The sequence below is a fragment of the Nicotiana sylvestris genome, chromosome 7 (assembly GCF_000393655.2).
Source record: "Nicotiana sylvestris chromosome 7, ASM39365v2, whole genome shotgun sequence".
NCBI classification, from domain to species: domain Eukaryota; kingdom Viridiplantae; phylum Streptophyta; class Magnoliopsida; order Solanales; family Solanaceae; genus Nicotiana; species Nicotiana sylvestris.
The window spans coordinates 10,412,285-10,472,302 of NC_091063.1; the positions used below are offsets into that span (position 1 = coordinate 10,412,285).

Sequence of the window (60,018 nt, forward strand, 5' to 3'; positions counted from 1 at the left end):
ATCTTGTAGTCTATCAGCCTTTCTTTTCGATGAAGAACTCAAGATTATCTCCTGAGCTCTTGCCAAAGAAAGTCTAGAAGCTGTGACTGACTCAGCACTCACTCCTCAAATAGGAAACCCTGATAAATAGAAGGGTTAATAAATTCTAAAGATAGAATAGACAGGAAAAAAGGAGAAAATAAAAAAAATTACTGTGAGTCTTAACCTTCCGGTCAAACCTATTCGAAAGGTACTTCCAAGACCTTACTTCCATCGGAGCAATTGTCAATAATTTTTCTATCCAACCACGGAAATTGGGAATCTTTTCAACAGTTCCCATGGTTGCTGAAAAAGAAAAATGAAACAGTTACGAGAAGTTCAAACTCTTAAAAAAAAGAGAAGGTTGTAAAAAAAACTTGCGTTCAAAGTTTCACTTATCAGAGAAGGGAATATTTTCTTCACCTACTAACCCTTTCGTAGGAGCAGCAACAAATCGGGCGTACTAACCACGATCTTTATCGTCATCGGGGCTAACTAAAACCCTCTTACTCCTCGCCACCAGAGTAAAAACTCCATGACAGAATAATTTAGAAGAATAGAGGTGGATTAAATGATAGAAAGTGAAAGGCAACTGAGCCAAATTAGCCAAATACCTTAAACATGCAACAACCCTCCAAACAATAGGGTCAATTTGTCCTAAACACACATTGAAGAAGTGACAGAATTCAACAATGACTGGATCAATAGGAGGTTTAAAGTCTAATGTAAAGGGGTATGTGTACACAAAAGAAAAGCCAGCTTTGAAAGAAGTGATCCTTTGATTTGCATTAGGGATCAAAATTAGGAAATCAAACTTCCAATGACAATCTCTACGAACAACAAAGATCAAACCTTCAATAATCTGTGAAGGATATACATCGGCACGATCATGAGAGGACATAGAAGAGACCTGGTTTCTAATCGACTCTCTATCAGTATAAAAAAAAAGCTCAGCAGGGATAATCTCGTCTACTGTAGGTTCACGAATTGGCTCGCTGGAATCCCTACCAGAATCCCTACTTCTAGTAGAAGGCCTATGTGAAACAGAAGCACTAGTTCTAGAAGACGATGAAGGAGTAGAACTAGGTTGAGAAGAAGAATATCGAACAGAGACTGACACTAAACTACGCAGTCTACCACCTCTCCTGCTTCTGGTAGGAGCGGGGGGGGGGGGGAGGTTGGGGAGTTCATCTATGATAAGGACCTTTTGAGGATCAGGGTTTGAAGAAGACATAGCTATACGAAGGTAAAGAAAAGAATGAATGGTAAAGTATGAGAAACTTTTTCGTGAAAGAAAAGACAAAGGGTATATTTATACTCAGAAGCAACCGTCAAACAAAAAGATAATGATGGAAACGTCATTATGAAAAATGTCATTTCGTGATTGATGCAGCCGTAAAAAAACCCTAAAAAATGCTGAGGAACTGCAGAAACAATCGAAAGGCACCACGTGTCACATGTATTAAATGGAAGTGACATGCCAAGTGCCAGTTCAGAAAAAGGTATAATGGTATGTGACAACGGCAGCAAAAATTCCCGCTTTAATGAGATCCACTTTCCAAATATTCAATTGTTGAATAAATGGCAAGTGGGGGACTATTTGTAATGGTAAAAATCGAGTTAACATTTAGAATTAATTATGTGGCTGACAAGTCAAGACACGTGGATTAACAAAAGAGTAACAACTTGCAAAGAATACTCAAAGAGACGCGGGTCTTAATAGGTACATGCAAAGATTCAAGAAAACAAGAAGGAACAGTTACTCGGGTCTCTTGATAATTTGAAGAGACACCGGTGGAATGAACCAAAACAGCAAAAAGTACAGATACGTAATATCTGCAATTAATGAGCATAAATGATGGGGAATGTTATAAAATCTTCACGAAACAGTTACGATTGCCAATTATAACGTTTCATTAATGTCATTAATTGCTCATAATGGATCTATTATGAGAGGAAAGAAACAAGTACTTATAAATAGCTATAAAAAGGAGAGAAATAATATTTGTATGGACACACTGATTATTATTGAAATATACTTATTTACATTGCTTTATATTGCTTACTCGGCTACTTCTCAGTCCAATTTTATTTTTTGTTATACAATTATTTTTTTATTTGATGATCAGTAACCCGAGTTCTTCTAAAATTAGACTTTGACCGAAATTCCTATTTTTTTGTTAAACACAAACAAAGATGCTCATCATGTTATCTCTCTCTTGATACCTTATTAATAGTGTTTCGAACACCGCTAATATATTTCAAATTCACTATTATTCAGATATCTTTCCCCTTTGCCATGAACCTCCTTTGAAATTTTTATTTATTCTAAGTGCCGAACTTGTAAAATTAATTTTAGATAGTCGTCCTCCTTAGCATTTTTCTTCCGTAACAACTTATTGTTTTTAGCTGCATTCCACTTGGCTTTCTCACTCTTTGTTTCTTTCCAACACATTTAAAGAGAAGATTCAATTTTTTTACAATACAAGAAAAAATGCGATGGACAATAAAATTAAGGAGGTAAAAATTAGAGTTCGGAACTAAAATATGGTTCTTTTGGACTCAAAGAACAAAAATATGTGAAAAAAACTTAGTGACCAAGATATATATAGTATTTTTTTGAAGACACTATACTTTATGGCCGTTTGGCTAGTTAAGTATAGCGTCTTTTTAAAAGACACTATATATATATAGCATTCTTTACTGAAACGCTATACATATTAAGTGAGCTCACAAATAATTATTCTGTGCTTAATTTACATAACAATAATTCAACTGGGTATAGCGTTTTAAGCTAAGGCGCTATACCTTAAATAATTGAACCCCCCGACTGGCTTTTGCCTTATTTAAAGAGGTGAAGGATTTTTGTAAAAAATCCATTCATAAACATTTTCAAGTCTTCGGAAATTTTTCTTTGTTAAGTTGTTTTGCAATTTGTCATAATGTTTGAAGAGCGAAGAATTATGATCTCATTATATAGGGGGAGGGGGGGTTGAGGTTATTGTGGCGAATAACTCAGTTAGCTATAGTTTATATCCATAGTCTCATGTTAAGTTGCCACTTACAATGGAGTACGATAAATTGGTATCATTGATATGTAATAAAATGAGTATGAGCAAATATTCGGTGAATCTTAAAATAATCGGAAGATATCAGTATTCTGTGACTCGGCAAGGGGTTGCTTGTTATGATGAGTTTAACATCGAAGATGATGAAACTCTGAGAGATTTTTTGGGGACTCCAGATGAATACTGGAAATTTATTGTGATAAAACTGTTGAAAATGTATGTCAAGGCTGAAGACATTCGCAATAATGAGGTTGCTCAAAGTAGGAAATCCATCAATCATCGGGTAGTTATTTTGGAGCAGTTTTAGCCGAACAGGTTCCGGCTTAAAGAGTTTGGCCGGATCTAAACTTATCTCCACGGGCGAATAGGAGCGAGGAAATAATTTCTCCCTTGGTATACATAATCCACAAGTCGAGTGGTAAAATTTTCCTTTGTGTTACGATGTATATTTTTGTGTATTGTATTTGTATTAACACTCATATATTCCACAGGGGGTACCTACCAGATATGAATTTTACAAGTTATGAACCAACAGCCAGATGGAATATGCCTAGTTTTGGTGTGTTGGATCATAGTGGTCCATTCAGGAGTCAGCATCAACAGGATAATGTGCATCATGAGATATCAACATATTATGATTTGTAAGTGAATATATAAAGTTATATGTATTGTTTGGACAAATTTCAGTAATTCATTATTTCTTTGGTTGTGCAGTGAAAACGAGCAACTTAATGGTCTTGTCCTCTCTCAATTTCCCAAAGACGATGTATTTACTCGGGATATGGCAGATGCGTAGAGTCAGGAAGAGAATAGTGATTATGACATCAATGCCGATGAGTTTGGAGATGACACACCCTTCCCTAACAAGGGTGATGAGGAGGAGGAAGAGAATGCCGAACCTGATTTGATGAGGGAGCATGCTCCACCTCCCGTTAGACCAAAAGTGTGCGAGTCCCACGTGCCGTTTTATTCAAGGCATATTCCCTACCTTGATCATTTGTCAAGTATATCAGATATGGATGCCCTCACAAGGGATATTGACGAAATTCGGACAACAATGTGGGATGAATCTAGACCAACGGTGCTGTCAAAGGGCATGCTTTTTCCTGATAAGGTGCGCCTAACCAGCGGGGTGAAAATGTACAACAAGAGTGTCGTGGGATGACGGTATGGGAGTCATCTCCAGATGTATACAAGGTTGTTTTCCATAGATGGTTTGTGGGTTGTAATTGGATATTGCGTGTGATAAAGAAGAAGACAAATATGTGGAAAGTGGGTAAATACATTGGTACCCACAATTGTGAAATGGACACATTCAACGAGAATCACTTCAACTTGGATGCTAACTTAATTTCTCTTGTCTTGATTCCATACATTGAAGCGTCCATAAGGTACAAGATCAAAGAGTGTATTATATCCGTCCACCAGGAATATAAGTGTACTATTACCAAAAGAAAGGCATAACTCGGGCGCAAACATGCATTTGAAATTGTTTATGGTGACTGGGATAAGTCATTTGCATCTCTACCCAGGTACATGACCGCATTGCAACACTTTAACCCCGAGACTATTGTTGAATGGAAGCTTAACGATATTTTTACTATATTGTTAATTAGGTTGATACATTTTTAATATTATAATTTTATATTTTATACGTTCGTTTATTATGTTAGTTTTATTATTTTATATGTTTGTTAGTCATTCACCTATTTTTTACTATACATGATTTAATTATTAAATATTCATATTTTGGTTCCGGACACAATATTTGAGGCCCAATAGCACCAATGTATCCTGAATTCTTATGTTCATAATGAGAATTTTTTTTCAATTTTTCATTCAACAGGTCTGTTATTTTATATGTTAGTTTATTGTATATGTTAATTTTATTATTTAATATGTTAGTTTTATTATTTTATATATTTATTTGTTTGTTACTGATTTATTTTTTACTATATTAAATAAAATAATTAATTTTCATAATTATACAAGATTTAATTATTAAATATTCATATTTTGGTTCCGGACACAATATTTGAGGCCCAGTAGTACTAATGTATCCTGAATTCTTATGTTCTTATGTTTGTTGACTATAATTGGAGATAGTTTGTGTTTGAATTATCAGTTTTGACGTATTTTTGGGAATAAGAGATAGTTAAATGATTAATTTCTATAACTACAAGGATACTACGCTAAAGGGCACTACGTTTTACTACGCTAAAATGTCACTACATTATAAATACGAGTACTATATTAGGCCACAAGATACCATTACAGGGAACTAAAGTAAAAATTTATCTAGTTTACTAATCTTTTAGCAAATTAATAATCTAAACCGGATAAAAATAACAAATCAATTTAATCACAAAACAATCACGAAATTACATATACCACAGTAAAAAGTAACTAATTAACATTTTTTAACAACTAATAACAATTTCTCTATTTTAAATTATTTTTAGCACATTAATACTATAGTCCAGATAAAAAATAACAAATTAGTTAAATCACAAAATAACATAGAGCACATAAAAAACACCTAATATATATTTTTAATAAAAACTAAGTCGAAATACCTCGATTTAAGATTTTTAGAAAGTCGAAGATTTTGTGATTTGGCACCGAAACAAACAACAGCGTCCTAGATAACGCCTTAGCTAGTACGTGGGACCGAGAATCTTTACTTTTTGTGGGACGGGTGGGCTCCACTCAAGCTTTTTTGGTTTAAAAATTGGGTGGGGGAGGGGGGACGATTCTGTTTGGAGGAAGGGAAGGAGACAATATATTTATATGTATAACGTCTTTTGTTAAGACACTATATATATAACGTCTTAACAAAAGATGCTATAGTTTCTCGCTTAAATTAATTTAAATATAGCGTCTTTTTAAAAGGCGCTATACTTAACTGGTCAAACAACTGTTAAAGTATAGCGTCTTTCAAAAAAATGCTATATATATTTTGGTCACTATTTGTTTTCCATATATTTTTGTTCTTTGAGTCCAAAAGAACCACATTTTGGTTCCGGACTCGTAAAAATTAGATACTTAATTATGCGAAGAAGAAAAATGTGTGTATCCCCCCATTAATTTTCAAAAAACTTGGGACTACTTTAACATTTATATTTAAGTTGCGGGGTTAATGAAGCAAAAATGGTTTTTCACTCCCATTAAAGAAAACCAAAAGGCAAGTTCGACGATTAGTTCCGGTTGTGCACCGTAGTTGGTAGGGTTTAAGGCGGCGGAGGAAAGATGAAGCCGGTGGTGGGAACAGTAGTGTCAAACAAGATGCAGAAATCAGTAGTGGTGGCTGTAGATAGACTCTTCCACAACAAGCTTTACAATCGCTATGTGAAGCGCACCTCTAAATTCATGGCTCATGACCAGAACGACGAATGCAACATCGGCGACCGCGTATGTAATTATACATTTTTTGTTTATTTCTCTCAGGAAAGTTTCTAGCTTGATTTGTTCTTAACTTTGAATAAGATGTTGAGTTATTTAATGAAATTTGTAAACTCAGGTAAAGTTAGATCATTCAAGACCATTGAGCAAGCGTAAGCACTGGGTTGTTTCTGAAATTTTGAAAAGAGCTAGAATTTATGTACCTCCACCAAAATCCAGCTCTGAGACTGACAGTAAGACGGGAGTGTCTGCCAATGCTAATTAGAGCAGAAAGTTTGGGCACAAATTTTAGGTATTTGCAGATCTTTTGCTTATCTTCTAAAGTTTTCTATGTTTACAAATTTGAGATATTCATGGTGGTTCAAGCATTAAGTATTTCTTTTTGTGCTTCTGATTATCATTTATTCATTTTTACCAAGTGTATTTTGAACACGAAATATCTATACTCATATAACACATGTCATACACCTTTAGATTTGTCGTCAAATCAAATAAAGAGTTGATGCAACGTAGGACCAGACTAAATACATTATGAAGTCAGGGGCGGAGGGAGAGTAGAAGCTACGGGTTCGACCGTACCCGGTAGCTTTGGTCCAAACCATATGTTTGTCTTAAGCAGAGGCGGACACAGGATTTGAGCAAGACGGGGCACACCACTGTATGCTAATCACCAGCGATATATATATATATATAACCATATGTTTGTCTTAAGCAGAGGCGGACCCAGGATTTGAGCAAGACGGGGGCACACCACTGTATGCTAAATTATCGCTGGTGATTAGCATATATATATAGAGAGAGATTTCTCCCCAAAATGGGTACTATGAGAAGAGAAAGAATAAAATTAATTAAGTTGACTATTGTGTATTAGTACTAAACTATAAATGAAATAAAAAAGAAGAAGATAAAAGTAAAAAAAAAAAAGCAATTTGTTATTAAATATAAATTATATTGTATTCAAAGAACTAAAATATTAATAAAGTTGACTATTATATATTAGTACTAAATTATAATTGAATTTAAAAAAGAAGAAGATAAAAGTAAAAGATAAAGCAATTTGCTATTAAATATAAATTACATTTTACTCAAAGAATAAAAATAAAAAGAGGAGAAAAAAGCTAAAGGGGAGTTTCGAACCAACGTCCTCATCATATTTGGGAATTAAAGGGCCCAAAGTAACCACTTCTCCCATCCACCTCTTTGTTTTAGGGGGCACACTTAAAATATTTAAGGGGTCCCATATATATGTACAAATATATATAATATGTATATACAGGATTTATGCCGAGGCTAACGGGGTCACGTGACCCCTCAAGCCACCATGTAGGTCCGCCTCTAGTCTTAAGTAATTCATTGAATATGTACAAATTATTAATGGAACCCATACGCATTAAATCCTGGCTCCGCCTCTGTGTGAAGTACCTTAGATTGGGAACTTCCTGAGCATATGAGGGAAGCTTCATTTTCCAAATAGCTTAATGCCCTGAAATCAAGCTAGATAATGAGAACTGTACACACTTTACCTGCCTGTGAAGTGATGACATGACATTGGATTATGCAAGTTCTCAGATTCAAAATGTGGAGCAGAGTTGCAAGCAGCATTCTAGTTAGCATTTGTGAACTCTGTTCATCCATCTGGCTTTTGTTGTGTGAGATAAGCATACCATTGATATGACTAAAGACAAATTTATCATGCTACCAATTTCTGCCAGATTTTTTTGTTTCAGTTTTGTTTGCATAACTGATAGGTAATTTGTACTTTACTTGATCCTACTGTTGCTAATCAAAGCTGAATTCAGAATCTATCTGCTTTAGATTCAATAAATTGAACATCTAGATTTCGTTGTCCAAACTGGGTTTTTTTCCCTATACGATTTTGTTATCAACATATAACCTCTGGATGCTGCAGCTAATACCAAAACTATTATCTTCAAATTTGAATTATGTGTGAAGGATATTAGTGTATCATGAAGCCTAGGCATAATTTCTTCCCTGCAGTCGAGCATATTTCTTATAACTTCCTTTTTACTGCACTGCACCTTTTGTGTTTCTCTTTCCCAACACAGTTCTCTTTGTTCCTTTTATCCCTCCAAGTCCTACACTGCCTATCTCAGAAAGTTGGTGGGGTGGTGGGGAGGATGAAAAGGACCAGAAGACTGAGTTGTTTGAGTATATTTGAAATTATTGTTATTGACAAATGAGCCACATTGCAATGTCATCGAGTTATTTGAGAAGTATTTTTGAAATTATGTTGTGCTATATTATTAACATGTGAGCAAATGTGCCATCTTCTATAAACTTACGTGATCGCCTTGTTCATCAGGTGAGAGCTCGACTCAATTTGACAGCTCCAACTTTGGAATGCAATCCAAAGAGCCGCACACATTAGCGAAGGAGGATCTTTGGTTGTTCTTCTGCATGAGGATTCAGGATGTTGATTGATGTATTGATTGTATTGCTGTACTGAAAGGATACACAGTTATCTGTTGTGTGGCAATTCTCTGGGGGGATATTGCAGCTTTTTTTGAGTTTGGAATAAAGTCACCAGCCTGCTTATATTCTTTATGAGCACTCTGTCACCTAAATTTTCTACTACTTTTTATGAGCTCAGAAAATTCAGTTGGTTAGAATATGTCATAAACAAGCATTAAACATTAAGCCAGAGGTTAGCTTGCATGTTACTCTGAACTTGAGCACATATGGTCTGCTTAACATATGCATAAACAGAAACTTCAACAGCTCTTACATCCTGCATGGAAAGAAAAGAAAGGAATCCAGAGGTCAGTTTTCAAGTGATTTTTCTGGTTGGAACATATAGCTTTAAGAAAAGCTTTTCAGTTATTATTAATGATTAACTCGTTTTATTTTCTTCCATTACCCATCAAAGAAAAGGAATAGACCTTAGTTTGTGTAGCTTTCAAATTAACTACAATTAATAACGGTTCTTTAATATGCAGCATATAACAAACGCTCGAGTCCAGAACGAGCTCGGACAATTATAGCTATGGCATGTAAATAATGCAAGAGCTTTATATATGTTAAATAAAGAAGTAAACTTCACATAACTAGTGAATTTACAACACGGTGATGTGATAAGCTGTATTTATTCTACGGTGTAGGGCTGGGCATATATCGGGTATAACCGATAGCCCGAACCGATAAAATGCTATTGGTTATCGATGTCGGGGTTATTGGGTAAATAGTTTCACAACGGTTTAATGTTATTTGACTATTGGGTTATCAATTCGGGTCTCGGTTTGCACTTTGCCCAGTTTAATAACGGTTTAACCGATAGCTCAATAAGCTTTAATAAAATTATAATTTTACCTACTAAATATATAAAGTCACCTTATGGCTCCATTCTCTCAATTCTCTCGGCAATTACTCTTCATCTTCAGACCTTAGCTTTTAGAGTAAGTTTTAAACTTTTCTGAATTTCTCATCTTAATTCTTCAGTTAAGATTGTTAGTTTTAAACTTTAAACAATTAATTGTTAATTTTTTTTAATTTTTCTATTTGTTTCTTTTGTTGCACTGATTCTTTAGTATTTACAAGATTAGGATTTTTTTTTCTATGAATTATGCCCACCCGCAGTGAGATAGTTAGTAATATTAGCTTGTTGAATGTCTTATTCCTTACTCCTACTAACTTAAAACTTTGAAATTTGAGATCATTCATTGAGATTTTTAAATGCAAAGAAAGTTTCTTTTCTAAAAATGAAATTTAATCCCTCTTTTTTAAGAACAAAAATTCAGTTCCATTCTCTTAACAGTATGATCACGATTTCTACTAAAAAACATGAAATTTTTAGATAATTTTATTCTTATCGGGTAAACCGATTACCGAACCGATAAGGGTCAATAACCGACTAACCGATACCCGATATCTTATCGATTCGGTTATCGGTTTAGCATATTTATAAACCGATAACCGATATGCCGAACCGATAACATTCACAACCGAACCGAACCGATTGATACCCGCCCCTACTACGGTGAGAACCAAACCAGTAATAAGCTAGAACTAGACAATATAAAGGAGTAGTCCGGTCACAAGGCATCCCGCATTCACGCAGAGCCTGCAGAATGGCCGCACCCCAAAAGATAATGATGTAGATAGCATATTCTAATGCAATCATTAGTGGCTGTTTCCATGGGTTGAACCAGTAACATACAAGTCCACGTAAACAACTTTATCGTTGCTCACTAAGACAATGTAATTAATCAATTATAATGAAGGAACACGGCTTCTTATTATATCCAGGTCCTCATGACCATAGGTGGTAGCGGAGGTCTCCTCCGACCTGATTTTGGCTTGGGCTTGGAACTTTTTTGCTATATTATCTATATTCCTCTTTAGTCACCTGACCCTCATATCTGTCTGTTCCTGCACTTCCCTTGTGGAAGGGAGGCATCTGCAGTTTTTTTGACAAGCTCACTTCAGATTTGGCATAAGGACAGCTATTTGACCTATACTAGAATGGCTTCTTCTTGTCAGATTCTTCTTCAGAGTCAAGTGCATTGCATGATGTGACGGTGCTGTTAAATTTTCAGCTTCCTTTTGTGCATTAAATGGACAATATGTGCTCAATTTTAACAAACTCAAAGGATTATGTGCGATCAAGATTATATAATAAGGACAAAGACTTGCCCAAACATAAGAAGAATTTTGATTAAAAACTCTATTTCTTAGTGCCCCTGGTCTTTCGAGTTGTTCAAGACTCACAAATCAAAATGTTAAGCAGAGCATCAGATCATCCTTTTCTCATACTTTCTCATTGAGCTCGCACAAACTCAACCCCTTTCATGGGAGTGCAGGCATGTGACATATCTAATGTGCATCAATCTTGAATCATGATTAGTTTTTGGAAACTGAAACTAATGCACCCAACAATAAACCTTCTAATCTAACAGTCAATCTTACCTCTACTCTTTGGGTAGCTGCAATTCTGAAGATGTGTGCCATGGGCCTATTACTAGAATTTACCCATTTTTCAATATTCTTCCCTTGCAGTGAATGTCACCGCACAAAGTCAACCTATCCAGCTCAGAGTTGTTGAGCGCTCAGAAGGATTACAATATCTATTCATCTAACTCAATTCTGCTGAACCCGTAGCTTTTTCTCAGCTTTCTTTCTTTCATTTCTCGCCTTACATCTTCCACTCCAGGCCAGTTTTCGGATTCAGCATATACCAAGCTTAATAAAGCAAAATTAGCAGCATTTCCGGGTTCAGAGTTGGTGAGTCTGTGAGCCAAATGTTCTGCAACTTCCAGTTTTCCATGTAATTTACAAGAAGCAATCAGGGAACTCCAAATTCTGTTGCTAGGTTTCATAGGCATTCTGCTAATGACTTCACTAGCATCTTCTAGCTTACCTGCCCTTCCCAGGAGATCAATGTAGCAAGCATAGAGCTCCACAGTCATTGAGAAGCTCTTATCCTCTGACGCTTCATCAAAGAGCTTCTTTCCCTCCTCAAAAAGACCACTGTGATTACAAGCTGATAAAACTGCAAGTAATGCAATGGAATCAATCTTTATCCCACTCTCTTTCATCTCATGAAAAAGTTCCACAGCTTTATCTCCAAAACCATGAGTCCCATAAGCACTGATTAGCGCACTCCATGATGCAGAATCTCTTATAGCCATCTCTTGGAAAACTTGAGCAGAGTCCTTAAGAAAACCACATTTTGAGTACATATTTATGAGGGAGTTACCAATGAACAACTGTGAGTTAAGACCACTTCTAAAAACATAACCATGCAGTCCCCTCCCATGGCATACTGATAACAGATTAGTACAAGCAGAGATTACTGCCAATAAAGTAACATCATTCAGTCGAATTCCACTCAGCTGCATCTCATTGAAAAGCTTTATAGCTTCTTGACAACTAGATTTACTTCGAGAATAGCTCGTTATGATAGCAGTCCACAATACCACATCTTTTTTAGTTGAACGATCGAATATCTTCTTTATACCCCGCAATGCTTCCCCACATTGAGAATACATGTGTACAATAGCAGATGAAAAATGAGAGTCCGAGTCGAACCCATGGCGAAATGCATAACCATGAATCTCTTTTCCATACTTTTCTGCACCCAACTCAGCACAAGCTGGTAATATACTAGTCAATGTAACTCTATTTGGTTTAACATTTTCCACCTGCATTTCGCGAAATAATTCAAGTGCTTCGATGTACAACTCCCCAGCTATGTATCCAGATAGCATTGCAGTCCATGATACCTCGTTTCTCACTTCCATTCTCTGAAAAACATGGTAAGCCGAGTCCGGCGCACGACATTTCCAATAGAAGTCTACCAATGCAGTTAGAAAGAAAATTGAATTTTCTATTCTTTCATCAACTATTGTAAGAGCATGCATAGCTCTTCCTAGTCTCAAATTCTTGGTCTCAACACATGCAGATAAAATGCAAGCCATTAACTCAGGCTTTGGCGCAAAACCCTGTACATACATCTCCTTAAACAACTCCAATGACTGAAATAAATACCCATTTTGATAATAGCAATTTATCATGGAATTCCAGGATATGGTATCTCTATTCGGCATTGTATCAAACAGTTGGTATGCAGCTTTTGTATCGGAGAATTTTGCATACATTGATATAAGAGAATTGGATATTGTGGATTCTGAAGAATACCCATTTTTAAGGACATAGCAGTGAAGCTGACAGCCGAAGAATTGATGGGCTTTCGTATGAGCACAAGCCTTGATGATTGAAGGAAGAAGGAAGTTGATATTTGCATGGCAGTTGGAAAAGCAGTGAGCTTTTGCACTGTAAAGCTCAAGCGCTTGATCATATTTTCCCTTCAGAACCAACTGTTTGATCGTGTTGTGAATATCTGATGATGATGATGCTAAAGTTGATAGTGACCGTCCGATTAGTTTTCCCATTTTACTATTTGTCCAAACTGATTACTTCTCTCGGCCATTTCCAGTCCAGCTTCTCTGGGCAAGTTTCAGACCATCTTTAGCATGATTTAATTGTCTACTTATCAACAACTAGGGGTGTTCATGTTTGAATTGGTTTTCCCCCTTAAAAGTAAATCAAACCAACTGAGTCTGTTTCGCTTTGCTGATTTAGAGTAGCCGATAAGCATTAGGTGCTGAAAAGCACTTTTAAGTGCTGAAACTGATTTAAAAAATAAGTAGTTACGTGTTTGGATAAAAGTGCTGAAATTAATGATAAGCATATGGAGAATTGGGTATACGAAGAGTTTTGTTTTAAAAAAAAAGTATTTTAGGGATAGAATAGTAAATATTTTGGTCAAACCTAAAGTGCTTATAAGCTGGAATTTGATAAGTTAGGGGAGACTGACTTATGGCTTTTGACTTATTTTTGGCTTATAAGTACTTAACTTATAAGCACTTTTAATTTTACCAAACGCGTAGATAAGCCAAAAAATACTTATAAGCCAGTTTGACCAGCTTATATGTTTAGCCAAACACCCTCTAAGTCAGTTTTTTAAATATTAGAACCAACAAATCAATTTTATCAATTCGATTTATGTTAATTTTTATCAGTTTTTCAATTTTTATTGACTTTTTTCATAAAGATATTTCGGCGACTATTTTTATTATCACACTATTAAACCAATTGATTTTTGAGAAATCTATCACTTACCAAAATATATTGATGATAATTGAATTAAATAGTGACGAATAATTTAAAGACTCAATTAAAAATAAATTATTTTTAACATGAAATAGATTCTCGTACTTAGCAAAAGAAAACCACAACTAAAATGTAAAGACAAAGAACTAGATTATCATACTAACAAAGAACTAGATTAAAAGTACAAACGATTAATATGTACCATAAAATTTTAAAAACTTTATATAAAAATATACATATATATAGGTGTAATAATAAATTTTAAATAGCTACTTCTATAGTCGGTTTGGTTCTGTTTTTTCGGTTATTTCTTTATTTAAAACCAAAATCAAACCAAACCAAAAGAGTATCAATTTTTTTGGTCTGCTTAACTCAATTTCCGATTTGGTTCAATTTTTCGGGTTGTTATGAACACCCCTATGTATCATATTTTATTGTAGTTAATAACGGACAGGATATGTACTGTACAGATGGTGAAGATAAGAATTTAGTCTAAGGGTGTTCAAAAAAAATGAAAAACTGAACCAAACTGACAATCAAAACTGATTTCAAACCAACATGCTCTATAATTTAATTTCTTTAATTTTTTCAATTTTAAAAAGACAATATTTGGTTGGGAAAAGTTGTATAGACATATCGGAAACGTCTTCTAAACCGCCCCATTCATCCAAAAGAGAATGGAAGGGACCTATGTATTTGCATGAACCCTGCAGATTTAACCCCTATCTACACTCCCGTAGCAATTATGTCACCACGCTGCAGAACGGGAGCTCGTGTAGAACCTTTTATTTTGGCCTAACGGCGGCTGAACGCAACAAAATTGCTTGAATTTTGTATCTTCTATATTGAAGTTATTAAGGAGTGATTTATGTATTATTTTAATTACTCCTATTAAGGTTAAGATAAGCTTGAGATTTATAAATCGATGTTAGGTTATTTGATTTATTAGGGAAAATAATTGTCACATCACTAAAAAGATTCTCATATATATTTGATATTGGTCCATATCCATTAAGGAATTAGGACATCTTCAACCTTTACCTTATTTTTGGTCTCCATAATGAGAATTTTCTCATTTTGAGAACAACTTAACTCCAACCATTCCCCTATTTTTTCCCTCAAAAGAGAATATTCTTTTTTATATTCTTCTCTATCTTATTATATTATTATCTTTCATTTCAATTTTATTTTTTACTTTCCATTAAACAAATTCCATCTTTTATTTTCATTAATTTGTAATTTCCATTAAAACAATTCCATAAAATTTTAATAATATAATTTGTAAGCAATTATTATAGATTAACTAATAATTCAAATAAAAGTGAAATCATTGCAATACAAGATTAATTAAATACATATTACATAACGATAAAATTCATTCGAATTACTACATCAATATTCATTTGCACCATTCATTTTTTTAGATGATTATATATTTTTTGTACAATTATAACTTATAATAAAATTAACTTACAATTTTACATAAAAATAATAAATGCACGAAAATTAATTTATCATAATTATACGCCAAAGTTAAAATGTAAAATTAATATTATAAAGATACTACATAAACATAATTAAGTATATATAAAAAGATAAATTAAAAGAGTTAAATAATAAAATAATAATAAAATCTGTATGAACAATATGGGGGTACACTAGGGCTGTGCACGGATCGGATCGGATCGGATTTAGCATATTTCGGATTCGAATTTCGAATTTCGAATTCTAGAAAATGCAATCCGAATCCGATCCGAATTATATCGGATCAGATCGGATTTTAAAGTTTGGATCGGATCGGATATCGGATCGTATTATTATGCCTCAAAGTTAAACTAATATGTATATTTTCTTTGTAAAAGAGGCAATACATTAAGAAAAATTCATGTTTATGCAATTATGAGAGTACTATGGTGTCAATATAGCTAAATCTAGCAATTGTAAAGGTAATAACTTGGAGGTTGATGTAAATTAAAGTGTAGTATTTATACATGTCCTAATAATTTCGGATTTCGGATTGGATTGGATTAAAATATACCAATCCGAAATCCGATCCGAAATCCAAAATTTTAATAAACATAATCCGAAATCCGATCCAATCCGAAATCCGAAATTCAAAATTGAATGGATCGGTTCGGATTTCGGATATCCGATTCGAATGAACAGCCCTAGGGTACACTATTCATCCCCCATTTTGGGGGCAAAAATGGGGAAAGGTTGGAGCTTCATTACCCTAAAAATTGCCCCCATTATAGAAAAATGGGGTAAGGTTGGAGATGGCCTTAACGGATAATACAAACTTCGAAAGCATTTAACAAAAGCAAGATTGTGAAGGGAAGACATGTCTTTCAGCGAGAAATGACGTGATTCGTGTAGAGATTTTAACATTATAAAATATACTAATAATATAAATATTTTTTTTACGCGATCAGTGTATATAAGTTAAATCCAATATGAAATGAGCTTCTAAACAAGGAAACATTATGTTCCTAATGCAAAGAGCTTCTAAAGAAGACAAATCACTAACGTATGGTACATTGAAGGGTAACAACTATTTCTATAACAAATTAGATAGCTAGAAAAAATAGGTGTGAAACGTCACAAAATTGTCCATAGCAAGAGAATCAGAGACAATAAAATCCGTGTATAGGCAAGTTTTGGTTCTGCACCTCCATAGTATGGTTCGATCGTGATCCCAAACTTACAACTTGGCGTAGATGGATCCGACTTTGTGATTGTCCCAAGCCCTGAGAACTTGCAGGCATCGTCGAGCTGATCGTTTATCTGATAGTAGCTGTTGAATGCATATGAAACATTTCCTCGCGCATCCAGGCCTCCACATGATGTCCCATAACCAAGGCTTGTGCAATCAGCACGCGCGCAAGCATAACTCACACTAGGCGCAATCTGGGGGTCATCAAGCTTAGCGTCAGGCTTGAGCACACACCATTTTCTTTCCAAATACTTCACATTACTAGCTGGAACTAAAGATCCTGAATTTGTAGTGCCAAGGTTAAGTAAGTATTTTGGTCGCCCATCATAGGCGAATATTCCCCAGTGACGTTCGAAATTCCCAGGTTGGATACTTTTTGCATCCTCGTCAATTAAACTAAACAGATAGGCATCAACAGGCCCAGGCCTCATAGGGGTGCCTTTTCCTTCTGATATATGAGCCATGAACCCTTGGTTGAAACGCTGCGCTAGTTGTAGGTTAGCATTGCGGTCCCCATCTGTGGGCCAACCAATTTCTCCGACTATAATAGGTAAGTTCCCGAACCCATTCTTCTTTAAAGCCCACACAAGAGTGTCATGATTTGCATCAAACATGTTGGTGTAGATTGTCCCGCCATCGTTTAGAGGTGTTGCATTTCCATCAAAGAACGCATATTCAACTGGAAAGTTGGAATCTATATAGAGGCTTATGAATGGGTAGATATTGATTGTAAAAGGGCAACCATTATCGCTTAAGAACTTGACTATTTGGATCACAAAGTCATGGATCTCAGCTCTAAAATCACCACCGGATGGCAAGCTACTGGCACTCTCATAAACATCGGCATTGAGGGGGACGGTGACCTTCACTTGATTACCATGGCCAGCCTTTACGAGTGCAGTTTGGATATTTTGTAGAGCAGGAAAAGTTGTTCTTAGGTAACTTCCATTATATGTTTCTAAGAAAGGCTCATTTCCAACTGCAACATACCTACAAAGTCAAAAGCAGTGTATGTACACATTGAGGTCTACGCTTATAATACAACTTATACTAAGTCAAGGTGATTTAATTCAAGTAGAGGTCATGGTCTTGCATACAATACACAGAACAAAACAGAACAAGAAGCAGAGAAGAAAAAAAGAACAGGATATAACCAATCTTGTTACTATGAGTTCAGTGGAATACTGTCTCTTGAACCCCGGCAACCATAGTTGATTGGCATTCACTCTCTAGTAAAGCTTAATGCACATGACACATAACCTCGTCGTCCTCCAGGAGTTTCTTATACTTGAATTTACAAACAGAATTTGCTCACAACTTTACATAGATGACAAATCCGACTTCTTTGATCCACACCCATGTCGGGTGCCCAAACACGTATCCAAGCAACATAGTCAGATAGAATGCGATAGTTTCAATTCTCAAACCCACAAACTATAGCAACCTTGTTAAGCTCAATCAATTATCAACCTAGTTTATGAGAATTTAGAGTTTGGCCTATGCATTAAAAAGGTAGGTCCGTAATGCTTAGTCACTCGCCAATACGCTGAAATACGACGCCCCCAACTCAGGGACAGAGCTAGTATTTCGGGCGAACTCAGTAGCTTTTGCTTATACCCTGTATTTGTGTAAGGAAATCAATTAAACATATATAAATATTTAATTGTGAACCCTTTAACTAAGACGAGTTATGAATTTAATTACAAATTAAAAATCCATAAACTTCAAATCATGGCTCCGCCTATGCCCCAACTAGTATGTAGCCAAGCTCATTGTCTATGAGAACTTTTTCATACAGAAATGTGAAATATACATAATGCTGGCAAATATAGGTGAGAGAGGTTTACCTGATGTTCACATTGTTGTCAGAAAGATGGATAGAAACATTCTTGGAAACCCATTTCTCAGCAGCTTTCAAGCTACCCAAGGTTGTTAGCATGTCATTAGGAATACCAACCATAACTTCAATGTCAGAATTGCCCAAAGCCTTAAGTGTATCATAATCAGCATCAAAAAGCTTAACCTTTTGGAACCCATTGTCTTTTAGCATTTTGACTAGTATCTCAGGAGGCAAATTGTGTGTTGATTGAGTGCCCCAATTGGCACCTATCCCACAAACTAAATGCAATATGGAAACCATTGACAAGGTTACAAGACATAATACCCCAAATGACTTAGAAAAAGCAAAAGATCGCATTTTGCCAATAACCTCTGCTAGATAACACCACCCCAAAAACAAAACAAATTCAAGAGCTAAAGAAAGTTCTTTTCTATAACCAAGTGAGCTCAAGCTACAAGATTGAGAGTCAGCAGAAACTAAATCAATAACAAGAAAGAGTCCAGAATGGAACTATAGCAAAATAGAGCTAGATATTATACAAAAATTCAGATACAGATAAGGAAAAAGGCAAGATTTTTAACACAGAAATACATAAAATTCACAGACTATATTTAGCTAGCCTATTATTCCACTTCCAAACAGAAAAGTGAAGTGATTATTTTGAAATTATAGAGGGAAGGAAAGGGAGAAAGGAGTCGGAACTGAGAAAGCAGAAAGAGCAACTGACCAATAATGTACTAGAAATTTCAAGCTAAACACAAAAAAGTTTTTCTTTTTATTATGAGAAAGGGTAACTAAGAAGAGAAAGAGACTTATCTAGAAGAAACAGAAGTGGACAAAGTGAGTCATCACAGACATAATGAAGAGTTTAAGGATCTAGATTCTTCTATCCTAGTCAATAGCTAAGAATCACTATCTTCTCTTCTTTCCTTTAGCTGAATCTTTCTATCTTATCAAGTCTAAAGAGAGTGTGCGTCCGTGCAATTCTTTTTTTTATTTTTCTTTGGCAAGTTAAATGTACAATTTTTTTTGGCAACTTGAGTAAAATAAATCTTGTTAAAAGCAAAATGTGAATAAGCAGAAAAAAACAATCACAAATACAGAAAAGGAAATAAAGAGAAGTGCATTCATGACGTTTTCGACCCAAAGCTGCTGGCATTTTCTGAAATATAGTAAGCAAAGCCCCTACTTCTGAGTCTGAGGTGTCTGACGTTGACACAACGGTGTTACTTTTAATTTACTGCTTAATGCTCTTCATTTCTCCGTTTAATTAACGGTGAGTCATTAATGGTTATGTCTTGAAGGAAAATATTTTATCATAAATCTCTGATTGATCTCTACAATTTTTTATTTTCTCGACATGCAACATATTTTTACTAGAAACATAAAGGTCAATTACTAATTTTATTCTAAAATCATATTTAGATATGAATTAAATAAACCAAATACTAAATAACTACGGTTTCCTACTACAACTTGGAATTAGTTTTCCAACATTCTCCCGTAATTCAAAGTTGTATACGTCTGACTTATTCGTTGTGCAGTTATGTTGGGGCACTTCTCTCCGACTCTCAATTTTGATGAAGCGCATGTCTTCATCCCTCGATTTGTTGAAACACCTCTCTTCAACTCATGTTGATGCACTTTGTCACCAACACTCAATTTTTGTTGAAGCACCTGTCTCCAACTCACGTTGATGCACTTTGCACCAACCATTGATGCACTTTGTCACCAACACTCAATTTTTTTTGTTGAAGTACCTGTCTCCAACAACCATTGATGCACTTTGTCACCAACGCCTAATTTTGTTGAAACTCCTGTCTCCAACTCACGTTGATACACTTTGTCACCAACCGTTGGATGCACTTTGTCACCAACACTCAATTTTGTTGAAATACATAATCAACTTCCAACTTTTTTTTAAACCTCTCCAATTTTTAGAGAAGAGTTTCTTAATCTTGTGTCATATTTGTTGCACATGTTTAAACTTATTTTTTTCTTGAATCTGTCATGAAACTTTTCATCGAATAATCTGATTTTGTCGATAACTATCTATGATTTTGCCAACATATTTTTTTGGACAGACGGGCGGCACTCATTGGCTAGCGCCACCCGCCGGCAGCGGAAGCTACTTGATTCTCTCCCAAAATCGTAGAAGCTCTGATACAAATATGAAGAAAAAATATTTTATTATAAACCAATTCCTAGAAACAGGAAAGCCAATTTCTAGATTTATTCTAAAATTATATTTAGACATAAATTAAATAAACCAAATCCTAAATAACTAAGATTTCCTACTGCAACTTTGAATTAGTTTTCCAACATGTCTTTTTTCCCTATTTGGAATTTAATATCATAAGTAAATGGTTGGTTGGTTTTCATTGAGTTTGCAATATCTTTTCTAACTGTAACTGGTTTTTCTTTCAGTTTACATTTTTTTCTAATTTAATTGTGAATCCACCTAAATTGATTTTTCTTCCATATTCCTTTTTATTACTATTCAATAAAGGTATGAATAGAGTATTTAAACCGTTTTTCTTCCAATGTACTCCTACTCCATATCTCTTTTTTCTTTTTTAAATACTTCATGTTTTTAGCTAATTTGCTTTTTTAGTTGGTCTCTGATTTCAATTAGATGGGTTAATCTATGTTCGTAGATGGAGCTATCTACAAATAGGGCTGTATTCTGGGCCGGGACCGGGCCTTCGTGGGCCAAACGGGCCGGGCTTCGTGGGCCTGGGCTCTGGCGGTTCCGGGCTTCGTGGGCTCAACAAGTGGAACCGGTTCGTGATGGGCCTAAGCCCACATGGTCCTGGGCTTAACGGGCCGGGCTCGTGGGCTTCGCGGGCCTAGCAGGTTTTTTTCTTCTTCTTTTAAGGCAATTTCTTGTAGTATCATGGCTATATTAAAAATATATATGTAGTATATATGTAGATCTAATTATTAAAGTGCTTGACGAAAAAGAAAAATAACAAAACAATAGTAAAACACTAAATTGTCATGCATAATATATTGTCTTGTAGTATATATATTGTATCTTATGTATATATATTATAACTTATTACTTATATATTTTCTTGTAGTATATATTGTATGTTATGTATATATATTCTCTTATATATTTTTTTGTAGTATATATTGTATCTTATGTATATATATTCTCTTATATATTTTCTTGTAGTATATATATTGTATCTTATGTATATATATTCTCTTATATATTTTTATAAGATATATATTGTATCTTATGTATATATATTCTCTTATATATTTTCTTGTAGTATATATATTGTATCTTATGTATATATATTATAACTTATTACTTATATATTTTCTTGTAGTATATATTGTATCTTATGTATATATATTCTCTTATATATTTTCTTGTAGTATATATATTGTATCTTATGTATATATATTCTCTTATATATTTTCTTGTAGTATATATTGTATGTTATGTATATATTGTAGCTTATAAATAATTCTAAGTAAAGACAAAGAAATATTGCGAAAAGATATTCAAGGGTAGAAGCAATAAATTTTATTACCAAAAATGGCATATCTTTCTTAGTCATCCTTCCCCCAATGGAATGAGCACAACAAGGTACTAATACCACCATTAGAAGGAAAAAAAACTAAGGAAGATGTGCCAAAATACAAGTTACATATTATTCTATGTATTATCTCTAACAAATCTCATAAATCCTTCAAGATTATCTTGTAGTATATATATTGTATCTTATGTATATATATTCTCTTATATATTTTCTTGTAGTATATATTGTATGTTATGTATATATATTCTCTTATATATTTTTTTGTAGTATATATATTGTATCTTATGTATATATATTATAACTTATTACTTATATATTTTCTTGTAGTATATATTGTATGTTATGTATATATATTCTCTTATATATTTTTTTGTAGTATATATTGTATCTTATGTATATATATATTCTCTTATATATTTTCTTGTAGTATATATATTGTATCTTATGTATATATATTATAACTTATTACTTATATATTTTCTTGTGGTATATATTGTATGTTATGTATATATATTCTCTTATATATTTTTTTGTAGTATATATTGTATCTTATGTATATATATTCTCTTATATATTTTCTTGTAGTATATATATTGTATCTTATGTATATATATTCTCTTATATATTTTCTTGTAGTATATATTGTATGTTATGTATATATTGTAGCTTATATATTGTCTTGTAGTATATATATTGTATCTTATGTATATATATTATAACTTATTACTTATATATTTTCTTGTAGTATATATTGTATGTTATGTATATATATTCTCTTATATATTTTTTTGTAGTATATATTGTATCTTATGTATATATATATTCTCTTATATATTTTCTTGTAGTATATATATTGTATCTTATGTATATATATTATAACTTATTACTTATATATTTTCTTGTGGTATATATTGTATGTTATGTATATATATTCTCTTATATATTTTTTTGTAGTATATATTGTATCTTATGTATATATATTCTCTTATATATTTTCTTGTAGTATATATATTGTATCTTATGTATATATATTCTCTTATATATTTTCTTGTAGTATATATTGTATGTTATGTATATATTGTAGCTTATATATTGTCTTGTAGTATATATATTGTATCTTATGTATATATATTATAACTTATTACTTATATATTTTCTTGTAGTATATATTGTATGTTATGTATATATATTCTCTTATATATTTTCTTGTAGTATATATTGTATGTTTATGTATATATTGTAGCTTATAAATAATTCTAAGTAAAGACAAAGAAATATTGCGAAAAGATATTCAAGGGTAGAAGCAATAAATTTTATTACCAAAAATGGCATATCTTTCTTAGTCATCCTTCCCCCAATGGAATGAGCACAACAAGGTACTAATACCACCATTAGAAGGAAAAAAACTAAGGAAGATGTGCCAAAATACAAGTTACATATTAGTCTATGTATTATCTCTAACAAATCTCATAAATCCTTCAAGGTTCGGAGGAGGTTGCGTTGGTGGTGGTGGAAAAGAAGCTTGTTCATCACCACTTCCGGGCGAAGCCGAATCCTCCGCAAGTTCCGCTATCATTTCTTCATAAGCTTCATCTATCGCCGGTTGTGCTTCTGCAATTCCAAAGTTTCTTCTTTCCGAGCGGATCCAATCTCTAAACAATACTGATTTTTCCAAGCTATCCCTCATAGACGCTCTATGATCACCTATTTGCAGTCTTGCTTGACTGAAAGCGCTCTCTGATGCAACAGTTGAAGCTTGAATTGATAAAATATCCCGAGCCATCCTTGCAAGAACCGGAAAATGTTTAGTAATCATCTTTGCTAATTCTTCACGATCTCTATTTGGATCGTAATATAAAATACCTCCGGTGACAGTGTTAATTCTTGGTTGAACTAGATTTGAACCTGTACTAGGGTTAACCGCAGAATCTACACTTGTCCCCTTTAGCTGCGCTTTCATTTGTAAAAATCTAGCCTTATCTCTAGGGTATGTTTTTATGTACCTAGTCAAACTACCCGTGCCGCTAAGGTCTCCAGTATATTTATGCGACATTAATTTCCCACAAGTTTTACACTTAGCCTTATTTTGTTCTCTTACTTGAGTAAAAAAATTCCAAACTAATGATGTTTCTAGGCGTTTAGCAGGTTCTCTATTAAAAGTAGGAGTTTCTACAGGTGGGTCGGCCGGTGCATCAGTTGGGTTATTAAGAGGACTAGTAGGTGTATCATCTAAATCCGGTGCTTGAGTTTCATCATCATCCTCATTTTCCTCATTATTTTCTAAGATGGTTTCATTAGGATAAAGAGCATTCATAATTTCATCATCTAATCTATCACCTGGTGCAACATTATGATAAAATTCACTATCGGTAAATTGAAAACAAGGGTGATCACTATCAAGAATTACGGAAGGAGGAGGACGTCTAGGTTGGCGACTACTTTCAACTTGCTTATCTTTTCTAGGTCGGGGAGCCGGGGGAAGGGTAGTTGGTTGGCCACTACTTTCACCGGTTTTATCTTTTCCTTTACCAAACATTTTTTTCAAAGTAAATGCCATATTAATTATAATTATGCAAACTAAACCACACAAAAATATATTCTTAAAACGTAAGAGTTGAAACGAGTTTACCGGATTGCCGAACAACTTCTTGAAAATTGAAAATCGTTGAACACTTGAAAACTTCAATTCAACAACTTCACAATTTTTCACGAAATTTCAACAATAAATTAAGTAATTGTAGTAGAGAGATTGAGAGATATTGATGAATTGGTGAATAAAAATGAAAGAATGAGGGGTATTTATAGTTGAGAAATGGGGAAAAGTGTAATTATATAAAGTTTGGGGTTAAAATAAAGTTTGGGGGTCAAATGGCCATTTTCTAAACTTAAAAACGGTCAAATTGTCAGCCCAAACGGCTAGATTTTAAATATGGCCGTTGGAGAATTTTAAAAACAAAAAAAAAATGTCGTTGGGCCCGCTAGGCCCGGCCCAGGCCCGGCCCAGGCCCGACTGACGGTCCCGGGCTCGTGGGCTAACCTATGAAGACCGGCCCGTCACGGGCTTCTCAGGCCCACCAGGCCCGGCCCACCAGGCCCGTTAGGACCGCAGACCCGGCCCGGCCCGGTCCGGGCCCGGCCCACCAAGCAGCATTATCTACAAAGGACTTAACTTTTTTGCTTATATTTTCTTATAAAAACCTGCTTGCTAGCAACAACAAAAAAGTGCTTATTCGAAAAGATTCATTGTTAGTGCCATAACTTCCATCCAAATGTAAGTGGTACAACTAGTTTGGAATCATTACCAATTTTGAAAACAGAATTACTTTACAACTTTTTCCTTTTTCCTTTTTTCTATTAAGCGATCAAAAACCTTTCTTCATGAAAGACAAAAGCTATCTTTGGTGAAAGTTAAAAGACCAAAGCAGAGGTGTACATCATCAGGACATCAATGCTCATGTCGCTTTAACAGCAACAACAATAAACCAATAAACTCAGTGTAATTCCACAAATGGGATCTCGGGAGAGTAATATATAGGCAACCTTACCCTACCTTATGTAGGTGGAGAGATTGTTTCCAGTATGAATCAAAAACCTACCGTTCTGTTCAGGAAATGTATTCACAAGATGAGACACAAAAAAAATATTTTAGGAGTTACTTGGATGAGAAACTAAAAATGCTTTATGTATGATAGATCATAGACAATTGAGAGAGCAAAGCATGAGGAAACAACCAAGGGATTCTTGTTATTTTCATATCAAGTAAGAGGACATAAGCTTCCAACTAATTTTCATATGAGATGGCATTGGTGCTACAAACCGAAGGAGATCTGGTTTTGAGCTATTATCTGCATTTAAACAGCGAGTTCTTGTTTTTCGACTGTGAAGCTCAATAAACTTGGCAATGTTTGGGAGCACAAGCTCTCTACAATGCAGATGTAATAAAGGAACCTTAGATAAGACACTTCCTTTCTGAACATCCAAACCTTCCGGCCTCTTTAATCTGTAGGGTTTCCCTGTTGTCGGTTCAACATCTACTCTTGGCATCTGCTTCCATTTCCGATGGACAAACCAACCGTACTTGTAGTCACCCACAATTGGAGTTCCAAGGGCTTCAGCACAATGGACTCGAAGCTGCAAAGTAACAGGAAGCAAGATCATTTTCCTATTCCCCTCCCTTACCAACAACCAAATATCAGAATATAAAAAAAATATGGCCTTCTCTTAAAGTGTGATTTACCCACGAAATTCATTTGAGTTTGGGCATCCAAGAAAAGATAGGCATACAAATCCAGTAGTCAAGCAGCTTTCTACTCGCTTACTGCTGTCGTTTGTAATGGGCCAACCTCACTAGTTTAGATGCTGATAATAGTGAAAAGACCCACATACAAGAGATATTTCTCAATCATAATACTGCTTTATGGAAGCAACTTCATCAGTTCCCCTCGTTCTCATTTTGGGTTCATCAAGCAAGTTTTCTAATTGGACCTAGTAATGGTCCTAATTTTGGGATTACACTTTTAAAAAAAAACACTATGCATCTCTTAGAGCACCGCAACCTAGAAGAATCACTGCTTTTCACAGGGATCACAACTAAAAAACCTATACACATCTCTCCAAAATTTAGAAGATGAACTGTCCTTTACAAGGATCATAAATAGTAAAAGAAAAAGGTAAAAGGAACCTGATGTTTTCTACTTGTATGAGGGCGCAACTCAATCCATGAGCATCCATTGATCATTGGACCAAGCAGCCGATATTCTGTAATAGCCTCCTCAGAAGCTTCTAATCCTGAGTGCTGAGCCAACATGACTCTCTCAGTTCTACCATCATCAAGAAGCACCTGCAATCAATGAAAACAAGCACAATGAATACTCATGCTACTTGACCGAAGCCTGCAAATGTAAGCAAGGCAAATGGAAAACCTTTGTAAGTGGTGCAGAGATTATGCCTTCCTTCTCCTTGGGGGAACCTATTACCAACGCCCAATACCTCTGATACGTTGATCCACATGCATCATTCCATGCCTGAATGCCAATCAGAGCTTTATGCATCACAGAAAAATTCCTACTCAACCAATGAAGTCAAAAGAGAATTCTCACCCCCACAACAAAATACCAATCCTTTCTCCCTTGAAGAAGGAAATGAAGTATAGACAAATGGAAAATGCAGTTGCAGACTAAGTACCTTAGACAGGGACTTGGACCTTTTTGTGCTGCTGAACAACAAATGAAGGTGGGAGATACTTTCTTCTGTTCTTCCCATTAAATGAAGGCCACTGCTCTCTCTATCAAGACGATGTACCTTGATAATATATGCAATCATCATCAAAGCTGAACTTAATTCCAAATTAACATCAACATCGTAAATCTCCAACCCCAACAATTGCTTCTTTGCCAACAAAAAAAGAACTCCCCTTTTTTGACTACTAGAAGACACCAGGATATCTTCAGGAAAATTAGAAGTAAATAGATCTTCAAAGTTTGATTAATAGCACTTCAGCAATGCTAACTTACCAGCCTAGGACCCTCGTCATATTCATAGGACAATGCTGCAGCTGCCAAGGCATCCATGCTATTATGCACGGGAAGGTTTCCCTGAAGTCGCTCTAATAATTAGAAATGAAGACAAAAGGCTGAAAAATGTGGTAGTCAAGATTGCCCAACAAAGAACACATTAGAATCTAACCTTCACAGGCAGTTTAGGGGGCTTGTTTAGCACAATTATGGCAGGGTCCTACAGTTTGAACAATTCGTTAATTACAGGAAACAAGCATAACCTTTGCAAGTTCCACCAAATCATTTTGTGAAATGAACATAAGAAGCAGCAAAAATAACCACACTGGTTGTATCATCTCTAGCCTCTACAGATAGTGGAAAACAAATGTAGAATTTGCAGAAAAGCAAACAGATAAACAAACACATACCTTGTAAAATACAAGCCTTTGCAAGTATGCTATCTCATCAGCATTGGGGTACAAAGTGCCACTAGGTATAACATCATATCGTTTTGAGATTTTTGTTTCAGCAACAGATATGGGTACATAAACTCTTGCACCAACTTCCATGACCTCAGAATGCTTAATCTGTAAATTCACTGTGCAATTGTAAAATAGGGGAATGCATTGGGAATGTAAGATGGTGTCCAAAAACAAAAAGAAGGAGCCCCTCAGATCTTGATGCTTGCATCTTTCAATATCCAAAATGAAGCTTATACTGCGAGAATCATATAAGCATCACTACCTTTCTCAGCAATCTAGTTTGTCCTTCCTTGCTTGTAGATGACTCATTAAACTCTAACTGAACCTGTAAATCAAGAAAGATAAGATAACTGTCGTGATATTCATATTCACTGCAAGAAAATAAAGACAGTATAGCCATAAGCCCTTCAAAAGGGTAAGATAAAGGTCATATTCTAAACCCAGGAGAAGAGGAGGAGCAGAACAAGTCAACAAACACACATTTAACAGATTTTATCTACTTTTTTTTATAACCAACAGATTTTATGTACCTTATGAAACAAAATATCTCTTCTTGAAGTTGTCGTTAGACATAATTCAATATTATGTCTGAAGTCTGAACTAACCATGAACACATATAAAGACTAAGAACAACAAATTACAAGTCAACATACTATTGGATGATGAATATTATGTAATTTATCCATGTTCAAATGAATTTGTCGTTGGTTATCCATAAAACTGTCCTCAATGGCTTGCATATTTATGTTTCTCTACAGCACTTCGTCACAAGTACTGTGCTAATATTATTGATAACGGTGGTGTTCAAGCTAGCTTGTGCGCACCTCGCCAATTCCATCGGATACCTTCTACCTCCCACCAATACAGATATCAGATAACTCTACCCACCAAAAGTTAGACATACGGTAAAAAATCACCTAGTGCTTCTTGTCTCTGTTGGGATCTCAACCCTGGTCTCCAAGGTTTAGTATTTAGCCATAGATATAGTCTATGTACTAGTTGTACAACGAATCCCCAGAAGAGGAATGTAATTTACTAAAGCCAGTGAAAAAATACGATAAACTCACATAGGAAAAGGAAAGATACAAGAATACTTACGAGACCCTTATTAAAATGGGATTGGATGACAGAGCCTAGTATCTCATCAAAATAGTATTTGATCCAGCTAATGGCAGTAACATGACGAGATGGTTGGTCAGGACTGGTGGCCGCTTTCTTTCCCGGCAAAGGATGGCCAGGAAATGGGGGCAAAGACAATAGCTGACTAGGCTTTGCACCATCCTTTGGACGGCCCAAATGTGTTATACTGTTTGACACTCGAATCACAGGTTGACGACGATTTGCTATTGCAGAATGGCCCACCGATCTAGAGTAGCGCCTGACCAAAAAGAACAAGCAACGGCTCACATCTTTGTTCCACCTCATCACACCCTAGACCTTATCATCTGGAACTTTTTGAAAATGAGTTATCATCTGAAAATTAGAAACATTGAGTTAATTCCAGAGAAGAAGATGCAAAACAAACCCGTCCAAAACAAACGAATGGTACAAATAGAAACAAAACACATAATTATCATGGTTAAAATACTGAGAAAGACCGCCAAATCAATACCCAGTAAAGTTGGGGGTCACGTCAAGCCACGAAACAACTATCTTATTGCATAAACGCAAGGTAAAACTGTGTTCATAAGACCCAATGTGGTCCAGCCCACCACAAACCCTGTGCACAAGAGGAGTGCACTGGGCTGTCCTTTTCTTTTCTACCTTAAGCAAAGAGGGTGCCACCCGTAACATAGTTCGTCCTTCCAAACTATTTTGACATTACCCAATATATATGACTCATTCTGAACATAACACCGTCTGCCGGAAATAACCTCTCTGCCTTTTTAAAGCAGGGTAAGATTTGCGTACACTCGGCCCTTCCAGACTACGCTTGTGAGACTAAAATGGTTTTTTTTGTTGTTGTTGTTGTTGTGAACATAACACCAGAGTAAGTTAGAACCACAGATTTCCAGCAGTTCAATCAATTTTACCCAAATTACTTGTATATTGCCACAAAGGTTAGTTCCATAATTTCATATCACCACTAACCTTTTATGTTAATGCACGACAGAGAAAGGTTGTTATAATTAGTCAGAAAATTGATTCTATGCATCGGGTGCAAAATGATATACCTATCACAACTGCAAGCTACTAACAAGTAGGAGGCAAATAAAACATATATTAACCAGTAAAACTCACACAGAACTGTGATATCGGCTTTATTTTAGAAATGGAAGACAGAATAATCTTAAGGTTGGGGGAACTATAGTGCGGGGGGTTGGCACAGATTGATTTGGGGTGGCCAGGGAGGGAGGAGGGAGCGAAGAAGGGGATGGGTGAGGCGAAAGATGAGGCACGATTGGGGGCCGGTTTGGGTTGGGGAGTGCGTTGGCTGAACTGGGGTGGTGAGGGTGGATTTGGGGCTAAAGGTGGGGCTGTTAAAAGGTTAACAGAGTTTTAAAAAATATTTTTACTACTCTCGATAAGGAAAGTAATTTTTTATGAGTTACGGAAAAATAAGTTCACGCGTAAAATAGTTTTTCAAGCATTTAAGCCACCCAAGTATGAAAAGATTAAAAAATATTATTTTCCTCGATACCAAACACACTTCTAATGATAAAATGATGAATATATGTAATTAAGATTCATCACATAGTTATTGTTACACGGCGCCTTCCCGAGATTCCTTGAAAGGGAGACGTAAGGCTAAGCAACCAATATCAGTGCGGCTGTTGTCTGCCAATTGAGGTACCCTCCGTACGCTAGACGAGATTGTCAGTGCCGTACGGAAAAACCAATGTCAAGAGAAATTGCGGAAACGAAAATGAGAATTGAGAATGAAAGCTTGATTGCATTAATGAAAGCTACTACAAAAGGCTATGCGGTGTCGAGGGGAAGAGACACCAGTACAGAGAAATATTTGCTTGTTAGAAAGTTTGATTACTTGATCCCCCTAATAGTGCTTAAAAAAATAAACTAAAGTGACAAGACTTAACCTAAATAAGCTAGAGAAACATAATGGAAGTACATGAAATAAAATTACTCTATATTTACAATGAAAAGGACTTAGTTTTCTACAAAGTAGAGACAGGTCCGTTGGCAGCAACTTTGGCTTTCGCATCAGGGTCTGCGCGCGTGGTGATGCCGGTGCGCGTTGCACTATTTGGAGTCTGCCTGCGGCTGGCCGCTGACAAGGCATCAGGATCTGCGCGCGCGGCGTTGTTGGCATCATTATGAACTGTACGCCCGGCATTGTCTGTGCGCGCGACACTATTGGCATCTGCCAGCCATTGGGCACTAGTGTGGGTTATCGGTGGGGCGACAGAGGCACATGCGCACTAGTCACTTGGCGCTGCCGAGACCACGGGGCCAACCACGGTGCTGGGTGTTAGGAGGCTTGCTGGGATGCCATGGGGTGCTTCCAAGGAGTCATGGGGCATGGCTGGAAAGCCGCCCATGACATTCTCCCCCACCTGAGTTGGCGACGTCCTCGGAGCCTTACCTGCAAGATGATGATTGATCAGGCTTTTATTGGTTGTGAGGTCTATTCCCCTCTGTCTTGTGAGTTGGCTTTGTGAATGATGCTCCATGTCTTTCCGAAGAGATCTCAGGAGACTGACATGGAAGATTGGATGGATCTTCCACCAGGTTGGGATGTTCACCTGATATGTGGTTTTCCCAATGCGTCTTTCAGTGGACAAGGGCCCAATGTGTTTTTGCAATAGGCGAGGGTCGTGGGTCCTCTCTACGAACAAGTACCGCCTTGGGATGTTTATCACCACTTTGTCTTATGCTTGGTGTTGGACAAAGTAAAGATTTTGATCAGCAAACCTTGTCGCTCGCTCTTGGGCTTTGACGAGATAGCTACGCACTATCTCCAAATTGCGCTCCCATTCCCTCGAGAAGTTGGCAGCTCGAGGAGATTTTGGCATGGTTGATGCATTCACCATTTGCGGGAGAAGCGGTTGTTGTCCGGTAATAATTTCAAAAGCGCTTTTGTTTGTATTAGGGCTCTTTTGAGAATTGAAACACAGTTGAGCAACATCCAAAAGCTACACCCAATGCTGTTGTGATCCGGTTGCAAAGTGACAGAGATATTCCTTCAGCATGTCATAGAACCGTCCGGTCTGGTCATCTGATGGTGGATGGAAGTTTGAGTTGTGACTCAATTTTGACCCGAATCACTTAAAAAAATGGGTTCAGAAGTTGCTAGTGAAGCGTGAGCCCCGACCACTAACGATGTCTTTGGGCAGGCCTCGATATTTGACAATGTGTGAGAAGAAGAGTCGAGTTGTATCTTCTGCTGATATATTTTGTGGGGATGCTATGAAGGTTGCATATGTGGAAAACCGATCTTTTACAACCAAGATGGATGCAAGGGTTCCGACTTTGGGCAATCCTGTGATGAAGTTAAGGGAAACACTTTCCCAAGGTCTTTCTGGGGAATGTAGTGGCTCTAAGAGTCCCGTTCGTGATGAGCGGTTCGACTTGTCCTTTTGGTTTGCTTTATGAGTCTTCACACATTGAGGAGCGTCATCAGTCAACTAAGGCCGATGATATGACTTTTGATTCTTGTTGCAAAGGGTAGCCGGAACCATATGTTCATGTCTTTTGACTCCCTTCTTCAACTGCATGGCCGAGATATTTTCAGCGGCCATCTTTATAGGCATGCACTGTATGATGCAGGGCTTGGCCCCGTCTTTTCCCATCATCAGGAGCATGTTGTCATATGGTACGAGTATGGTATTGGTTTGCCTCAGGAATTCCATTCCCACTATGAGTTTGAAGTCATCTATGATTGCGACGCGTAGGTTGAATCTTCCTTCATAAGGTCCAAGCTTCATGGGCAATTCTTTGGATATTCCACCCGCTGGTTGGGGTGGTGAGTTGATAGCATTGACATGACCCTTACTCTTTTGTACAACTAGACCAAGGCATTTCACCTGAGTCGAGGCTAAGTAGTTGTAGGTAGCACCTGTGTCTATCATTTCCCGAATGGGTTTGCCGTTGACTTTTATTTCGACGAACATTAAGGTCCTCTCTTAGGTAGGAGGAGGCCTCTCATCCGCCTTCTTTTTTCCTTTCTTGGCGATTGGGCATGGGTCCTTCTTAGGGATACCAGAACTGGTTCCAGCTAAGGTATCGGGGACAGAACCAACAATTGCATTGAAGACACCTACTTGTTCTGCTTCGTCTGAGTCATTATCTGACTCATCCTTAATAGTATGATGAACATTGATCTATATCTGTGTGCATTCATTGTTCCAATGTTGCCCACCACAATGACGACATTCTGAAGGGGGGTTCCTCCCCTGATTGTTGTTGACGGATGCAGAGCTGTTGCTACTTAAGGAAGGAGTCTTGGATCTGGTTGCACTTCGATCTCCCCCACTTCTGCTATGGCCACCATTGCTAGGCTAGCTCCCATTGTAACCCCCTCGGACAGGCGGTTAAGGCCTATCCTTCTGAGTTTCCATATGATAATCCCCTAGGCATTCAACAGCTTGGATCGCCTTGGGGAGGGTATTTACCCTTTGTCTTTACAGCTCCATACGGGCATGAGGTTTCAAACCTTCTAGGAATGTGAAGAGTTTGTCTTTGTCACCCATATCCCGTATGTTTAGCATGAGCACGAAGAATTCTCGCACTGACCTTGTCTGGCGGAGCTCCCGTAGCTTTCTCCGTGCATTGTACTCCACGTTTTCGGGGAAGAACTGCATGCATATGGCTGCCTTCCGTTCTTCCCATGTCTTGAGAGTATCTTCCCCGGCCTTGATGGCATCGTATTTTACACGCCACCAGAGTTTAGCATCACCCTGAAGATATATGGCAGCAGTTGCTACCTTTTTGGATTCTTCCAACTCGCCCACGACATCGAAGTATTGTTCGATGTCGAAGATGAAGTTTTCCACTTCTTTAGCATCCCGAGCTCTGTCGTATGGCTTTGGCTCTGGAATTTTCAGCTTTTCTAGCACATGGGCACAACACCTCTAATCTGGTTTTCGCCTCCTCGAAGTAGGTTTGTAGAGCAGCATTAACAACATTGAGTTGGCCAGTCAGGTTGTCTATGGTTTGATGCATGGTAGTCACCATGTCTGCCTCTTATTCTCTTTGAGCTAAATCCTCGGTGCACTCCTGTTGGAGGTCCTCAAATTTGCCATAAATTTCGGCTGCCTCTGTGGCTGCCGTTTGCCGCTTTCTTTTAGAGTCAAGACCGATGTTTTCTATGTCAACTTCGACCTGGAACATCCTGTTGTCCAGGTCATCCATCCTTTGCACTAGGCTGGTTCTAAGTTCAGGCATCGTATCCACGGTGGGCCGTAATACGTCAACCGTCTCTTCAAGGGCCGCAATGTGGTCCCCATGATTTATCATGGTCAGAAATGGTGGTAATGGCAATGTGTTCCCTCGTCCGATATCGAGCCTAGGCTCTGATACCAACTGTTACGCGACGCCTTCCTGAGATTTCTTGGAAGGGCGACGTAAGGCTAAGCAACCGATGTCAGTACCACTACTATCCGCCGACTTAGGTCCCCTCCGTTCGCTAGGCGAGATTGTTAGTGTAGTACGGTAAAACCAATGTCAAGAGCAATTGCAGAAATAAAAATGAGAATTGTGAATGAAAGTTTGATTGCATTAATGAAAAATATTACAAAAAGCTACGCGGTATCGATGGGGAGAGACACCAGTACAAAGAAATATTACTTGCTAGAAAGTTTGATTGCTTGATCCCACCTAATAGTGCTTAAAAAAATAAACTAGAGTTACAAGACTTAACCTAAATAAGCTAGATAAACATAATGGAAGTACATAAAATAAAACTACTCTATATTTACAATGAAAAGGACTTAGTTTTCTAAAAAGTAGAGACAGGTCCGTTGGCAGCAACTTTGTCTTTCGCATTAGGGTCTGCACACGCAGTGCTGTCGGAGCGCACAACACTATTTAGAGTCTTCCTGCGGCTGGCCGCAGGCAAGGCATCAGGATCTGTGCGCGCAACGCTGTTGGCATCATCATGAACTGTGCGCCCAACATTGTCTGTGCGTGCTGCACTGTTGGCATCTGCCAGCCGCTAGGCGCTGGCGTGAGCTATTGGTGGGGCGACAGAGGCACATCCGTGCTAGTCAATTGGCGCTGCCGAGACCACGGGGCCGACCATAGTGCTGGGTGTTGGGAGGCTTGCTAGGATTCCATGGGGTACATCCAAGGGATTATGGGGCATGGCTGGAAAGCCGCCCATGACATTACTTTTGTTTAATTCATCTTTCATCGGCCAACGAAATTCCCTTTTATTTAATAGACCGCAACCTCTAATGTTATATAATACCAAAACTTTCAAATAGTTTTTGATGATAGTTGAGCAAATAATATCACAACTATGAAAACTCTAATAATTACTTTAAAGCTGTTATAAAATAAAGACTATAAAGTAAAGACAAGTATAGAGAGAAACTGATATATTATTCAACTTCAAACTAATGTATATAATAAACTGAAATCTCCTCTATTTATAGAAGAAAGGAAGTTGTTGTGTAAGATGCTACTGCAAGCCGCTGTGTAAGATGCTACTGTACCAGATATGGATAATCTTCAACTGGGGGTAATGTTTATCCATAACGGAGTACCGAAAGGATAAACTTATTGTACCAGGTATGGATAATCTTCTATCAGGGGTAATATTTATCCATAAAGGAGCATCAAAAGGATAAGATTATTGTACCCGATATGGATAATCTTCTACCGGGGTAATATTTATCCATAATGGAGTATCAAAAAGATAAGCTTATTATACCCGGTATGGATAATATTCTATCATGGGTAATGTTATCCATAACCGAGTACTGAAGTGATAAGCTTCTTCAGGAGGCTTATTTTCAATAGAGTACTAAATAGATAAACATATTTATGGCGGAGTCTCATATGGATAAGCTTATTTAGGAAGCTTATTTATAACGGAGTACTAAATGGACATCCATAATATAATATATTTATAACACTCTCCCTTGGATGTTCATTAAACAATAATGTGCCTCATTAAAACCTTACTAGGAAAAATCCCGTGGGAAAAAATTCTAGTGAAGGAAAAAAAGTACACATATTTAGTAATACGTATTGATAGGTGCCTCGTTAAAACCTTATAAGGAAACCCTGTGGGAAAAAACCTTAGTAAGGAAAAAAGAGTGCATCGCGTATTTTACTCCCCCTGATGAAAACCTTATTTCAAATATTTGAGTCTTTGCATTCTAATCTTGTATCTGCATAACCAATACGGTATGCACCACCTTTGTTAGCATTAGCAAGATATATAAATGCATAACAATTGCACTGAGATAGAGTATTTCAGGACCAAGAAGTTCCTCATCCTCTTCTGGAGGTCGGAACGGATCCTTATTCACATCAAGTGATCAAACACCCATTGATGTATTTAATGGGTGCGCTTTGTCCATGTAAAAGCGTTTAAAGACCCTTTATGTATAGGCAAATTGATGGATACATATCTCGTCTGCTAAATATTCTTTCCAAATTGCATACAACAACACTTTCCAAGATCTTTCATCTCAAAATCTTTCTTAAGATATTCAATGCCTTTTTGGAGATCTTTTGGAGTTCCAACAAGATTTATGTCACCAACATAAGCAGCAAGTGTAACAAATTCTGATGACATTTTCTTTATAAAAATACATGGAAAATAACATCATTTATGTAACTTTCTTTCAGCAAATATTCACTGAGGCGATTATATCACGTGCACCCAAATTGATTTAAACCGTACAAAGATCTTTATAATTTGATCGAGTATATTTATCAAGACTTTGAATTATATGTTTCAAGTATTTTAAATCCTTCAGGGATCTTCATATAGATTTAATCAAATGAGTCATTAGGTTAAGACTTGCATTTAAATGACATGACATCATGTGTCTGGACGACTGGACTACAGGTCTGATCCTCACAATCTTTTACAATATTGTGCACTGTATTGTATCAAATATATCGTCGATGATCATTTTGTATCGGTTCCTAAGCGACATAGCTTGTTGAGATCTCATCACTTTCTTTATTTTCAGGTACCTGAACTTCTTCTGGAGTTTCATGAAATGTTATGTCGTGGGCTCTTCTAGAGCTCATTCCTCCTTATTATGATCATTTTGATCATTTTCTCCTATTATTTTTCAAGTATTGTTACCTTTGGAACCGATCGATTTACTACGCTTCATGCGTGTAGTAAACTTTATCCTCAGGGACTTTAATTTCAATTGGAGCATTTGCAGTTGAAATAAAATATTTAATTTTGGATCAGCAAATGCTTCTGGCATTTGACTTGAATTATCTTCCAAGTGAGGATCATATTAATGATAATTTGATTCATATAACATATTTTCAGTTGTTTATTCCATCCTCCTAATGTTAAAAAAACTAACATATATCCCAAATCTTCTTTGGAAAACCTATATTTATGATTTGTGGTAAAGAAATTAATCATATATCACGCATCAAAAGTTATTAGATAGTAGAAATATTTGGTTTCTGATCCTAAACTAATTGTGAGGGGAGGACTTATCATATATTGTTGGTCTGATGCATACAAGTGTTGTTGTATGCAATTTGGAAAATCTTAGGCCAACACATGAAGCTTTGTTCTCATAAGCAATAGTTTAGCCATAAATAGAAGGTATTCAATGTTAGGCCAACTTGGATATAAACCAGCATTATTAAGATGAATTGTCTTGATTTCATAATCTGAAAATCATGCTCTTATGTGAGAAAAAAGCAATTTCAAATGTAAAACTGCGGGTTGACAATAATCTCACATGTAACCATCTCATATATGCATCTATAAGTGGTTTACGCAATAGGTTAATGGACTCATATTCACCTTTTATATATTTTAGAATTCAGGGGTCTTAGTCCCAACTTTAGCTGGTATAATCAATTTATTATGAGAACAAGCAACATAAGAGAATTCTTGAAGAATCTTCTAGTTCTTCAATATATGCTTATCTGAATTCTTAAATAGCTCATTCAAAAATGGCAAATGAAAACTTCAAGTTTATCATGGCATGTGCTATCTCTTAGTAAACTTCTGGTTTACTATGACATAAACTTTTACATTAGTAAACTTCTGGTTAACCGTGACTGCTTTTGCATTAGTAAACTTCTGATTTATTGTGATACATGATATAATATAAATTGAAGAATAATGCGGGTAACTTCTCACATACATATTATTTTACCCCCTATGATTGTGGAAACATGAAGATTTTCAATCTTCCAGTCATTTGCAGTCTCAATATGATAGTCATTTGTATTAGTAAGCTTCAGGTTTAATACAACATATGTTTTGACCATAATCATATAATATGAATGACATGTTTGTATATAAGCTCTTCGAGAACCTTCATTTATTATTTACAATCTAATATTTATCAGACACTACTGGTGTCATGTGTCTTCTAGGCAAACAGTTAGCTCTTCAAGAGCTGTTGATACATTTTGTACTATCAAAAACTGCTCAGACACTTCTGGTATCATGAGAGAAAATCACAATCAAACAAATAATGTAAAATAATTATTTAAGCACAAGAAAATTCCTCTTCATAATATTTTCCTACTTCAGGGGGAAATTTCAATTGTGTTACTTCTTCAGGAGCAAATCTAAAATACGAAATATTGAGTATATATTCTCTCAATTATATTACCTCTTATGGAGGTGAATTGTAATATATTCACATCAAGAGCGCGTACATATTTACCATATTTATTAATATTGTCACATTCACTTTAGATAATGAATTAATATTATCAAAAGTTCTCATCCTTCAGGAAATCGAACATAATTATCTGAATGCGCATTAACACATCAAATTGTGATGTTTTAACCTCTTTTAAAATATTTACTACTTCAGGAGCAAATTGTCACGCCCCGAACCTTGGGGACAAGATCGGCACCCGGTGCCTCACCTATCCTTGCATATCAACTTGCGACTAAGGAACTCTGAACATGTGATGTCATACTTTGGCCATGGGCCACATTGTAGGAACACTGCAAATGCTAACTAAATATCATTATAAAGTTGGGCCAACAAGGCTGTCATAATTATTGTAGCTGACAAACCAACCAAATATACTACCAGGCCTACAAGCCCAACATACTGCACTAACTGATAAGATATGTCTACAAGCCTCAATTGATGGATATACTGTGATCGGAATAGCTCCCTGACCTACTCATAACATATATACATATATACACAAGATGTACATAAAGCTCTAGACCCGGCAACTCCAAAAGGCGTGGAGTTCACCGATCAAGCTGAAATCGGGCAACACTTAATGAGGAGGCCTACCCATCTATCTGTCTGAACCTGCGCGCATAAAATGCAGCGCCCCCAGAAAAGGGACGTCAGTACGAAATAATGTACCGAGTATGTAAGGCAATATACTGAAAGCTGAAACTAATCTGATAATATAATAAGTGCAAGTAGCTGGAAGTCAAAGATAACCTGAAGATATGCTTACCTGCTGATGCTGACTCAACCCTCTCAATATAGTAAGTAAAATAGAAGTCCGGCCCTATAAGGCTCGGTATATATATATATATATATATATATATATATATATAACTGCTCTACCGTAGTAGGCTCGCTCATATGCGCTCGGCCATACTAGGCTCTGTATCGCGACCAACTGGGCTCGCTCATAGGCGCTCGGCCACAGTAGGCTCGGTATATAACTTAGCATTTGATAAGAGGTTGCCCATAGAGGCCTGCCCATCGATTATAGCTCGATGGTAATGAAAATACTTTTAATACTGTATATATGTAAACTCTCTGCTCTCTTGACCGGAAGAAGAAAATACTCAACTGAATATGCAGTCTTGATAAGAAGAATATGGTAACTTACAAAACTAGGAAAATATATGTAATTTGCGAGACTAGCAAAATATACGTAAAATTTGAGATATGAATTTTTCTTTATGCCTCGTTATCAAACTTGTGTAATTACTAGATCATGCTAAAATGAAGGAAAAGCTTAGCCTTAACATACCTGGAGTAGGAAAAAATCAGTATGATGTTCTTGAAAAAGGTTACACCGTACTCCCTTAAAACCGCAAAATTTTATGTTGCTAAATCTTGTTGGAATTGTTTGGTTAAGAAGAATTGCTAAACGTTTTCCTCTTCCAATTGTAATGCTTTGGTGTTGAGAATATTAGAAAATGAATTTGCATCTGATTGATATGACTTTGAGAATGGATTTTGGAGAGTAATCAGAATGATAACGTTTTCTCCTCCACTTTCTAATTGAAATCTCTTTGATAATTGAATGTCTTGGAAAGTATAGTAAAGGTGTGACTATATGCCACCTAATAAGAATGAATCTTAGTCATTTGTTTGTAATGTAGCTGACTGCCACGTTTTGGGAGTGGGATTTATTGATCTTTATCCTCTTTTTAGTTAATTAGGTAATGTTTCGTTACCCGGGAATTAACCAATTACCCGCATAATTAAGAATTGTCTCAAATTACCTAAAATTTTACTTATTTTAAATATATTTTATATATTTTACTATCATGGTCATATGGTACCTTTCATGGTACTAGTCCATAAATACCGGGTATTATAGCTCGGATCATATTTTTTCTCCAAAATGACAACTTTCGACGAAACTCATTTTCTTCGATTTGCTAACCCTTTCACCTTCAAGAACTTACTTATCCCTTGTTTAACATAGCATAATACTTATAATCTCAAAATAATCTCATTTCCGAGCTTACATCGATTAACTTACGACGAAACTTTAACGTACAAAAATGCGGGATGCAACATCTCATTTTCGATATTTCATTAATTTATTTATGGAATACTTTCACGCACATAAATATGGGGTGTAACATTATTCCCCCCTTTCGAATGTTGATGGATGCACTTATCATTCTCATAATCCATAGCTCTTGCGAATACTTTAGTACTCCTCTTTCCATCTAGGCAACTGTTCTGTGAATGAATCCCAAAGGCCAAGGCATCCCCCCCCTTTAGGCTTCTTTCTCATACCACGACTTGTAATCAGAATTCTTTCAATCTTGTAATTGTTGCTATGTTCTATCATGCAGCCTACACGACTCTAACCATGTATGTGCACCTATGCGACTCTTCTCTTCTCTTTCCTCCAGCTTTTAGCCAATCTCTAGGCTTCACTTTGTGAACATATACAAAATTATGTCAAGTTGTCCCTCTGGGCGTCATTAGCTTTAAGCCATACTATATAATAATTCTTACATCGACTTATCGTTGCGGAGGTCTGCTACAAAATTCCAGCTTACTCTTATTGCTTATCCCATATGTATAAATTTAAGTCCTTTAATGTGTCCTCGTTATTGTTCATCTTAAGAATGACGACCTAATGTCAGCTTTTACTTTGTGACTTTTGTCCATCCATTATGATTTGCCTCAATATTAATCTACAACATACCACTGATAATTTGAAACTTCTTATATAAAACCTTGCCACTAGGGCTTACATTGCATCGAGGGATATTTGAAGTGATTTCCGTAATCGTATTTCATAGTATCTCGATGTGATTCACCTTATGGGGGTATTCTAATCTCGTGTTGTCTACGAAATCTCCTCTCCTCCTCCTTTGTTTCTTCAAATCATTATTCAAATCAAAGGCCCAAACGTCATCTTTTACCTATCACAATTACACTCTCGTTTCATTACCGGGTCAGTATTCCATTTCTTCTAAATTCTACTAGTCTTAGACTCCTTTGAGTCCATCCATGCTATACCGAGCCTTCTATAACTTAGAGAACCCATCGAGTCTCTTGTTTTCATGGGCTTAATCTCGAGAACTTATCCATTCTCGTCACTTTCTTATCCTTACTCTTGTCATAAAACCTCGTCGTTTTACTATACTTTAGCTTCCGACCTGTACGTATCTATTTATACTATTTGCAACCTTCCTTCAACTTGCTTGCACCCTTGATTTTCTTATGTTATTGTCACGGCCCGGATTTTCCACCATCGGGAGTCGTGATGGCGCTTACTAATGAGAGCTAGGCAAGCCAATCCTTAACTGCTTACTTCGTTAACAATTACTTCTTTTAACAATGATCGGCGATAGCATGAAAGTAACAGAATTAAATAAATATGCGGAATACTTAAATTTAAAGAAAACTGAACAATAATGCGAGAATCAACATATGCCTCTACCCAAGAACTGGTGTCACATTACTCACGAACTTCTAAGAGTGCTAAATACAACCGTTTGAAAGAAAATATAAACTGTTTGGCTCGAATATATGAGATAACAAATGGAAATAAAAGATAGAGGAGACGTCGGGCCTGCGAACGCCTGCAAGGCTACCTCAGTGTCTCACTGGACTGAAGGCTGGCTCCCGCGCTACGGCTGCTGTCCAAAACCTGGATCTGTACAAAAGAGCACAGAGTGTAGTATCAGCACAACCGGCCCCATATGCTGGTAAGTGTCTGGCCTAACCCCGGCGAGGTAGTGACGAGGCTAGGACCAGACTCCAGATAAACCTGTACAGTTATATAATATATGGCGGAAAAGTTAACAAGTAATAAGCAGTTAAAGCTGGGGAAGAGAAACATGCTTCGGGGATAGCAGTTAAAAGAAATAACAGGGAATAATAAGGAAGCTAGCACTATAACTTCTATCACAAATGAAGAAAATAAAGGCAACTTTCACTTTCAGTTTCCTCTTGTTGCAGGCGTGCAACCCGATCCCATTTCTCATATCTCGTGGTAGGCGTACCACCCGCTCCCATTTCATTCTATCTCGTGGTAGGCGTACCACCCGCTCCCATTTCATTATATCTTGTGGTAGGCGTACCACCCGCTCCCATTTCATAATATCTTGTGGTAGGCGTACCACCCGCTCCCATTTCATAATATCTTGTGGTAGGCGTACCACCCGCTCCCATTTCATAATATCTTGTGGTAGGCGTACCACCCGCTCCCATTTCATAATATCTTGTGGTAGGCATACCACCCGCTCCCATTTCATAATATCTTGTGGTAGGCGTACCACCCGCTCCCATTTCAGTTCATCACACAATCACAAGAAATCCCGGCAAGGGAACATAAGTAATATAATAACTTCCCGGCAAGGGAACATAGGTAATATAATAACTTCCCGGCAAGGGAACAAGGATATCGAAATAGTCATCCCGGCAAGGGAGAATCAGCTATAACCAATCTCACTTTGCTAGTACTCAGTTCAATTAATGGAAATACTTAATCATAGAGGATCATTAATTAAAGTATACAAGGTGTCATTCAAAAACACAACAACTTTCAAGTTAAGACCCACGGTCATGCTTGACACCAACGTATAGATACTCGTCACCATGCCTATACGTCGTACTCAACAAGAAGCAAGTAGCAAATATGACTCAACTCTTAATCCCTCAAGCTAGGGTTAAACCAAACACTTACCTCGATGCCTTGAACACCACTCAAGTCTCAATTATAGCTTTACCTCTTGATTCCACCACCAATCCGCTCGAATCTAGTCATAAGTTACTTAATCACATTAATAAATGCTAAATGAATCAACCCCAATGCATGAAAATGAGTTTTCCAAAGTTTTACCCAAAAGTCAAAATTCACCCCCGGGCCCATGTGGTCGCAACCCGAGGTTCGGACCAAAACCCGATTACCCATTCCCCTATAAATTCAAATATATGGTTTGTTTTGAAATCGGACTTCAAATTGAGGTCCAAATCCCTAATTTTAGAAAAACCTAGGTTCTACCCACTGTAAGCACGTGATTTTTGCTTCACGGGAATTACTCCAAAAAAGAAAAGAAAATCAAAAATATATGCATAAATGTTTCTTATCATTGGTTGATTTTTATTAAATGTTAATCTGTGGGTATATAATTTTACTTTGTCTTATTTAAGAATTTTGTGTTTAAATTAAAATAGAAAAAAAAAGCAAAAGAAAATGAGGCTACTCGGATTGGGCCAAAATTTAAAACAGTAGGCCCAAACCACGTCCACCATCCAGTCCAAGCCAGGCCTGCCCAAGTACGGACTCAAACGACGCCGTATCAGCGTCCCTATTGAGGCCGTTGATCTGACTCAAACAGACGGTCTTGATCAGACTGCTCATTTACCCAAACGACGCCGTTTCAGGCGTCTAATCTGAGCCATCCGTCCAGGCCAATCCAACGGCCCAGGATCCCCCCTTTAACAACCCGTTCCCAAACCCGACTCAATAACCGGCTCAACCCAACCCCTCACTTAAACCAAACGACCTCGTTTTAATACCAAACGACCCCGTCTCACCCCTCACCATCGGATCCAAGCCGCTGAGATCATCCGATCTAACGGCCCAGATCCAAACCCCTAGATCGTATATAAGCCTTTTATCGTACCTCACGCCCCCTATCCGAACCCCCCCTTCACTCATCTTCTTCACCAAACCCTGAACCCCCCGAAACCCTAGCAGCCGCCCTGGCTTCCCTTCCAGCAGAACCCGGCGGCATGAACGCCGGTGACCACCCCCTTAACACACCTGAAGCATCTCACCACCCCGAACCCAAATCTGTTACCCCCTAGCCTCGAATCCTCTCCCACCTTCTCGAATCTTCATTTGAAGATTCGAGACAAGACTCGATCTATACCAAACCACCCCATATTCACCCTGGTCACTCCCCTAACATCCCTCAGGCCTTAACTAGCTTTGGTTCCGGTCAAATACAAGCATAACTTGTCGAATCCCAAATCTGAGTTCAAGGACCCTAAAAAACCAAACCTGTTTTCGTTTGAGGTAAGTTTCCGATGTAATCGCCCTATTTTGTGTTTTGTTTAGGTGTTATGCATATGTTTATGTTTTGTTTAGTCTGTGTTGATTATTCTCTGTCCGTCTTCAAAGACCCTTTTTGTTTGGTCGATTTCTTTTCTTGAATGTTAGTAGAGTGTTATAAGATGCTTAATCGCTTTGATTGATATTGTCGGTTAGTTAAGTCTCATAACTGTATAATTAAATGTCCCGAGTTTTTGAAATAAATTGTTACCCTGTTTAGCCTATGTTTGTTAGTCGTTTAATTGTTACGTATGATAGCTTGTATAGTCGACCTGAGTGACGTCGTCAACTAATTATGTTTGTAAAGTTCCATTGATGTCCGAACAAGGCTTGAAACACTCAGCTTGTTTTTGTTTTAAGTTTAGTTGATTAGCGACTAATTAGCATACGTTATAACTCGCAAAGTCGACTCGTCACATGTTTGACGATAGTTTCACAGTGTTAAATAACAAACGACCTAACTGGCTGATTTAGGTTAGTGTCACATCCAATTACTGGCTGATTTTTGTGAAGGTTTGTTTGGGCTGATTATAGTTTGGTTTGTTAGCTGTGGGAGGGGGGATTCGAACTAGGAAATCTGACTAAGTGTTCAGGATTGAATAAAGATGTCAAGTGCCAATTAAAATACTATTAATGGGGAACAAAACACAATGGCATGGGAATTAAATGAATACTTAATTAAGCCCATAACCCTTGATTAGAGTAATGAGACAGAGCATGGGGGGCCTGATTAAGGATTCCAAGAAAATGCTTTTAGGCATGGGAAACTAAGGGGTATGGGCAGACTAATTGGCATAATCCAGGCAGCTTAGCTGCACTGGGTTATTTGGCTTATAAATAAGCTGTTTTCAGAACTTAAAGGGGGCTGGAGATTCTTTAGTCTAAAAAAGAGATTCTGTGAGCAAGAAAACTGAAAAGGAAAAACAGAAACAAATTTCAGAATACTGTGAATGGGTATTGTCTGAAAACTGTGTAAGAGTTCAAGGTGGTCAAGCTGTCTTTGTTGTTTACTGTTGGTTGTTTGCCGAGTTCTTTTTGTGATTATTGGATTTCTGTTGCTGTTACATTCGATATCCTGGATTTCCTGCTATCTCTCTACTATGTTTTCTGGGATTGTCTGTTCATTGCTCGATCACTTGTTGAGTTTCATCATCGTGGTTGTTTTGGTTGTTGCTGTTTAACTGCTGCTGCTGTGTTTGTTGTGTACTACTCAACTGATCCTTTCTTTCTTCTTTTGTCTTCCCAACCAGGTACACAATTAATACTACCCAATGTAACTTGAAAGTTTGAGCATGAATGCAAAAGAGAAGATCTGCAGATTTTTTTTATATACATGGACTGTTGTGTTAAATTGTCATGTAGTGTATAATAGCTTACATTTTTGTTTGGGATACTGAAGGTAGCTTACACTCCTAGTAGATGTCAATGTAGGGTGATTGAATGTTAGTTGTATATGTATGCTGCTAGGTAAAAATATTCCCAATGCAATAGGTCGTATCCCATACTTGGTTTAATTGTAACATATCGTTTAATACATGCCAAGCATGAAATTATCCATTACTAGCTAAGTTCATCTCCTTTTGATAAATTGTTTTGTTATAATTATTGATAGGCCACACCTTTAGAACAAAGAACATAAGTTTACGGTCTCAACCTCATGGAGGTCGAGCCCAGGTAGAAACGGACCAAGCAGGTCCGCATCAGATGAACAGTGGCCCGGGTCTGGCCCATCTCGCATGAGCTGGATTTGGGCCCATAATGTTCGATCAGCAATCCACGCGTGTAGCCACATTTTCTTATTCTGCAAAAGCATTTTGAATCCTGTTATAAATAACCTTCAAGCATGCAATTAACTAGGGCTATCTCTGTTTTCAGTTAGTAAAGATAAACGCGACAAGAAACGTAGTTGCTATAGGATATCCTTTTAAAATAAGGACGAGATAAGCCTCGCTAAGTAAAAACGCACAAGCTGCGGGGCCCTCGTTGAATGTATATATCGAAGCATCCAGTTTCCAAGGCAGGTCGTTTAGCAAATCTCACGACCCTCCCAGAACAATAACGCGATAGTCTCTTTTAAGCACGCATCTAATAATCTTATCTCCTTAAGCTCGGGTGCACATTTATGTGACCCAAATCCAAGTCTCAACGAAATCGAAATGCATTTCTAATCGCGGGTACATTGATTGTGACGTGGTCCGAGATGCATTTCCATGACGTTGTAAATCCTTTTAATAATGAATGAGACGAGCCTCGACAAACAAAAAATGTAGAAGCTGCGGGGCCCTCTAAATGTATATATATTAGAAATACTTAGAATTCGGGTCATGTCGTTTAGCAAATTTTATGGTCTTCCCCAAATAACAATACGTTAGTTGCTTTTGGCGCGTCTTAATAAGTTATTTTTCTTAATTTTGGTGCACATTTATGTGACCCAAATCCAAATCTCAACCGAGTCGAGATATGTCAATAACTACGGGTGCATTGATGTAACGTGGTTCGAGATATATTTTCACGATGTTGCAATTCTCGTGAAAAATAATAATAAAAGCGGTCAAGAGTTTAAAAATTGCACATAGGTTTAACATGTATAAAATCAGATAATCAAGCCGAATATAACAGTTGAGCGACCGTGCTAGAACCACGGAACTCGGGAATGCCTAACACCTTCTCCCAGGTTAACAGAATTCCTTATCCGGATTTCTGGTACGCAGACTGTAATATGGAGTCATCCTTTTCCTTGATTCGGGATCAAAATCGGTGACTTGGGACACCCTAAATCTCCCAAGTGGCGACTCTGAAATAAATAAACGAATCCCGTTTCGATTGTCCTTAAATTGGAAAAACTCCCTTTTACCCTATTGGGTGCGGAAAAAGGAGGTGTGACAGCTCTGGCGACTCCACTGGGGAAAAATGACCCAGAACCACTGGTTCAGGGTTAGAAATTCGAGCTTAGAATACTTGTTATTATTTGGCTTTATTTGTTATCCGATTTTATTATATGTTTGGGCTCAATGTGCTAAATGATGCTTTTACCGCTTTGACATTATTTGAACTGTATATAAACTGTGTCGGAACCCTTCTCTTCTTACCTCTGGGGATGTGCTTACTGGTTGAGACTCCTTATTCTGTTAGTGTCGTACCCTAAATAAAAGAGGCTCGGAAAGTTTCTAAGCCGGCTGGCCTTTTGGTTCCCAGAAAGGAGCTCCTTCCTCAGCTCGAGTTGTCCGCTCGGGTACACTGTCTAGAACACTGACCCAGGTTTTGAACATAGAATAACGTGACTTCATGCCGGATCCCTAGTAGGAACGCTTGTTTGCATCATGTGCATTTTTGACTTAGGGGACTCAACACAGGGGTTGGGTCCATCTAGGAATAGCAACCTGAAACAGAAAAGACCATCCTGATGCATCTTACTTGCTGCGTACATATATTTGTTTCAAACCTACATGTTGACCGGTTACGGAATCTTGGGAGTATTGGGAAAAAGAAAAGAGGAAACAAAAAGAGACATAACAGTTAAGATGTTATTTGAGTATTTTAGAAAATGGGAAAAAAATGGAAAAAGTCTTTTATTTTTGGAAAATCGTTTGTTGAGAAAAAAAAAGAGTCTTTATTTTTGTTTGGAAAAATAGGTTGTTTCACCTTTTCTTTGAAAAATGAAAAGTTATTTTGTCTTGTTTTCAAAATAGGGAAAGAAAAATGGTTTGTCTTGAAAAAATAAAAATGACAAAAAAAAGATGCTTGTTCGTTTAAATTGCCCGAACTACGCTGGTTTGATTCTCATAGGGTGTGAGATACGTAGGCAACCTCCGCCGGGTCCAACCTCCCATTTTTTGAAAATCAATAAAAGTAGCAAAAACGCCAAGTACATTTTTCTATCACAGGGTCGGGTGATGCCACCTATATCAAAAATAGCCGAATGTTCCCGAAAGGAACTCCGGAAGGCTGCCTTGGTACAGACGGCCACCTCGTTTTCACACAACCTTAAAAATCTTCGTTCACGAAGTGCTGAGAGGTCGTGTTCAGAAATCCTTTTGAGAAAAATCGCATATATTTTTGTTTTTATCAGATAAGTTTCGTTTGTTAAAATCTTATTAATAAATGTGCAGAATGAGCACGACTCCAAATGAACCCTTTTCAATCATGAATAAAATTCCCCTCTAATTGCGGCTCTGGTGGAATGATTTAGGCAAAGAAGGGCATGACGAAATCAAGAAGTATTTGAAAGGCCTCACGAGTTTGTTGGATATCAGGCCACGGGGAGATATCATAAGGGCACTAGTCCCCCACTGGGATCCTGCGCACAATGTCTTCCATTTCTCGGACTTTGAACTTACCCCAACTTTAGAAGAAATAGCAGGGTATATCGGCAGCGCTGAGACTCCTTTGAGGCACAAATATCTGATTGCTCCAAGAGCTGTAGCAATACACCGGTTTCTGGACTCCTTAAAGATAGTCAGAACAATTCATAACCCTGACTTGGCAAAAGGTTTTTGCAGCATGAGTTTCATATATCAAAGATATGGTCACATAGGAGGATTCAACAAGCCAGAAAACCAGTTGTGCAGCAAAAGTAATCGTCAAAAGTGGGAAGAACATAGACGGATTGCTTTCATGATAACTTTCTTAGGACTCTTAGTATTCCCAAGAAAAGACGGGAATATTGACATAAAGATAGCAGGGGTCGTCAGTACGTTGCTCACACAGAGAGATAGTACGTTGGCGCCCATGATAGTATCTGATATGTTCCGGGCTCTCACGTCTTGCAAAGCCGGAGGAAGCTTTTTCGAGGGTTGCAATTTGTTGTTGCAAATGTGGATGACCGAACACCTATGTCACCGAGCCCAGTTTCTGAGCCATGGATCCGCTGAAAAGACCTGCATAGAGGAGTTCTATACCAGAGTTAATGAGACCTACCTACCGGAAGGAGTCACAGCATGGACCTCATATTTCCATACCCTCAACGCCAGTCAAATACAGTGGGCGCTAGGATGGTTACCGATCGACGAAGTCATATACATGCCAGCAGCCAGGCCCCATTTTCTCTTAATGGGACTTAAGAGCATTCAACCATACGCGCCGCATCGGGTTTTAAGGCAACTTGGGAGGTATCAGATAGTGCCGAAAGACGAGGATCTGAGCATCCAGGTAATCGAGATCAGTCCCGACGGCCAGTTTCCTGAAGCAAGGGTTCGTCAAATTTGGAGCCAATGTCAATACTTAGAAGCAAATACTTGTGTAATGAATCGGGCAAAAGGGGAAGTTTCGCCCGGGTATCAGGCCTGGTACAAAGGGGAGACATCATCTGGAAGACCGACCAAAAGACCTCACCTGCAAGAATTTGCCAAATCTTCACAAGAACAGTGGGGCTGGTTGGCCAAAGAGCAGGAATATCTTGTCAAAGCAGGCAAACTGAAGCAACAAGTTCAGGATATGAAGTTTGAGTGCCAATTACAGTCTGCTGCCCACAAGGGAGAAAAGAACAAGTTAATCAGAGAAGGCGAGATCCTCAAAGCTCAGATCCGGAGAATGAAAAAAGAGGCTAATAGCCAGCTAGGAAGCCGGGCAGATAAAAGATTGATAGCAGGGTTAAAAGATCAGGTTGCGGAATGCCAGGAAGATTTGGAAAAAGCCAGGGCCAGCACAGCAAAATTGCGAACCAAGTGGGCAAAGGGTGCGATGGCTCGGAGGCAGCGCCTGCAACAAGTCATAAGGGAGTATGAACTGAGCATCGGGACATTAAGGGAAACGAATGCCTCTCTTCGAGAAAGGATCCTCAAGCAAACACGAAATGCCCAAGCCGACAGAAGGCAATATTACGATGCAATGACCAGAATGGAAAGGCAAATGGAGATGTTCCAGGATCAACTTGCCACCAATGCGCAAACACTAGGATTAAAGAACCGACAAATAAGGCAGTTGTTCACAGAAAGGGACAACATTCGAGGAAGGATCGACGAGATTGGGCATTACATCTACATGAAATGCCTGGCATGCGAGCAAATGCCTCGGAAGACCTTCCTTGTTTCCATCATGGGTTGCGTCCACCGGATCATGAATGAATTAAAAAGCTTGCAGAGAGACCTCACGCCTAGAGCCGCAAAAAGGCCGAATAATGCCTCGCGGGCCCTTAAGTTGGAGAATTAATCTTTGGTCAAGTCCTGTTTATTTGGCTTTGTTGTTTTCCCATATGTTGTTTTCTTTTCTTCAAACCAAGTTAAAAATTGTGGAGTCTGTACTGTTGCTATTTTTGTTTGAAGTAATGTGTAATAGCAAAATTTTGATAATGAAATCAAGTGACCCAGAAGAATTGCTATGTGTCTTTACTTTGTGGCAGAACTACGCCTGGTCTGATTCACGCGGGGACGTGATACGTATGCAATCCCCATAATATTCGACCGCTTTTTAATAAAGAAAGAAAAGAAAATACAAAAATAAATAAAAAAGGACAAATGAGCAAGCCGAAATGACGCATGTTGTTTGAAGCAAAGCATGTAGAAACGGTTAACTGCCTAGGAGCATTGCATCCTCTATGTGGTATGATCAAATCTGTTAAAGCTCTAACGCTAACAAAGTTTGTTGTTGTCTGGAACCAGACAAGCTAGTTGTTAAAGAACTCTGGCAACACACTCCTACCAAACCAGATCCAAAGGACCGGTAGCAACAAGCATGACTACTTCAGAGAATAGTAATGAGGAAGAAAGTCCGATGAGTCAGTTGTTAAAAGAAGCGATGGAAAAGATTGAAAGGATGGTACTAGAGATGAATGCAATGCAGCTAGCCCTAGCCAAAGCACAAAAGAGCCCTGAGCCACTGGGGCACATGCCGGAATACCCTCACTCCGGCCCATCAACAAGCCTCCCAAGCCCCCTTTATCATCAAGAAAGAAGCCCTCATGATTCCCAAGCTCCACCACCCCATCAACCTCTCCCAATACCCAATATTCCCACTTTTGTGGGACACGCATCAGCCCCCTTGCAAAGAACGACCAGTGAGCCGTTGTTTCAGGCTCACGATACGCAATACTATCCCCCTGAGCCCACATTCCATGCCCCCGAACCACATGCCTACAATCCACACTTGGAGGTACCGGCAGAGATTGAAAAGCCGGTTAAAGTCCCAGAACAAGAGGAGGTATTGAGGAAGTTCAAAAGCCTGGAGCAGTCCTTCAGGAACCTGCACGGATTGGGCAACTAGGTCAGTGTGGCCTACAAAGATCTATGCCCTTTCCCGGACGTCCAACTCTCGACTGGGTTTAAGATGCCTAAGTTTGATTTATATGAAGGGCACGGTGATCCCATGGCACATTTGCGGGGATTCTGTAGCAAAATGAGAGGGGCAGGCGGCAAGGATGAGCTGCTGATAGCTTATTTCGGCCAAAGTCTGAGCGGATCTGCACTAGAATGGTATACCAGGCAGGATTCCAGCAGGTGGTACACGTGGGATGATCTGGCGCAGGCTTTTGCAGGTCATTTCCAGTACAATCTCGAGATAGTCCCTGACCGTCTCACATTATTGAGAACTGGGAAGAAACCCGGGGAAAGTTTTCGCGAGTTCGGGTTCCGCTGGAGAGAACAAGCAGCTAGAGTCGATCCTCCCATGAGAGAGGGAGAGATGGTGGACTATTTCTTGCAAACATTGGATCCAACCTACTTTGGTCACTTGGTGACAACGGTTGGAAAATCCTTCAACGAGGTGGTCAAGATAGGGGTCATGATAGAAGAGGGTCTGAGGTCTGACAAAATCTTGAACTACTCGGCACTCAAGGCCACGACCCAGGCTATTCAGAGCGGCACGGGAGGTGCGCTGAGAAGAAAGAAAGAAGAGGTTGCCACGATCGAGGCAGGCAGTTGGTCTAGGGCTGGCAAGCCACACTACAACCAACCCAGACCTCACAGGTCAAACTACCCATACAACCCACTACAACATTTCTATCCACCTCGAGAACCACATTGCTCCGTACACCAGGCCCAGGCATACACTCCGCCTCCGGTTCGCCCGCAATGGCACGCGCCGGCTCCCCAGAACATATATGCACCACCACAAAACACCTATCCTCCACCGAGGGCGTATAGAAACCCTTCAGGGGCAGGCTTTCGGGGAAATCCAGATGCTAGGAATGACAGGTTGCGGAAACAAAAAACTTTCACGGAGTTGGGAGAAACCTACACCGCTTTGTTCCACAAACTGAGGCAATTGGGTTTGGTTAGTCCTATCCAGACTCGAGAACCAAATCCCCCGCCCCAGAATGTGGATCGATCAATAAGCTGTGAATACTGTTCAGGGATGTTGGGGCATGATACTGAAAAGTGCTGGAAATTGAGGCATGCCATACAGGACCTTATTGACACCAATAAAATCGAGGTCCAGACACCGGAGGCTCCCAACATCAACCAGAACCCACTACCAGCACACCACGAGACTCACATGATTGAGTTGGTGTATGAGGGAGGAGATTTGAGAAAACCCTCACAAACAGTGATGATGATCCAGGCCGCTCCGAAAGATGGATCGACTAGTGGGGGAACGAGTGTACAGGCGCAGGGAGAAGGCGTCAAGCCAGTAGTGATATTGGGAAAGAGCCCGTCCGCTATAACAAGCAAACCCGAGCCAAACAAGGTGGTAATATCAGGGATTCCGCCCACACCTACAGTTGTGTTAAAAGGGGTATATAGAGAACTGGTCACCATAAAGCCTGTAATCCAGCTGCCGATGATTGATAGCAAGGCTGTGCCTTGGAAATATGAAAAAGCGGTGGTGATGTACAAAGGAAAACAGGTGGAAGAAATTAGTTGTGAAGCGCAAGGGCTGACTCGATCAGGTTGATGTTTTGCTCCGGTGGAGTTAAGGAGAACCAACCCAGCTGCAACCAAGAAACCTGTGTCTGAAGAAGAGGCTGAAGAGTTCCTGGGGAAGATGAAAGTGCAGGACTACTCCGTGGTCGAACAGCTAAGAAAAACACCGGCCCAGATCTCGCTGCTGTCATTACTGATCCATTCTGAGGAGCACCGCCAGACTTTGATGAAGATATTGAACGAAGCTCATGTACCCAACAATATTTCTGTAAACCACCTGGAAACCATTGCCAACAAGATTTTCGAGGTGAACATGGTGACATTCTCAGATGATGATCTGCCGGTGGAAGGTACGGAGCATAATAAAGCTTTATACCTAGCTGTCAAATGTGAAGACTCGGTGGTAACTCGAGTATTGATAGATAACGGCTCAAGTGCCAATATCTGCCCATTATCCACTCTGAACCAGTTAAGGATCGACCACGGAAGAATCCACAAGAATAACATCTGTGTCCGAGGATTTGACGGAAACGGAACAGCCACTGTGGGGGATGTTGTACTTGAATTGACCATCGGTCCAGTCCTGTTTACCATGGAGTTCCAGGTGTTAGATGCCACAGTATCTTATAACCTTCTGTTGGGACGACCGTGGATTCATGCAGCCAAAGCAGTGCCCTCCACCCTACATCAGATGGTGAAGTTCGAGTGGGAAAGACAAGAGGTCGTGCTACACGGCAAGGACACGACGCGCACCATGGGTGGCGCCATTGTACCTTTCATAGAGACCGCTGATGACAAAGGTCCTTGGGTCTACCAGATTTTCGATACAGGGTCGGCCAACAAAATTTCTGAAGGAGAAATCATCCCGTACCCTAGAGTAGCTGCCGCAACAGTCATGATGGTCTCAGAAATGCTGGGTAATGGGTTTGTGCCGGGAAAGGGCCTGGGAGTCGAGCTTCAGGGGATTGTCCAACCTGTCACCCTGTCTAAAAATCTGGAAACTTTCGGATTGGGGTTCAAACCAACCGCAGCAGACAGGAGGCAAGCGCGAAAAATGAAGAAGATGGTTTGGTTTCTGCCCAAGCCGGTGCCACGTCTCTCAAGATTTTTTGTCAGAGCAAGTGCCAAGGGGTCGCCAGTCCCGAAGATACTAGGACCATTGATCGATATGAATGGGGACTTGAATCAGAGTTTCGAGAGGCTATTCGCTGATGTCAGTATGGTAGAAACTGGAGAAGGTTCCAGCAGAACAGAGATACAGTTTGTGGGGCCTGAGGCCAAAACCAACAATTGGACGGTTACTCCTCTTCCTGTCTGAGGGGAGTCTTGGTAGTAGGCTTTGATTTATGTTTTGTGTGTTTTGTTTTGTTCGGATTATTCCAGGGTGTAATCCAAATTTTACTCTTGTTTTGTAAAAGTGTGAACCTTTTTATCCCGCAAGTTTAATAATGTTCTCTTCTTTTGTCCCATTTTAATTTTGTTTTGTTCTTTTCTTTCTGAACAGTTCTCTTTTTACTGGTTCTAATGACATGGCATGCACATCGGATCTTTGACCTAGTCTAATAAATCAATCTGAATCCGACTCAATGATGCAAGAGGTCGTTTGCGACGATGAATTTGAATATGGCGAAGATAAGGCCTTCGAAGAGATAAACCGAGAACTGTGCCAATTTGAAGAAAAACCCAAGCCTAACCTAAATGACACTGAGGCTGTGAATCTAGGAGACGCTGATAACGTCCAAGAAACCAAAATCAGCATCCACATTGAGCCGAATGTCAGGGAAGAATTGATCAAAACCCTCATGGAATTCAAAGATGTTTTTGCATGGTCATATGACGATATGCCTGGATTAAGCACCAATTTAGTGGTTCACAAATTGCCCACTGACCCGGCATACCCTCCGGTCAAGCAAAAGCTAAGGAAGTTTAAAACAGAAATGAGTGTAAAGATCAAAGAAGAGGTGATTAAGCAGTTACAGGCGAAGGTCATTCGGGTCACTCGATATCCCGAGTGGTTGGCCAATGTGGTACCAGTTCCAAAGAAGGATGGGAAAATCAGGGTGTGCGTCGACTACCACAACCTCAACAAAGCAAGTCCCAAGGACAATTTTCCATTACCCAACATTCATATCCTGATCGATAATTGCGCAGGGCGCGAGATCGGATCCTTTGTGGATTGCTATGCGGGTTATCATCAGATCCTAATGGACGAGGAGGATGCGGAAAAAATAGCATTTATTAAGCCATGGGGAACTTACTGCTATCGGGTAATGCCGTTCGGATTGAAGAACGTCGGGGCAACGTACATGCGAGCAATGACTGATGTGTTTCACGATATGATACACAAAGAAATTGAGGTGTACGTAGATGATGTGATCATAAAGTCTTGGCATCAGGAAGATCATGTAGCAGACCTAAGGAGATTTTTCCAAAGACTCCGAAGGTATGATATCAAGCTCAACCCGGCCAAATGCGCATTCGGGGTTCCATCAGGAAAGCTGCTAGGATTCATCGTCAGTCGACGGGGGATTGAGTTAGACCCATCCAAAATTGAATCCATCCGAGATTTGCCACCGCCAAAGAACAAAACAGAGGTAATGAGTTTGCTGGGTAGACTCAATTACATCAGCAGGTTCATCGCTCAACTCACAGCAACTTGTGAGCCCATATTTCGGCTGCTGAGAAAGGATGCTGCGGTAGGTTGGACGGCAGAGTGTCAGGAGGCTTTCGACCAAATCAAAGGGTATCTGTCTAATCCACCCGTATTGGTCCCGCCTAAGCCCGGGAAGCCCCTAATTCTTTACCTGACGGTCTTGGAAAATTCATTTGGTTGTGTATTGGGGCAACATGATGACACAGGAAGGAAGGAGCAAGCCATCTACTATCTTAGCAAGAAATTCACAGTACATGAGGTCAAGTACACTCAACTCGAGAAAACATGTTGCGCCCTAACTTGGGTAGCTCAGAAGTTGAAGCACTACCTGTCTTCGTATACTACTTATCTCATATCCCGTTTGGACCCATTGAAGTATATCTTTCAGAAACCTATGCCCACGGGAAGGTTGGCAAAATGGCAAATTCTGCTCACAGAGTTTGATATCGTCTATGTAACGAGGACGGCCATGAAAGCCCAGGCGCTGGCAGACCATTTGGCAGAGAATCCCGTTGATGAAAAATACGAGCCCTTAAGAACGTATTTTCCTGACGAAGAGGTAATGCATACAAATGAGTTGGAATTACCTGAGGAACCGGGTTGGAAGCTTTTCTTCGATGGAGCTGCAAACGCAAAAGGGGTTGGAATAGGAGCAGTACTCATTTCTGAAACAGGACGGCATTATCCTGTTACGGCTCAACTACGCTTCTATTGCACCAACAATATGGCCGAGTATGAGGCTTGCATTCTGGGTCTGCGCTTGGCTGCTGACATGGATGTCCAAGACGTCTTGGTCTTGGGAGACTCGGACCTCTTGGTACATCAAATTCAGGGTGAATGGGAAACACGAGATCTAAAGCTCATACCATACCGACAATGCTTGCATGATCTGAGCAAGCAATTTCGATCGGTGAAGTTCAAACACATCCCGAGAGTTCACAATGAGGTTGCGGATGCCTTGGCCACCTTAGCATCAATGCTGCACCACCCTGACAAAATGTATGTTGATCCTCTACACATCCAGGTCCGTGATCAGCACGCCTACTGCAATGCCATAGAAGAAGAAGCAGATGGCGAACCCTGGTTTCATGATATCAAGGAATACCTCAGAATGGGGATATATCCAGAACATGCCTCTGGAGACCAAAAAAGAGCCCTTCGGCGTTTGTCGAATGGTTTCTTCCTCAGTGGAGGAGTATTGTACAAAAGAACCCCGGATTTGGGATTGTTGAGATGCATAGATGCCAGTCAAGCAACGACGGTTATGGCAGAGGTACATGCTGGAGTTTGTGGGCCACACATGAGCGGATATGTATTGGCAAGAAAGATCCTTCGAACAGGGTGTTATTGGCTCACCATGGAACACGACTGTATCACTTTCGTGAGGAAATGCCATCAGTGCCAGATACATGGAGATTTGATTCATTCTCCGCCAACAGAGTTACATGCAATGTCAGCACCCTGGCCGTTTGTGGCATGGGGCATGGATGTCATTGGACCCATCGAGCCGGCAGCATCCAACGGTCATAGGTTCATTCTAGTGACCATTGATTACTTCACCAAATGGGTTGAGGCTAAAACCTTCAAGTTGGTAACCAAAAAGGCAGTGGTGGATTTTGTGCACTCCCATATCATCTGCAGATTTGGGATCCCAAAAGTGATCATCACGGATAACGGTGCGAATCTTAACAGCAGCCTGATGAGAGAGGTATGCCAACAATTCAAGATTACACACCGCAATTCCACCCCATATCGTCCCAAGGCGAATGGAGCAGTCGAAGCAGCCAATAAGAACATCAAAAAGATACTGCGAAAGATGGTGGAAGGGTCCAGACAATGGCACGAGAAATTACCCTTTGCTTTGTTGGGTTACCGCACTATCGTCCGGACTTCCATAGGTACAACTCCTTATTTGTTGGTGTACGGAACTGAGGCCGTAATACCGGCGGAGGTCGAAATTCCGTCCCTCCGAATTGTCGCTGAAGCCGGGATTGATGATGATGAATGGGTCAAAGCTCGATTGGAACAGTTGAGCCTGATAGATGAGAAAAGATTGGCAGCAGTGTGCCATGGTCAGCTGTACCAGAAGAGAATGGCAAGAACATATAATAAGAAGGTGCGCCCCAGGAAGTTTGAAGTAGGGCAGCAGGTATTGAAGAAGATCCTCCCACATCAGGTCGAGGCAAAAGGCAAATTCGCCCCAAATTGGCAAGGGCCTTATATCGTGACCAGAGTATTGTCCAACGGTGCTTTGTGTTTGACAGATATCGAGGGGAGATGTGTCGACATGGCTATCAATTCTGATGCAGTCAAGAGATATTATGCGTAATTTCTTTAATTATGGCAATTTTTGGTTCGTTTGTTTGTATCTGGTATTTATTGGATAATGAGATGACGGAGGCAATTCTTTCTTCCATCCAAACACTTTTAACCCTTGTTTCCCCTTTTGAGCCTTAAGTTATTCTTTCATACCCCTCTTTTGGAATCACTAATGGAAAAGATATGAAAGAAAAAAGAAAAAAAATCTTTAAAGGAAAATGAAAAAAGAAGGAAAAAAAAGAAGAAGATAAAAACCACAAACCGTGGGAACTACGTTTGACCTGATTCCTCAAAGAGGATACGTAGGCGCCTCACGGCTCGGTCATAGTGTGCATCATAGTGTATATAGGATGCATAGTGTACATAAATACGCATAATAAGGCACAATGTACATAACGCACATAGCTCAACATAGAGTCAAAAAATAGAATCCCCCAAGCAAGAAAACTGGGGCAGAGGCTATGTTTTAAAATTCCAACAAAGGTTTGATTCCAAAAGTTGTAGCAGATCACCCATCGAAATTATTTCATTTTTGATAAGCCTTTCTTTTAGCCCCACACCAAAACCAACATCGACGTCCAAAAGACCTCCCGATCAATATCCAAGAGATGCCAAGTCAGGCAAATAGAGCCAAGAATAATACACCGATCCCCAGCAAGAAGAGGATCATAAGACTGGGAATGAATTGATGGTCAAAGGAATCTCCAGAAGAGAGGGTCGTATCGACAACACCCCGATTCCTCGATGAAGAAATAAAATGAGAGAGTCTTATCGGTGAAAACCTTCACAGGCACCGAAAGGCGACGTAAGATGAGAAATATAAAATGAGAGAGTCTTATTGGTGAAAACCTTCATAGGTACCATAAGGCGCCGGGAGTTGAGAGAAAAGAGAGAGTCTCATTAGTGAAAACCCCTCGAAGGGCACTATGAGGCAACAAGACAGATCAACAAAAGCGTCCACATTCGCAAAGAAATGGACACTCATTTATCCCCAGCAAGTCAGACCATTGGGCAAGTCGATTGATACAACTAGACTGGGTCGGGAATCTATGGTGCATGTCATGATCACGGGGACCAGTCATGTCGTCCAGATAAGTTCTTCCGAATTTCTTTTCCCACCAAGTATTGGTTCAGAAATATTTTCTCCTTTTTCTATCTTTTTATTTCTCTTT

The 60,018-nt window shown here is 38.5% G+C and overlaps 4 protein-coding genes across 7 annotated transcripts; 1 reads left to right on the plus strand and 3 right to left on the minus strand.

The window, feature by feature from the left end:
- Nucleotides 1–6,280: 6,280 nt before the first annotated feature.
- LOC104230503 (uncharacterized) lies at nucleotides 6,281–9,053 on the plus strand. The gene is made up of 3 exons (XM_009783329.2): nucleotides 6,281–6,497; nucleotides 6,607–6,780; nucleotides 8,812–9,053. Exons 1-2 carry the CDS (start codon nucleotides 6,336–6,338, stop codon nucleotides 6,751–6,753), a joined length of 309 nt encoding a protein of 102 aa, XP_009781631.1. The 5' UTR covers nucleotides 6,281–6,335; the 3' UTR covers nucleotides 6,754–6,780; nucleotides 8,812–9,053.
- Nucleotides 9,054–11,569: 2,516 nt separating this feature from the next.
- On the minus strand, nucleotides 11,570–13,396 carry LOC104230502 (pentatricopeptide repeat-containing protein At4g31070, mitochondrial). Its single transcript, XM_009783327.2, has one exon. It carries the CDS (start codon nucleotides 13,394–13,396, stop codon nucleotides 11,570–11,572), a length of 1,827 nt encoding a protein of 608 aa, XP_009781629.1.
- Nucleotides 13,397–16,551: 3,155 nt separating this feature from the next.
- On the minus strand, nucleotides 16,552–19,587 carry LOC104230501 (glucan endo-1,3-beta-glucosidase 6-like). The gene is made up of 2 exons (XM_009783326.2): nucleotides 18,678–19,587; nucleotides 16,552–17,820 (listed from the first exon to the last, which is right to left on the minus strand). Exons 1-2 carry the CDS (start codon nucleotides 19,025–19,027, stop codon nucleotides 16,716–16,718), a joined length of 1,455 nt encoding a protein of 484 aa, XP_009781628.1. The 5' UTR covers nucleotides 19,028–19,587; the 3' UTR covers nucleotides 16,552–16,715.
- A 6,359-nt stretch (nucleotides 19,588–25,946) lies between these two features.
- On the minus strand, nucleotides 25,947–30,662 carry LOC104249320 (RNA pseudouridine synthase 3, mitochondrial). 4 transcript variants are annotated; one of them, XM_009805720.2, is made up of 10 exons: nucleotides 30,446–30,662; nucleotides 29,303–29,677; nucleotides 28,467–28,529; nucleotides 28,151–28,309; nucleotides 27,913–27,960; nucleotides 27,741–27,821; nucleotides 27,412–27,528; nucleotides 27,150–27,251; nucleotides 26,909–27,067; nucleotides 25,947–26,358 (listed from the first exon to the last, which is right to left on the minus strand). In XM_009805720.2, the coding sequence occupies exons 2-10, from the start codon at nucleotides 29,627–29,629 to the stop codon at nucleotides 25,978–25,980; spliced, it is 1,437 nt and encodes a 478-aa protein (XP_009804022.1). In that variant the 5' UTR covers nucleotides 29,630–29,677; nucleotides 30,446–30,662; the 3' UTR covers nucleotides 25,947–25,977. The 4 variants fall into 4 exon arrangements, with proteins under 4 accessions (XP_009804022.1, XP_009804023.1, XP_070008189.1 ...); XM_009805721.2 differs by having other exon boundaries at nucleotides 30,379–30,662; XM_070152088.1 differs by lacking the exon at nucleotides 30,446–30,662 and adding an exon at nucleotides 30,296–30,319.
- Nucleotides 30,663–60,018: the final 29,356 nt, after the last annotated feature.

Excerpts from the sequence above, each read along its gene's own strand:
- LOC104230501 (XM_009783326.2), bottom strand. The coding sequence starts at position 19,027 with ATGCGATCTTTTGCTTTTTCTAAGTCATTTGGGGTATTATGTCTTGTA. Across the intron at positions 17,821-18,677 it reads GACAACAATGTGAACATCAG|GTATGTTGCAGTTGGAAATG; the intron begins GTAAACCTCTCT and ends TTGACTTTGTAG.
- LOC104249320 (XM_009805720.2), bottom strand. The coding sequence starts at position 29,629 with ATGAGGTGGAACAAAGATGTGAGCCGTTGCTTGTTCTTTTTGGTCAGG. Across the intron at positions 27,822-27,912 it reads CCCCTAAACTGCCTGTGAAG|GGAAACCTTCCCGTGCATAA; the intron begins GTTAGATTCTAA and ends GAGCGACTTCAG. Across the intron at positions 26,359-26,908 it reads ATACAAGTAGAAAACATCAG|CTTCGAGTCCATTGTGCTGA; the intron begins GTTCCTTTTACC and ends GTTACTTTGCAG.
- LOC104230502 (XM_009783327.2), bottom strand. The coding sequence starts at position 13,396 with ATGGGAAAACTAATCGGACGGTCACTATCAACTTTAGCATCATCATCA.
- LOC104230503 (XM_009783329.2), top strand. The coding sequence starts at position 6,336 with ATGAAGCCGGTGGTGGGAACAGTAGTGTCAAACAAGATGCAGAAATCA. Across the intron at positions 6,498-6,606 it reads AATGCAACATCGGCGACCGC|GTAAAGTTAGATCATTCAAG; the intron begins GTATGTAATTAT and ends TTGTAAACTCAG.